The sequence below is a fragment of the Schistocerca nitens genome, chromosome 1 (genome assembly GCF_023898315.1).
Source record: "Schistocerca nitens isolate TAMUIC-IGC-003100 chromosome 1, iqSchNite1.1, whole genome shotgun sequence".
Taxonomy (NCBI): Eukaryota; Metazoa; Arthropoda; class Insecta; order Orthoptera; family Acrididae; genus Schistocerca; species Schistocerca nitens.
Genome location: NC_064614.1, coordinates 275025522 through 275097610, shown reverse-complemented (window position 1 = coordinate 275097610; position 72089 = coordinate 275025522). Strand labels below are relative to the sequence as shown.

The window sequence follows — 72089 nt, the reverse complement described above, 5'->3', positions numbered from 1 at the left end:
GCTGCCTGTGCACATCACCGGACATAGAACTCATACGTCTTGTCATTGTTTGTTTGGACCGACTGATTTCTTGAAACCCGCTAACGTTCGTGGGACACACAAGTTGTGCAGCATCAAGACACCCTTTCACAAACTCCCCTTCGGAAAAGGGTTTCCCAGACTGTGCAATTCTTAATGAAATTTTAAAACTTGCTCGCAGTGAAGATTTAATGTGGTTGTCATTCTCGAAAATTGAAAACAGTACATTGTACAGCATACAGTAAAACAGACACAAATGTAACACAAGAAACTAAGAGTTCAAGAAGTATCAGTTACTTTGACGTACAGTAAAATCGAGTTGATGTGTCTCATCCATTCTCTTAATGACATTTAATTTTGCTTGCCGTTCTTCACTATTGAGTACACTACACTGGTCTTCGTGATATGTATTGTAGTGTCTTTCAATTGAAAACTTACGCTGGCCGCCTATTATTCGGCAGCACAGCAAACACTGTGAGTTTTCGCCAACGGCTACAAAAAAGAATTGCAATTCCCAGTCATTTTTAAACGACTGAGAACATAGATCTCCCGTCCTTTGCTTTTTCACAGTACCTGCCATTTCTCAGTACTTCTCTGTTAAGGTTACGGTCACCAGGGGTATACGAGACTGGATATGTTTCTCTCTTTCTTGTACCACATAGCCCGCAGCTCGTGGTCGTGCGGTAGCGTTCTCGCTTCCCACGCCCGGGTTCGATTCCCGGCGGGGTCAGGGATTTTCTCTGCCTCGTGATGGCTGGGTGTTGTGTGATGTCCTTAGGTTAGTTAGGTTTAAGTGGTTCTAAGTTCTAGGGGACTGATGACCATAGCTGTTAAGTCCCATAGTGCTCGGAGCCATTTGAACCATTTTTTGTACCACATAAACAGGGAAGTTGAGCCGCCGCCGTTCATTTAGGACACATGTCTAATAACAGATGTCGCTGTCGCTCGCTGTCGCACACGTGCGCACATGTGCAGCACTTCCGCACGTCTGCACACTGTGCAGCGTTTGCCCGGCCCTGGTCTAAATGAAATTCGCCTCGTCTGAAAACCAAACGTTGTTGAGAGTTTCTTCCCTATCCTCCGCCCACTGAGCAAACAGTAGTCTCTGCTGCTTGTGTTCTTCAGTGAGCTTCTGTGCACAGATTATCTTGTATGGGTACATTTGGAGGTCACTTTTAAGAATGCGTTGAACGGAGCGTCTGGATATTCCCAGTTGCACTGATGCCTTTCTACACGATTTCCCAGGACTTCTCTGTACAGCAACTCTTACCACTTCAATATTCTCCGGCGAACAAACAGGCTTAGGCAGAGGTCACTTTGCTTCCAATACTGTTCCTTCCTGCACAAATTTATCGCACAACCTGTGGATGGTCTTCTTGCAACGGACCCATCGTGTGTTAGACTATTGTCGAAAACGCCTCTGAGTCGCAAAAAGGCTTTTCGTTTCATGAAAAAGTAACACAATTGCCGATCGTTGCTGTAACGTCAGTCTTCCATTGTCAGCCATTGCTGCTTACTAGTCTCCTAGCGGCAGTATCGTGAATTACACGTCATTTCGTAACTCATTTGTTTTTCCAAGCTCTGCTGGTACTGCTGTAGAGATCCCAGTGGGATATCTAATGTGAGTCGTAAATTGTGAATTCTTGCGCCACCCTGTATATTTAAAGTATGGAAGTGTTGTGGAATTATATGATATGTACTGCGCAATAACGATCGCCGCAGAAATACTGCGTCGTTGGCAGCCTTATGCAAGAGATGCTTATTGTGAGTTTGTAGACTATTTAAGCAAAAACAGTGTTACAATGGAGCAAGTGGAGCAGTGTGTAAATTCCTGTATACTTCCTGTACCAAAGTTCGCAACTCTAAACCTGTAAAGACTGTTCACTGGAAATTCACAGATGAAATTCCTTTGTGGGAAATGCAGTCTATTGGTTTGAACGCCATACAGCCTGAGTTTAAGGTTTACAGACAGCAGCTATTTTCAAAATTCTGTAATACCACAATGCAATATTCCTAAGGTGAATAAACCACAGTGTGTTTAAAGAGGTGTTGTTGTTTCAGTCACCGCCCCCCACCCACCCTTGTCCTATCCGATAACATATTAAAGGAATACATAGTTTCTTGATACAGGTAGTGAGAAGACTGCCTCCGCTGCATCCGGACTGCACCCTGGCACCGCCCCCGGATGTGTCAGCACTGCCCCTCAGTGTGATGTTGCCTCTGGACCATCTGCTGTCACTGAGTCAATCAGTACTGAATGAGTGTCAGATACGACAAGCCCATAATGTATTATTAAAATAAATACAATCAGTAGGGAAAAATCATTTACTATTTTCCATTGTACAACAAACATGTTTAATGGATGGAGGCCCATCAATGTGCCATCGAGCTTTCACGTCACAGTGTTTACAGCAGGGTCCATACATTATAAATACGTTCATCATTTTTAAACACTTAGTAGTAACTTAAATCTATGTGAAATGTCACATAGGCGAGGTATAAACTTTGTAGGAAACAGGTGATAGTCTACAGCATTTAAACTGTTACATCGTGCAATAAGTTTCCTATAAATGTCCAAAAGAACTTTAAAAATGTTTTTTGATTTCAGGCACTCGAACATGGAATAGGCAGCCGTAAATTGCTCATCGTCCTCTTCGAATCCATAATCCTACACTTCAATCATTGTAACGTAATCGGGAATATCCGGAACGTCTAGGTTAAATCATCTACTTGAATGCACCAAACTTGTGTAGTCACTGTTGATCGATGAATAGCTCACCCAGTCATGTAAAAACCCGAAAAGCGCGAAGATGTCGAGGAGGATAGCAACAGCTGGTAAAGTGAAAAAGCCAAATGATGTGGTAATCATGTTATTCAACATTAGCCACAGTTTAAACAACACAGGCTGTAAATGTGTCAGTGTCGGTACGATATACGACCGAAAGTTCAGTCCGATGGTCTATTTGAAAATCCACGATTTTGTGATGCTAAAGTGATATTATCCACGGATGAATGATGTAGACTATGTAATACGCAATGCATATTTCCGCATTGTTCCATGGAAACGTTCATTCGCGATTAGTAATGCTGGATGATAATGCTGTAACAGTAGGAAATATCCCTAGAACAATTAAACATTTAACTGCAGAGAGTGCATACGTCTACAGGGCACTTATCTTTAAGGATCTAATGTACACAAGTCATAGAATAAAGTATGTTTTAGACTGATGACCAACGTGGCAATCGTATGACCTCCAATTCTATGCGACATTGTGAAGTAAGCTGTTGAAGTCTGTTCGCCGAACTCTGTGTTTCTTCCAAGAAACCATCGCTCGATTGTATGCTTCATATTGCGCTGGAATGGTGATGGAAATGTATGATCCAAGTGTGCCAAGTATAATACGTACAGTATTCCATTCGTATTTAGTCCGCCCCGATAGCTGAGTGGCCAGCGCGCCGGAATGCCGCGCAAAGGGGCCCGGGTTCGATTCCCGGCTGGGACGGGGATCTTTCTCCGCTCAGGGACTGGGTGTTGTGTTATCCTCGTCATCGTGTTGTGTTGTCTTCATCCTCATCTCATCCACCGGGGTGGTGACAGGAAGGGCATCCGGCCACCCCTTCAATTAACGTTGCCAAATCAAACCATAACAATGCCGACCCTGCGACAGTGAGGGGCAAAGGCTTAAGGAAAGAGAGATTCCATTCGTATTTAAGTCTGTTCATATATTGTGCAATACATAAGTGTTTATTAAGCTTTATTGTATGTTCCCTATAAAATATCCTGTATTCCACTGTGGGTATCTAGTTGTCGTCATGGAGATGTGGACAGAACATCCCCTTCACAAGGGTCCTGCCATGGTGATGCTGGAAAACTGAGAATGGAGAAGACGAATGGCTCATTACTTCCCGAAGACATACGTGCTAATTGTGGAGTTTTCAGTATACGGAAAAACTTATTTAGTTCTAACATTATTAACACATCCTGAGAGAATCCGCTTCGAGGATGTATATATTTTTCTCAAAAACCCTGTTTTAGCCAAAATATCAGCTATTGCAGGAGATACTGCATAACATTGAGGGGGTAATGCAGCAGATGTTCAGTGAAAACAGCGCTGTTCCACAGCCTTGGAAAGTGAACCCAAAAAGTGTATTCAAATTTTACGACAATGCGGTTGAAGACCAGGATCAGATACGGAGATATTTTCTGCTTTACTTGCCACATGCTTGTTGATACATTTTATTTTAGCCAGACTTACTCAACGATCCTAAAGCAATTGATCTGGGATAATCGAATCTTTTTATAGCTTTCAAGTAGGACAGTTTGAATTTAAAGCATATATGCCAAGCTCGTGTGTGCACCGACATGTCATGCAACAAATTCGTCACCATATGCTGGACTTACTGGAATGATTCGTTATTGGTTTTCGGGTTATCGATAAAACGAAGAGACTGAATGAGGCTCGATAGAGACGAAATTTCGATGAGATTCTGTGTAAAAGGCAGTGTACCAAAACGTAACCCTGTCAGGTATATTGTAGGCAATGGACAAATTCGCAAGCGTGAAGTGTGCTCAGATCAATAGGACGAAGAATAAACCAGACATACGTTTATACGTCAGCAGAAAAATCGAGACAATCAATGCAAGATTAACGGATTTGGATAGCTGCGACAAGGCAGCGGCTGCGAGAGGTGAATCTCAGCTGAATGATACAATCCAGTGAAGTAAGCAAGCAGTTAACAAGAGGTTAACGAAACTGGAAAGCCTTACCAATGCAGGAGCTACGAAAGGTGAATCTCAGCAGAATGACAAAACCGAGCGAAGTGAGCAAGCAATCAGCACAAGGTTAGCGGCATTGGAAAGCACTATTAACGTAGCAGCTCCAAGATTCTAAGAGTTGAATGAGAGAATCCAGCGACAAGAGTCATATATTGTGAAAAAAATTGGAACAGTCAATGAAAATGTCAGTGCGCAATTAACGCAACTGGGTGGGTTCATTAAGGGAATAGCTATGAAAATTAACTTGCACGAATCCATGATGGGCGATACGAATGAAAGAGCCCAGTGACATGGATCTGAGATAAAAGAGTTAAGAAGACGAAATCCATCACCCGCTGAATACATAAGATGTGTACTGTCTCAAAGTGTCATCAGTATGCGACACAATGCCTACCACACAAAGAGTAGTGGCATCGGAGGAGAAGAGAAGATGAAGAAGAAGTGCTAGCGAATTAGATACGATACATGAGTCAGTGATATCAGCTGTGTATGCTAGGAAAGCTGACTACAGTCTTAACGAAGAGCACCATCCACCTTGGAGACAGGCATTTTGAGTGGACTCCTGGTTTAGTAGAAAAAAATGGTTCAAATGGCTCTGAGCACTGTGGGACTTAACTGCAGTGGTCATCAGTCCCCTAGAACTTAGAACTACTTAAACCTAACTAACCTAAGGGCACCACACACATCCATGCCCGAGGCAGGATTCGAACCTGCGACCGTAGCGGTCGCGCGGTTCCAGACTGTAGCGTCTAGAACCGCTCGGCCACTTCGTCCGGCGGTTTAGTAGAGCTAATATTACTAAAAACATCGAACCCTCAAAAATATTTCCCGAAAGAGATGAGATAATGCACTGAAATATTACGTATGACTAACATACGTAGGCGAGACAACACTACAAAAGGACGATTAAAATGTACAAACAGCCGGCCGCGGTGGTCTAGCGGTTCTGGCGCTGCAGTCCGGAACCGCGGGACTGCTACGGTCGCAGGTTCGAATCCTGCCTCGGGCATGGGTGTTGTGTGATGTCCTTAGGTTAGTTAGGTTTAAGTAGTTCTAAGTTCTAGGGGACTTATGACCTAAGATGTTGAGTCCCATAGTGCTCAGAGCCATTTGAACCATTTGAAAATGTACAAACAATAGGAAATACATTATTAGACCACGTTAAGTGGTAAACTTAGCGAACGCCGTAGCTTTGACATTCAACATATAAAGCTGAACACACTACCTATATTACGATGACCCTAACGAAATCATAGGCTAACTGCAACTACTGACAGCATCAGCTGCAGCAGGGAATACAGCGCATACGAATGAAATAATGTCAATCATCGCAGAGCTTCGAGAAAGATTTATTATTGAATAATAATGTAGACAGTGGTTCGTGACCTTCACAGATCTGCTCGCAGAATGTTCCAGTGCAGACGGGTCATAATACCCATTTTGGATGGTTTACGGCAACCCGATCTCGTGGATATGACAGAATACTCACGATCGAATAAAAGGTTCAAATCTATCTTAATGATCGCAGATACGTATCCCAAATTCCCCTGGGTTCTTCTTGTGAAGGCAAAAACTGGGAGTGACGTGACGCAGGTGTTTGAAAAATTGCTCCAGACTGGTATGAACAGCACTGGCAACATACAGGCTCACCACGGAGGTGAATTTTACAGTAAGAATGTCAAGTCGGTAATAGAACGATATGAAATAAGCCACTTTTCATCATGAAACCTAGTACTGTGTACAATCTGAGCATAACCATTAAGAACAATATGCGGATGCAGCTTACTCTTGGTGGCTCATACACATGCCTAGATATTCTCCAACAAATTGTTGGGGAGTATACTCGAACTGAACATTGCACGATTAGGAAGAGACCTATCGATGTACATGACAATGGACTTCTGAATACAGTATAAATCGTATTACGATGGTGAATCCACTCAAGCAGAAGTTCAAAGTAGTTGATTTGCAAATTTCGAATTACAAAACTGCGTCTGTTAAGTCTTACCGTCCTAATTGGTCAATGGAGATTTTCATAGCGTCCAAAGTACAGACAAAACACACAAGGACTTACATCTTAAAGGACAGCGACAGTGCAGAAATTGCAGGAAGTTTTTTACAAAGAGGAATTACAGAAAATTCTGAACTGAACTTGTTTCTCAAGAGCTTGTCATAAGGTGTTGTGGGAACAGATCATTAGTGAAATAGCTTGACGTTCCAGTGGGTGAACGCTTGCAGTTTGCTATGTAACATGGTGTGCAAACCTCAGACAATGCAGTAGCATAACATGAATGCTAGGAACCGCATCAGCAGAAGTGCTGGTGGCAGTCTCGATAAACTACCAGTCAAGCTTCGTCTTCATGGATACTATTTCCGTGCACCCGGAGCCTGTAATGGCTCCTCCTTCAATGCTACTAATTAACAAAGCTTATCCCATCTGACGTCCATAACTGTAATGACCCAACATCATATGTTCCATAGTAAATGTATTGTACTACTTCTTCATAATAATGTTGCTACGAATGTCTCTCATGTTGTAACGATGATTTCTTAGGTTGAAGGTAGTTTGTATTACATTAACTTGAGAAGTTGTACTTATCTTTTCAAAATAGCTTCAGCGTCTAGGTTTTTGCTCCCGCTATATAGTGTTCTATAGAAAGAGGTGACTTTAATTTTGCCGGTCCAATGCCAACATATATATATATATATATATATATATATATATATATATATATATATATATATATATATATATATATATATAATCATTGAGAACAAGTAGTAAATAAAATTAACATTAAGACGGCTTCCGTTATTTAAATTGTTTATCAGTTTTAATTTACGTATTTATTTTTTTTACTCGTTCGGAATATACAAAGGCAATCATTCTTACATTAATTACAATATACTTCTACAACTATGGTAACAAAACTCTTTACAGATGCTCTTATAATACTATACAACATTACAAATTCTCTCGAGCCACTTTAAGCCCGAGTCACTGAATCTATGTATGTCTTTCAAATCACCATCATAACCGTACACTTCATTCGCGAGTAAATGGTCCATTGTTTGGATTTCACCACACTCACATTCAGGGTTGTCTGACAGGCCCCAGTTCTCCATTAGTTGCTTGCATCTGCCGACACCTTTTCTTAGGCGGTTCAAAGTTTGCTTTCTGAAAATAATTATTTAAGTGTAGATTTATAGGCCTAATGGTTAATCAAAGATCACAGATTTTGGAAGCATTAGAAGTATAACCCTCCCATTATTTTATAAAATCGACTTTATTACTTACAGTAAAATTAATAAAATCTTAAATTGAAATATTTTGTTTGCATATGACACTGAAATTATTGTATCTAATGTAGACTTCTTTTGAGATCATATACTTTTAAAATTGTGACTACTAATTTTCATGGTGCAAGATCGATACCTGATAATATATCGAAATACAAGTAGAAAAATACATATTTAAGGAAAAATTGTACTTGACAGTCGGAAATCTCTGTGAACATCCACAGATAAGAAGTCCATCTGCCAATGTAAGAAAATCAGCTCAAGCCTGCCTAAAATTTAGGTGATATTGAACGGTTTTGTAATCGGGCAAAAGTTCCAATAGGACTAGAGTCACTATAACCGAAACTGAAAAAGCGCTTGGCTCATGGTAATAAGAGGATTAATCTGCTTGATGAAGCATGCAAGGAGCCGATAAGGCGTAGCAAATACGTCGCAGAAGAGATGTAGACACAGGACAATATATTGTTGAAAAAACAATGCATACCAAACTTAAATTGGATGCTTTAATAAATTTGAAATAAATTATGAATGCAGCTCATCACACACTGAAGAATAAAAAATTTACTGGGTGTTTAGAAGACTGTATCCAATCAGCGGTAGTAGCGGCAAAAGGAGTCATGAAGAAGAAGCAGAAATGAGTAAGAAGAAGTTTGCCTAGGGTCCTGCCAATACATAACACACCTGGTGGAATTACCCCGTTTCTAATTCCAGCGTTAACGGGCCAATTGGCAGTTGGATCATTGGCAAAAGGTGCTGCCACCATAGCCCACACAGTGAAGAATGCACAAAACGCTCAGGAGCAACTACAGAAATCTAAAAGGCTTAATAGGATGATGGTGAACGCTGCTGTCGGTAAAGACCTATATTTAAAACCGCAAAAGAAACGTGATGGACAGTTTATTTTTTAAAAAGGCTCATAACTATATTACCTAATAGACCACTTTCCAGCGCTGATCTGCTTAAATTCGACAAGAAACTCGAACTCTCAAGATTTTTTGTTTTTTTTTTTTTAAAGAAGATTTGGAAATACAAGGAAAGTGTAATCGTAAATTTAGACATCAGAGGAGAATCTGGAACACACTGGGTTGCGTATGTTAATAGAAACAGTACAACGTATTGTACTTTTACTCATAAGGCGATTTCCAAATGGCGGAAGAATTGCGACGATATTTCGCCAACAGTCATGCGCTTCACAATTTTCGACGCTATTAAGAGTTGTATTCATACCTCTGTGGGCATTTCTGTCTAATGTTTCTTGTGACGAATGCATAAAAAGAAACAGCAAGCACATCAACACGTCAGTTCGGACTGAGATGTCATGTCGCACAGTCTGAATCTAAAAGAGCGTATGTCTGTATTAAGCGTAAGTTATTTCCCCTCTCCCAACACATCCAAGCAAGGGTTAATGGGATATTGCACTGACTGGTCTCGAACCTCTAACAGCACTCCGAACATTACCGAAAAGAACAATAAACTTCACCCAGTGAGCAGCCAGGTTGTGGGGATTCCCCTGACTCATACGATACTGGCAATCCAAATCCAGTTAAAATCGATCTGTAAAAGGATTTGGTTTAGGTGCAAACGTTAATATGTTTGAAAAAAGGGATAAAAATGACGAAATATACAGTAGACTTTAGCTGGAAAGATTCAATGGGATCAATACTCGGCTTCTCGAGGAGTCAAGTTTTGACTAATAATACTGAGAAAATTTTAGAGTTGGATTGTTGTTGTTGTTGTGGTCTTCAGTCCTGAGACTGGTTTGATGCAGCTCTCCATGCTACTCTATCCTGTGCAAGCTTCTTCATCTCCCAGTACCTACTGCAACCTACATCCTTTTGAATCTGCTTAGTGTACTCATCTCTTGGTCTCCCTCTACGATTTTTAACCTCCACGCTGCCCTCCAATGCTAAATTTGTGATCCCTTGATGCCTCAAAACATGTCCTACCAACCGATCCCTTCTTCTAGTCAAGTTTTGCCACAAACTTCTCTTCTCCCCAATCCTATTCAATACCTCCTCATTAGTTACGTGATCTACCCACCTTATCTTCTGCATTCTTCTGTAGCACCACATTTCAAAAGCTTCTATTCTCTTCTTGTCCAAACTGGTTATCGTCCATGTTTCACTTCCATACATGGCTACACTCCATACAAATACTTTCAGAAACGACTTCCTGACACTTAAATCTATACTCGATGTTAACAAATTTCTCTTCTTCAGAAACGATTTCCTTGCCATTGCCAGTCTACATTTTATATCCTCTCTACTTCGATCATCATCAGTTATTTTACTCCCTAAATAGCAAAACTCCTTTACTACTTTAAGTGTCTCATTTCCTAATCTAATCCCCTCAGCATCACCCGATTTCATTTGACTACATTCCATTATCCTCGTTTTGCTTTTGTTAATGTTCATCTTATATCCTCCTTTCAAGACACTGTCCATTCTGTTCAACTGCTCTTCCAAGTCCTTTGCTGTCTCTGACAGAATTACAATGTCATCGGCGAACCTCAAAGTTTTTACTTCTTCTCCATGAATTTTAATACCTACTCCAAATTTTTCTTTTGTTTCCTTTACTGCTTGCTCAATATACAGATTGAATAACATCGGGGAGAGGCTACAACCCTGTCTCACTCCTTTCCCAACCACTGCTTCCCTTTCATGCCCCTCGACTCTTATAACTGCCATCTGGTTTCTGTACAAATTGTAAATAGCCTTTCGCTCCCTGTATTTTACCCCTGCCACCTTCAGAATTTGAAAGAGACTATTCCAGTCCACATTGTCAAAAGCTTTCTCTAAGTCTACAAATGCTAGAAACGTAGGTTTGCCTTTCCTTAGTCTTTCTTCTAAGATATGTCGTAAGGTTAGTATTGCCTCACGTGTTCAAACATTTCTACAGAATCCAAACTGATCTTCCCCGAGGTCCACTTCTACCAGTTTTTCCATTCGTCTGTAAAGAATTCGCGTTAGTATTTTGCAGCTGTGACTTATTAAACTGATAGTTCGGTAATTTTCACATCTGTCAACACCTGCTTTCTTTGGGATTGGAATTATTATATTCTTCTTGAAGTCTGTGGGTATTTCGCCTGTCTCATACATCTTGCTCACCAGATGGTAGAGTTTTGTCATGACTGGCTCTCCCAAGGCCATCAGTAGTTCTAATGGAATGTTGTCTACTCCCGGGGCCTTGTTTCGACTGAGGTCTTCTGTCAAACTATTCACGCAGTATCTTATCTCCCGTTGCATCTTCATCTACATCCTCTTCCATTTCCATAATATTGTCCTCAAGTACATCGCCCTTGTATAAACCCACTATATACTCCTTTCACCTTTCTGCCTTCCCTTCTTTGCTTAGAACTGGGTTGCCATCTGAGCTCTTGATATTCATACAAGTGGTTCTCTTCTCTCCAAAGGTCTCTTTAATTTGCCTGTAGGCAGTATCTATCTTACCCCTAGTGAGACAAGCCTCTACATCCTTACATTTTTCCTCTAGCCATCCCTGCTTAGCCATTTTGCACTTCCTGTCGATCTCATTTTTGAGACGTTTGTATTCCTTTTTGCCTGCTTCATTTACTGCATTTTTATATTTTCTCCTTTCATCAATTAAATTCAATATTTCTTCTGTTACCCAAGGATTTCTATTAGCCCTCGTCTTTTTACCTACTTGATCGCCTGCTGCCTTCACTACTTCATCCCTCAGAGCTACCCATTCTTCTTCTACTGTATTTCTTTCCCGCATTCCTGTCAATTGTTCCCTTATGCTCTCCCTGAAACTCTCTACAACTTCTGGTTCTTTCAGTTTATCCAGGTCCCATCTCCTTAAATTCCCACCTTTTTGCAGTTTCTTCAGTTTCAATCTGCAGGTCATAACCAATAGATTGTGGTCAGAATCCACATCTGCCCCTAGAAATGTCTTACAATTTAAAACCTGGTTTCTAAATCTCTGTCTTACCATTATATAATCTATCTGATACCTTTTAGTATCTCCAGGATTCTTCCAGGTATACAACCTTCTTTTATGATTCTTGAACCAAGTGTTAGCTATGATTAAGTTATGCTCTGTGCAAAATTCTACAAGGCGGCTTCCTCTTTCATTTCTTCCCCCCAATCCATATTCACCTACTATGTTTCCTTCTCTCCCTTTTCCTACTGACGAATTCCAGTCACCCATGACTATTAAATTTTCGTCTCCCTTCACTACCTGAATAATTTCTTTTATCTCGTCATACATTTCATCAATTTCTTCATCATCTGCAGAGCTAGTTGGCATATAAACTTGTACTACTGTAGTAGGCATGGGCTTTGTGTCTATCTTGGCCACAATAATGCGTTCACTATGCTGTTTGTACTAGCTAACCCGCACTCCTATTTTTTTATTCATTATTAAACCTACTCCTGCATTACCCCTATTTGATTTTGTATTTATAACCCTGTAATCACCTGACCAAAAGTCTTGTTCCTCCTGCCAGCGAACTTCACTAATTCCCACTATATCTAACTTTAACCTATCCATTTCCCTTTTTAAATTTTCTAACCTACCTGCCCGATTAAGGGATCTGACATTCCACGCTCCGATCCGTAGAACGCCAGTTTTCTTTCTCCTAATAACGATGTGCTCTTGAGTAGTCCCCACCCAGAGATCCGAATGGGGGACTATTTTACCTCCGGAATATTTTACCCAAGAGGACGCCATCATCATTTAATCATACAGTAAAGCTGCATGTCCTCAGGAAAAATTATGGCTGTAGTTTCCCCTTGCTTTCAGCCGTTCGCAGTACCAGCACAGCAAAGCCGTTTTGGTTAATGTTACAAGGCCAGATCAGTCAATCATCCAGACTGTTGCCCCTGCAACTACTGAAAAGGCTGCTGCCCCTCTTAAGGAACCACATGTTTGTCTGGCCTCTCAACAGATACCCCTCCGTTGTGGTTGCACCTACGGTACGGCCATCTGTATCGCTGAGGCACGCAAGCCTCCCCACCAACGGCAAGGTCCATGGTTCATGGGGGGAGAGTTGGATTAACCAGTAGATATTCCTGTTGTTATCACGATCGTGTCGAATGTAATATTCCTACGAATTCATACATCAGTGAGCGATTAATGTATGCAATCTATGGGTTCTTTCCTACAGTGGACCAGGATACAAACTCATTGAGGCTCCAGTAATTCAACATACCCCTATGACTGTTCAGACATTAGACCATCTCGAGTTGAACATCGTTGACCATGACAGGAAATTGGTTGATTTTTGAGGAAAGGAAATCGTGATACATCCTCATTTAAAACAGCATCATGGGATTAAAGTATTTAAAAAAAAACACAAGTCTAGATGGCAATCTGCAATAGAAGGACAAGATGATAATCCGGCAAAATTATGAGCTCCTATTGTCGATTGGATTGAAATCTTGCAATGATGCTGCTCGAAATAACAACACCAGTTCAATACAATGAATAAATCACTCATCAGGAATATGCCTCTCACAAACCATTTTGTTCGGCGACGTTCAGTAATAAGGACGACATACGAATACTAATTAAGCATCAAGTTCAGTTTACAATTCCAGCAGTGGTTTCCTATACTTGGAAGGCACTTTTGTGGAGAATGATGAAAGCGCTCTAGCGGGAACATCGAGACTTATTCATTATCTGTTTGCCTTCCTGTTTCCAGAGATATGCTACGAACTTGACACGTTGAGCTCGACCAAACAAGAAACAATGGAACTACATCGACACTCACACATCCACACCAAATTCAGACCAGAATGTTCTACAAAACGCAGATTGGTTCATTGATGGATCAATAAGAAATCACTTTAGTATGTGTATCCCTCTCAAAATGCTTATGGAGGTTCTTGGAGGACAATAAGAGGATCATTTTGAATACTAAGCAGGAACTGATTCTGGTTAGAAGTGCAACAGATAATAATGCATACATTTCAAAAGCACAAGCAGTGGGAAATATGACAGTTTCGAATAAAATAGTGTAGAAAGAACAGCATATTTCTGTATCAGATGACACCTGCCTAAAGCTTTTACATGTACTGAGCTTCTAGTTCAACTACCATTAAGTTTCCATTTGTGGGAACTCTATGAGTATCCAGCTCTACTGACTACTGCAAAACATAGCTGATTGATTAAGATGGCTATTCAAATAGAAATGCCTTGATACATTATTCTGGGTGCTCCAGAGGATGACTTCTGATTCATGTGAAAGTAAGCATCTGTTTCTCTCCCTCTCCATATGTGTGTGTGCAGTTATCTAGCGTTATCCTTTTTTTTCTGTCTGTTGTAGAATTCTTCAATAAGTTCAAGGATCTTGTGCCACAGTCAAGTCCAATACCAATCAACGCAATGATGACACAAGTATACCATTATCATTAATGCTAATGATGATGATGATAATGATGATGACGATGATGATGATGTGCAGGAGATTTCCTTTGAGCCAACCCCAATCTCTACAGCAAGCTCATGAGGGATGTTTGCAGTTTTTGAGGAGCACATACGTAAATAGTAGTTCTTTCTATTCTCCTAATGCACAAAAAACATACACAAACACACACAAATGTGTGCTTGCATTACTAACGTTTTGTGTTTGTGTCTGCTTGTAGGTGCATTTGATAATGCGTCATAAGTGAATGTGTTTACCACTTCCTCCAGCATTTGTTCGTAGAGAATGACACCAGTCATCAAGGAAAGAATACATGAGTGGTTCTCCATCTTCTTCTAACAATACTGACTACCAGCACAATTGCATGCATGGATTACTAATGTGATGTTTGTTTCTAGATGCACTCAATGCACAGATCGAGCTCCATCAACTATTGCTGGAGGTAGTGGCCAATAAAACCTCGTTGACTCATTCAGTGGCTGTTAATTTTGAACATCAGTAGAAACGCTTTAGATGTGTACATATATCTTTATTTTAAAAATTGTGCTTCATGCTTAATATTTGTCGTTCTGCCTGTGCAGGTGATAAGGAGAAGATGCTGGGTGGTGGACTTGGATCTGTAGCAAAAGTAGCAGCAGCAGCAAGCCTGCAGACGATGTTGTAGCCATGGCTAGATTTGCAGCAGCCCTGCGCCCATCTGTGTTCCAGCAGTCCACTCAGCTATCCATGATGATGATTATGATGATAATAATGATGGTGATGATGATGACGATGATACCCAGCTTGTTGACTTATTCAGATGCTGCTAATTTCAAACATAAGTAGAAATACTATACACTCAAAAATATATATTTCTTTTTAAAGTTATGCATGATACATAATATTGTTCCTCCTTCTGTCTGTGCAGGTGATATAGAGGAGATGGTGGGTGCCACATGTGTGCTTGCAGCAGCAGCAACTGGTCCATCCATGATGATACAGTCTGATCATCCACAATGATGCAGCTGCTCTTCAGCTGCCCATGATGATGATTATGATTATGATAGAGATGATACAGCAAACTCTATAAATTTACCCACAGCCAGCTGTGCAGCAGCAGCAGCAGCAGCAGCCCAGAATGTGGATGTAATCACACCTGGTCATGCAGCAACAGTCTGGTAGATGGATGTACGCACAGTCAGCAATGCAGCAGTAGCACCCTATTTCATGGCTGTACCCACTGCCATCCTTGACATACTAGCTGCCAGCCATGCAGCAGCAGCTGCTCATGACATACCTACCACTGTTCATGACATACTAGCAGCCAACAATGCAGCAGCAGCAGCTGGTTACGAAGCAGCAGCTGGTGGCGGACCAGCAGCATTTGGCTCCACCGATATCTGTGGTACACCGCAGGCCATTGACGTCCTAGGCCAGCCTGTGACATGACCTATTTGCCATAGTCTTGGCAGTGCTCTCCATGCCACAGCACATCTCCCGAGTGTCACATTCCCCTGAGATCATTGAGACACAGCATCAGATCTAGCAGAAGCAAAGCAAGTAAGTCTTGTGGCCACATTGGACTATTCAGAGATCGCTGGTGGATTTCAGGACAGGATCTCATCTGCCTGCATTGATAAATGAGATGTGAGCTACTGAGACCCTGCCACTTTCCTTAATGCTTCAAGTACAGTTCTGGAAAGGTAGTTGACTGGATACATCAATGACCTGCATTATTCTGCCATTAAGTGCAAGGCACTTCTGTACTCTGAAGTGGTGCAAACCCCAAAAGGAGGCAGTTGTGTTGAAGAGAGGAGCATTTTCCAAAATTTGTGGGAGGGAGGGGGGGGGGGGGCAGACTATGTGTGTGATATCACAGGGCGAGGCGACTGCACAGTGGTTCTGAACTTTTATGGAAAGCATCATACTGGGCCATATATGAAGAGAGGCAGGAAACGGGGTCCAGTAAGGCGCTCAGGGGTGTGCAAACTTATAGAAACTGGTCACGACACACGCCATCCATAAAAATGACTACACAATGAGAACACATCCTCACAAATGAGATTAGATTTGCTGATGATTTTGCATCATGTAGTCATTTTTATTGACAGCGTGAACTGTGACATGTTTCTATAGGTTTGTATAAAAACTTTTCCCCTAGAGTATGTTCTTGGACAAGATGGGATCACAATGTTCCTTATACCTATTTTTGTGATTTTTGTAATTTTTTGCATTGTAGATAATCTGAAGATGCCTATCACAGGCGAAATGCATCATTAAAATTTGAAAATAAAAGCCCCCACAACCAAGACTGTATTTTTATCTCAAATCTTGCACTGGTTTATGTATCAGCTGCAACAATTAAATGAGATAAATATTATTTATATTTATGTGTGTGTGTGTGTGTGTGTGTGTGTGTGTGTGTGTGTGTGTGTTTCTCACCTATTTTCCATCATATGATCAGCATCAAGTCCACCTGCATAAGGTGTGTGCGTAACATCATGTAACTGGCATTGAGTAACGTCATGACCTTGAATATAACTTAGCACTATTTCCTAAGATTTGTGAAGGAGAGGGAAGGGAGATTTCCCGTGTGTGATTTGGATCACTTCCCAGTGGTTCCCCAAGGCAGGGAGAGTGAAGGTGACCTTGAATATAAGTCGCCCAAGTGGATAATCTGACACCATATGTGTAACCTAATACCCTCTTCTTTTAAGTAAGATATGTGTGTATGGCTATCAGTTCAAAATTATCAAAAGCAGGGCAGTGTTTCATATAAAGGAGAACATTTTTAAGAAGCTTGACTATTTATTTTAAAATCAATAAATTGTTTGTATTTTATACAGTGGAGTAATACATGTGCTCTAATCTCAATATGAGCAGATAATAATACATCCAAAATCTGCTATAGTATTAAACAATGGTATTTAATTGTTACAGATACAGTGGAATGGCTGTGATGTATTTGGCCGCTTTTTTCCTGTGGTGTTACCTATCAAAGTGTATTTTTCAACAGAATGTACTGCTGAGAGAATAACTGAATTGTTATCTTGACGAATGTAGCAATAAAATTCCTCACAAGACATATCCTTGAAACTGAGCTTAACCAGAAAATTCCTTTGACTGTGTCCATCAACAAACTATTCTGTTCGTTTGTCCACTGAGTAGGTAATGAGAGAAAATACACATTCAGTAGATGCATTGCTACTAAAAATCACAAGGAAAACGGGTAAATTTTCAAAATTTCTGAAAATGTTTCGACATTTGGACACTTTTTAAACGAAGAAAACTATTATAAACAAAAGTGTAGGGTTTTCGTCCAACTTCGTAGATCTAGCACAGTTCTTGATGTTGCAATTTTGAACCGCCAACTTTCATACCTATGGTTTGTAATTACTGAAGATATGGAAGAATGCCCTCAAAGCAAAGGTCTTTTAAGTCTTTGAGTTTAAGCCATTTAAAGCACTTGAATTTTTTTCAGTGGCTGCATCCGTTTTTCTAGATACTGAGCACAACTTCCATTGAAAAAGATACAATTTCCACTTACACCTGGCACTCTGTTCTATGCCAGGTTCTGAAACGGTGTTTAAAGCTTTTCTGACTTTGAGAGGGATGAATTTATTCTCAAATCTGTTTTTCACTGAAATGTGGAGCTTATAATTCAGTCCAATTACGCTGCGCTGAAATTCATTAGATGATGAAATGGAACTTCGTCACCAAAAAGCTAGACAATTTCTAATGAAACAAAAATGCTGGGCAGGACATTTAAAAAGGCATCGAAAAGACGGATATTTTTGGAGGAAACCGGACTGTTGGTAAAGCTGTATGTGCAGAATCTACAATGGTGTCCTAATCTTAACAACAGTAAGTGATGTGACAATGACAATATGTAGATGAACCATCGACTTATATTCAACATACAACAAATAGAGTTTTGAGCAATATTGTTGAATTTTTCCTACTAGCATATGGATTGTTCGTTATTGCCAAAATGAAAAGAGAGTATTCTTGGGTCACAAATAGACGTTAAATACAATCACGTGAAAAATTAATTAAAATCTTAAAAATGACATCATCCTTGAAAAATTAAATGACACACGCTACCTACATGACCAAAAATGCAAAATAAATTGACATATCTACAGCCTGAATATATGGTATTTTGGTCCTTGTAAGCAATGCATGGATCACAGGTAAAAAAGATTACTTGTCAAAAAACTCTGGGCATGACTGATAAACTGTAATAAAATGAAATAAAGCTGCCAATAGACGGAGTGATGAAACTACTATGTATGTAGGCAGTCTACATCTACATCTACATACATAACCCACAAGCCACCATGCTGTGCACAGCAGAGGTTACCTTGTACCACTACTAGTCATTCCCTTTCCTGTACCACTCTTAAAAAGTGGAAGGGAAAATCTACTGTCTGTCTTAAGCTGTCCTTGCGGTGCTTACAAAAAATGTACCTTTGCAGCAGTAGACTCATTCTGCCATCAGCTGCAAATGCTGGTTTCTACATTTTCGAGTAGTGTTTTACGAAAAAGAGGTCGTCTTCCCTCCAGTAATTCGCATTAGAATTCATGAAGCATATCTGTAACACTTGCGTGTTGATCTAACCTTCTGTTAACTAGTCTAGCAACACACCTCCGAATTGCTTCGACAAATTGCTTTAATCCGACCTGGTGGGGGTCCCAAACACTCGAGCAGTACTCAAGAATGGGCCACTCTAGTACTCTTCAAGCTGTCTCCCATATAGATAAACTACACATTCCTAAAATTGTCCTAATAAACAAAAGCCGAACATTCGCCTTCCCTACTAGTGATCTTATGTGCTCGTTTCATTTCATATCGCTTTGGATTGTTAAGCCTAGATATTTTATTGGCGTAACTATGTCAAGCAGCACACCATTAACATTATATTCGAACAATGCAGGATTGTTTTTCCTATTCATGTGCATAAACTTACATTTTTCTAAATACGGAGAAAGCTGCCGTAAGTCATACCAAAGATGAATACCATGTAAGGTAAGTCACCTTGCATCCTCTTACAGTCACTAAAAAACACTTTTCTGTAGTGCTACAGCATCATCAGCAAACAGTAGTAGATTACTGCTCAACCTATCCCTTAAATTGTTAATGGATTCGGTGTGTCCCTGGAGGAGTGGTCAATATTTAGGGATATGACAGGAACGACAATTCAAAGCGAAATTGTCTAGTAAATGAGGGCTTTAATATTCATACCTTAAAACCTAAGAGCACTTGCTCAGTAGAAGAGATGTGTTCTTGTCAGTAACGAACGTGAACAAGCGCCCCTAGCTCTTAAGCTATGCAGTTTAGAGGCCATGTTTACTGAACGTTTATTATTGCTTTGGTCCGTGCTACCACCTTACAAAATATGGAAAACAAAGAGCTTGCAGTGGAAGAGATTTGTTTCACAGTATAGTAGACGAAGAAATGCTAATAGCTGACAATGTATGTATTTTACAGCCCGTGTTTACTAGACTATTTTTGCTTTGAATGAGCATTCATGTCATATCCACGAATATTGACCATTCCTCCTGGAACAACGCTTTCCAGAAATATAGGAGTATGGAACCTTGTTGTTTCCCTTGTTATGGACCACCAGTGACAACCGTTAATACGTAATTATAGTCCTCGTACGATTTATTCAGATAGGAGAATGGCTCTGAGCACTATGGGACTTAACATCTGTGGTCATCAGTCCCCTAGAACGTAGAACTACTTAAACCTAACTAACCTAAGGACATCACACACATCCATGCCCGAGGCAGGATTCGAACATGCGACCGTAGCAGTCCCGCGGTAGGAGAATGAGTTAAACAATATTGCTGAGCAGCCAGGAGAAACTACATGTAAAAAGTTTACCTTGCACTTGTCTGTGCGTAAAATTGTCATAGAAGGACATTCTGCAACAAAACCACGCAGTATCCAGAGGTTCTTGGGAAGATGAAATTACCTGGCCTAGATTGCGTAAACAATGACAGCAGGTTGAAAACTGTCTTGCAGCCATGGAGTGTTGAGGTTCCACTGCTGCTGAGCAAGAACCATGGAATTTCATTATGTACGGTAAGTCGTTGCAGTGTACTCTTGTGTGACAGATATGATTCATTCATTTTATGCCAGGCCAAGACTCTTATTATGCTTAATGATAATTAAATCTGGAATATTGGCAGCCAAGATAGACAGGGAAAAATCACGGTGCACTCCTTTTAATATGTGTTTTTCAGAATATACCACTTTTTTGTTCTGATTTGTATTTCGGAGTTATTGAAGGGTGTATGCTTTTGAAATGAAGTTTAGTAGAGTGGAAAAAAAATTATTTCATTGTGGAGAAATAAGTATGAGCAGTGCTGAACATTTATTCTTTGTAAATTGTAATTATTCTTAGAGAACTGAAACTTTTATAGCGTATCCTTTGATGAAATTTAGTTGATACGTATTCAGATAGATAAAAAGAGCCTCTAATCTAATGAACCATTGTGATTTCAATGAGTTTTGAATATTAGGTCTCTGTTGATGAATTTCTCTCCTGTCCTAGAACTTTAATGGATTCAGAAGCACTCAGTCTCAGCAGTGTCAATGTAGACAGACATTACAAGGATATTGAATATCCACTTCCCGACAGATAGAAGGCCACACTCATCATCCCCAGTTCACAGTACATCGTATGAGAAAAAGGTAAGCTGAGTTTCTCACAAGGGATGCTTTCTAAATTCGTGCTGATCTGTGGACAGACGCTTTTTTGTATCAAGGAAATTTACTACATTCTAACTCAGAATACGTTCTGCAGCAAAGCAATGTTAAGGATATTGGTCTGTGATGTTGAATATCCTTTCCTTACCCTTCTAATATACAGGAGCAATTGGACATTGTGCTGGGCAAGAGATAAGCGACAAATACAAGCTCAAGAAGGGTCAATACCGCAGATTACTCGGTAAAACCGCACTGGGATTCCACACAGACCTGAAGACTTATTCGTTTTCAACTCCAGCTGCCTCTCAACACCAGTGTCTCTGTCACGGTCAAACGATCCTCCAGCGTGTATCATTTTCTAAACGTGAAATTTTAAACTTCAGCCTCCCTTTTGCTGACTTCTACTGCCACAAGAGAGGCTGGATAGAAGGCTTCGACGCACTTACTAATTGTATGTAGAACCATAATTTTCTCGGGTTCTGGGCAAGCTTTTTCGTTAGCAAGGTATGCATGATGGTGGATGTGTCTGTGTGCTTTGTGCATCGCGCTTTTTCCTCTAACTTTTTATCTGCCAACATTTCTATGTCCTTTTTTGAACCGATAATGCAACAATCTGTTGCCTCAAAATTTTCCGAATATTGTTCTGAAACAACAGTGGATCTTCTCCGTCCTTAATCCAGTTACGCGTTACATACTTCTCCCATTAAGAAGGATATCCATGTTGAGAGTTCCGTCTTGCATATGTTTCTTTCCTTGGGAAGAAAAAAGCCATTCTCCCAGTTCCCACGTCAACAGATGTACAATTTTTCATAAATCTCAAATGGCTATTGGTGTAACAAAACAGCTGTACGACAAAACACACTCGACAAAAGCTTACTGCTTCAAAATTCAAATATCGGTTAACAACTGTCAGATACTAATTTAGAGTAACTTGATGTGTCATATTTCTTTTTATTTGCTGAAGAGGTGTTCAACTGTAGTGTGTCGCCGCTAGTCGAAACTTGGTAGAAGTAAGAAATTGTCATCACAGGAACTATTGTCACCCTACGCGATCTAACAGTGGGGGGTACTCTTTGAGTCATTGTTGTACAGCAGCCTTCATTTAATTAATTTCATACTAACTACTGCAAATAAGCACAACATTTGAGCATAAACATCTCTACAATTCGCTGTCACGAAATTAAGCTGATCGTCACGGCGCAAGAGTGTTGTCTGCAGTTAAGGAAGTAATCTCTAGATTTTTTCGTAGTCAGCAATGAGCTGTAAGTGAGAGTGGTGCGTGAACGTGGTTTACTTAGAATTTTGTGCATTGTGAGGTGTACGAACATATTCAGCAGAGTGAAAAGTGACCAATAGTCGTAAGTTTTTTATGTTTCATAAACAAATGAAGACTGAAAATGAAAGTGAGGGAATCGAAAAATACACAAGAAATATCACAAGCTAAAGGATGACTCAGATATCTCTATTAAATATTTCAGAAATGACGTAGACGGCATAAAGAGAACATTTCGATTCAATGACTGTCATTATATCCGCGACTGGTTTACTTTATTATCCGTGACTGGTTTACTCTATAGCAGTTGGAAGTGCGCTTTTTAAGTCGTGTTTTAAGTTTCTGGCCATGCAAAAAGCATGGCAGTCATAATGGCGCAACCGTAAGCTGTGTATTCACCAATTTCAAAATGTGTCACGAATCTTTAAAATGTATATGAGTTTAGAATGGCATAAAGATCCAACTGAAAAGATAAAGTTATTTTGTTAATATTATAATAAGCCAAATTAAGAAAATAGAAGAACTTGTTAAAGAGAATCTTGCAAAATTAGTAGCGGAATGTGTCGTATCTTGGTACACTTTTCAGTCTTTTGCCTATAGTGAGCTGTGTTAAGGAAGTTTACTATATTTTTCTATTCTATTTCTAAACGATAGTATTCACTTCTTGTGTATTGCAGTCTTTTCCTGAAAGTATAAAAACTGTTCTGGAAAAATAGTTTCTTTTCCAAATGTGAAAAAATGTTCCAAGGTACACAACATGGTTATATATCAAGGAACACAAAAAAATGGTTCAAATGGCTCTGAGCACTATGGGACTTAACATCTGAGGTCATCAGTTCCCTAGAACTTAGAACTACTTAAACCTAACTAACCTAAGGACATCATATACATCCATGCCCGAGGCAGGATTCGAACCTGAGACCGTAGTGGTCGCGCGGTTCCAGACTGAAGCACCTAGAACCGCTCGGCCACACAGGCCGGCAAGGAACACATATTCTGTTGAAATTAGAAGTGTTGTTAACACTCTTATCAGCTATGTCTCACGTTATTATTCTACTGCAAAATACTTCTGAGTATGTGAAATCTAATTATGTAAAGTATTATCAAAAATCAATTACAATTTACACCTTTTTGAACTAAATCTGTTGAAAACTAAAACAGATTTCCATTTTCAAGTTATCTGAAATTGTGAAGACAGTAAAAAAAACTCAGTTCATTTGCAAATATCACATGTTCCATAGTAGGTCGTCTTATGTTTCAAGGTACCAAATGATGCACTAACTACAAAATATTGTTTAGCTGTCCGCAAGTTAAATAATTTGTTCTAAAAACACATAGAATTTCACTGACTATAAAATTCTGCAACTGCAGAATTAATTAATAATATTTATAAGTGCATCACGAAACACACCATGTCATACAGCAACAAAAGCAGTAGAAAATCCTGGAAACTACTTATGACGGTCTCTAAAGCTATTTCTTCATGTAATTCTAAAATCGGCCCCTAGTTTGAAACACCGACAAAGAATCATTTGTTCCTAAAAATAGAATCCTAAAGATACAACATTCACCCCTATAAACTAATCGCACTCAGTTGAAGTTATTTGTTTCTTGCGTATAGTGTTGTACATTACATGACTTGCCTTTAGGAACAAAAACAAATTCAAGTGCTGTTTTTTGCCGATGTATTGCCAGTTAGAGTAGTGCCAGGCGACGAAACATTGCATAGACATTTTGAAAGCTCCCCTCAAAATGCCAGCTACAGTTATTTTCGAACCCAAAATGAATTAGAGTCTGAAATAAACTGTGCATTTTTATGCTATGTATTATCTACGGGTTGTCCTTGCAGGATCATCATTAAGTTTTCACAAAGATTTGAAAATCGATGTTGAAACTTCTCAAAGTGGATCAAAATCATAAAATATTGGAAATGTTATCCATATGAGATTTTTTATAGCAGGAAAACAATTCATTTGGAGAAGAGGGCTTACGGTGTTACCAACCGAAAATAATGTAAATGGTGGGAAAACGTAAAATCTCGGAATAAAAAACAGATTTTATTACATGTATACTGTTTGCGTGTTTATAACTTTGACTAGGTATTGCAATTGTTCTGTAGAAACTAACAGAAGAATATGGTAAACACATGACAATGTTCTCAAAATTTCGAAATCACATGTGTGGGGAAATGGTTTGCACCCACTGACATACAGTAAAAACCTGTAGGCGCTCCTGGCAACACGTCTACTACGCTCGTCCGCCTCCATCCTCTTGTGGAGTATTACTGCGCGGTGCGACATCCGCATCAGACAGGTTTAACCGATGGTATCGAGAAAGTTCACAGAAGGGCGGTTCATTTTGTTTTATCGCGAAATAGCGGAGATAGCGTCACGGCAATCATTAAAACATAGGCAATTTTCGGTGATGGCAGGATCTTTTTGCAATGTAAAATTAGTTTGTTGGCACCCATAGATGCGGGGAGAAGTAATCACTGTAATAAAATAAGGTAAATCAGAGCCCGCACGGGAAGACTAAGTGTTCTTTTTTTCCCTCGCGCTTTTAGCGAGTGAAACCGTAAAGAAATAGTTTAGAAGTGGTTCGATGAACCCTCTGTCAGGCACTTAATTGTAAACTGCAGGGTACCCATGTAGATGTAAATCGCTATTGCTCATTCATCGTTACTGGACAAATATCTTACTTCAATGCTGTTTGTATACCGATGTTATAATCTTTAATTTAAGCTCTTTTAATTGCAGTTGGCTTGAGAAGGAGAAACTGATATGATCAGCTGTTGTGGAAGAAAGCCATGGAAACAAACATATAACTCGCAGTGAGTTCCCATACGCACAAATCCATCATTGGTGTAGTGAAAGAAACCACTTCTGTGCTGGAAGAAGAAATGCCGGTACCAAATACATCATGTTTAAAAAATAATACATTTTATTTCGATTGTTTCAATTAGCTTTTAAAGTTGATTTTATACACCTTATGATCCGAACTACATTTTCGCCTTAATAATTATAAGATGCGGCTTCTCAAATTAGCATTTGTTTGACGGCGGAATGTTGGTAGCGATACCACCGTAGCCACGTGTCCACGAGAGTGGGAAAACTGGTTCCCATTCGAAAATCATTTTGTCGCTTTGTGGAACCATTAAATTATTTTTGAAATTTAAATGGCAGAAGTTCCAGAAAACAAAACCGGAGAAGGTGGATTTTTTGTCAGAAAGTTAGATATTGGATTGATATCACCTCTGACTCTGTACCAGAAAGAAGTCGGCAATGTTAGCTGTGTAGTATGGGACGCGGCGATAGTACTCGCGAAGTATTTAGAAGTAGAAAATTCGCGGAATAAGTCGTGGCTTAAAGGTAGTTCAGTTGTAGAACTTGGTGCAGGTCTAGGATGCGTAGGGCTAACTGCTTCATGTCTCGGGTAAGATATTGGAACAATAAGCATGTTTCAAGGGAAAAAAGGTTCTACCGATGCTTGCCCCTACAAACTCAATGGGGTATGATTGTGTCATAGTTAAACAGCTGTGGATATAGAATCTTCAGGGTTTACTAATTTACGGTACGTGTCTTGGTTACTAACTTACATGTATAGCTGTTTGTATTTCGCCTGTTATGTGTATATGGAAGTTATAAGCTTTGTGTGCACAACTTGACACATTCGAAAAAAAGCGTCACTCTCGCCCCCCTTAGACTGTATGTAATGATACATATTGCTGTCAACTGTTTATAAACTACTTTTTTTTGCCTGTGGCTTGGTCATGCTTTCTACCTGCGGATCATCGGAAAAGTGCCATATTTGGTACCTGTAAAGTATATTAACTTTGAATTCTGTGTTTTTTGTTATCCATAATTGTCAACTGTGTTACAATTTAGCATGAATTCATTCCGCAGAATTCTCCATCGTTACTTACAGACCACTGAATCAATATTTTAATTACTTGTTTACTTACTGTCGTGGCGTTACAAACCTCACTGTGTTTTCTTCTTCACCATTCTCCTCAATCACAAAATGGGCCAGATATCTTCCGCAGGATTTTATTCTCTGTATAAATATCTATTCTCCATACTTATGCCTCGTGTAGTAATAGAGGCCTGATTACTTTCGCATATTTATTGATAAAATTTTGTATGACTGTAGTTTGTTGACTGAATATGATGCTCTCTGATGCCGCTTTTATCCTCAACTCTATTACCGGTTTCCCGTCATTTTTGTTGTTTACTCCAACCCAATATGTGGTCATCAATCTGTATGGTTTTTCTGCTTTTTTGTGTTAATTCCTTCTACCCTCTTTCCTCGTCATTTACCTCTAATCCAACTTACTTTGCTTTTTGAAATAACTGTTTTAACTAGCCAGATAAAGTAATTGAATCGTGCTCCAGACATCATTACTGCCAGTATGATACTAGACACAGTAACTGCCAGTATGAGTCCACTTCATTGTTTTCAATTTACTGTAAGACAGTGAAACAATGTATCTTAAATTTTATTGAAGTATGGTAAAAGAAACATTTTCTTCCTTCTGTAAACAACAGACTGTTAGCATGTTGCTGAACTTCTTGTCATTTAATAATTTCTTGTCATTTAATAATTTAGTACTAGTCAAAACAAAATGTGGTGGTGGTGGTGGTGGTGGTGGTGGTGGTGGTGGTGGTGGTGATGGTGGTACTACTACTACTACTACTACTACCACCACCACCACCACCACCACCGTTACGCTATTCTAGTACTGTTAAATAATTATTATTTGTTATTATTCAGGCTGTATAACATATGTTCCAGTGCTCATGTAACTATGACTGACCTTCCTGAGATAATGCCATTAATGAGGCATAATATAGATGTCAACAGACACCTCTGGACACAAAGTGGTGGCAGCGCTACTGCTGAAATTTTGCGTTGGGGTGAAGAAGTCAGTGAGGTCAAGGAAATCAGTTTGTTACTCCTTGCAGATTGTGTTTACTATGAAGAGGTATGTGCACAAATCAATAATTCTTAATGAATTGGTGATATTTTTTAAGACTTGTTCTCTTTCAGCTTAAAAATAGTAATGTCCAAGTAAAATCTTCTATGCTTACATTGAAAAACACTTTTGATATGCACATTTCTGACAGATTTTGTGTAACAACGTCTGACATTGATCTTGAGCTAATTTTCTAATACGCTGAAAACAAATAATTCTAAAATGTGTTTTAGTATAATTGAGATTTCATTACGTATTTGCACCAAAGCAAGTTGAAATTGTTGGTGGTGGTTGTTCTCCGTGTTGTCTTCAATGCAAAGATGCATTTTTATGCAGCTCTCCACTGCTGAAATATGTTAGAAAACGAATATTTGCATACTTTCAAATACACACAGTTCATTACGTACTGGTTCAACAGAAAGCATGTACAACAACATCATACAGAGAAACCACACACAGGTGCATATTACCAACCACTGAACATAAAATACTGACTTTAGTTATTAAAGAACACCAAAGACGTAAAATATATTGACACTCTCCCTTATTTATTAACTTGCAGAGTCCAATCATATTACATAAATACTGATATCTAATGGAAAAACAGTGGCTTTGTTAGTATATCAGCAAGTTGTTCTTCAGTGTCTACTTTTGCAACTGTGATATCACCAGCACTAACTAGTTCACGAACAAAGAAGTTCCTTATACGAATATGCTTCGTACTTCGGTGAAACTCAGGATTTGGGGCAAGCTGGATAGCAGCTTGGTTGTCAACCTGCAGAACTGGTGTTTCCTCCAATTTGTCCAATTCTCTCAGAAGCTTCTTGATCCAGACAATTTCCTGAGCAGCTTCACTGGCAGCCACAACCTCAGCTTCAGTTGTGGACATGGCAACAGAAGATTGCCTCTGACTAATCCAGGAGACAGGTGCCCCAGAATACAGTGCCCAGAGCCCAGACCACCACCATGGTCTGCATCACTACAACACTAAAACCTGGTTCTTAGAATTGTTTTTATATAAAGTCCATAATTTGTTGTGCCTCTCGGGTATCGTAAGATTCTTTTAACTTCCACTACATCACGATCTGTTGGTTTTTTTCAAGATTTCTTGATACAACACTGACAGCATATGCAATGTCGGGACATGCCCCACATATCAGAAACATCAGTGCTCCAACAGCTTGCCTGTACAGAAATTAAGAGTTTCAAGGTCTTTCTTTTATATCATTGTCCTTTATAATGGGTATAGTTACAGCCTTGCAGTTCATGTTGAAACACTCTAGTATTTTCTCTGTGTAATGAGTTTGACTTACACGTACAGTTCCACATTATTGTTGGTCAATTTCCAGACCTAAGAAAAATTATTCAGGCACTGAAGTAATTTTAGACTCTTCTCTTAAATCACTGACAATGTCTTCTAGTTCCTGTGTACTGCGAGCTGCAATCAGTCCATCAACATAAAGCACAAGGAATATTTTCTTACAGCCTTTCTGTCTCATGAAAAGACAAGGATCAGCTTCACACCTCTGGAAGCCCAATTTAGTGAGATGATTACTGAACTTCTCATTCCAGCAACACGGAGCCTGTTTCAGTCCGTATAAACTTTTCTTCAAGCGATATACTCTCCCAGATCCATTATCACATCCTTCAGGTTGTTGCACATAAATGGTTTCTTTTAAATCACCATAAAGAAAAGCAGTTGAAACATCTATTTGTACAAGTTTCATGCTCTCACTTGCAGCAACACTTAGTAGTGCTCGAATGGTAGACATCTGGCTACAGGACTAAACGTCTGGTCATAGTCAACTCCTCTGCTGCGAATAACCCTTAATCACCAATCTTGCCTTGAATTTATTGACTGACTGAGCCATCAGCATTTGTTTTAACTTTATACACCCATCTATTAGGAATGGCCCTCTTTCGATCTGGTAGGTCAACCAGATGTCAAGTTTTATTTTCTTGAAGAGCTTTTATTTCTGAATCCATGACTTCCTTCCAGAAATCGTTTTGAACAGACTTCATGGCATCGCTGTATGTTTCTGGTTCCTGGAAAGATAGAGAGGTGCATTACATAATCATTAAATTTGTGTGGAGGCCTGAGGGTTAACCGATCACGCAGATGTGGTGAAGCTTCTCCACTTGTCTTCCTGATCTTCCTCCTGAGGGTCTTCATATACATCCAAGGAACTGCCATCCTCTTCACTCTCGCTATCAATACCATACTGGTCTTCAGTCTGAGGTGCTGGATCCTGATGATTGAAAACAGTCACTGGAAGAGTTGAACTTTTCTCATTCTTCAGTGGCCTCTCGTCATCTCATTCTTCAGTGGCCTCTCCTCAAAGATATCTGACCTAATGAGTTTACACATCTCTCCACAATAAATTCTGTAACCCTCACTGTGATCATATCCAATAAGGACACCTTTCAGTGCTTTTTGGTCCATCTTCCTTCTCTGTTGTTTTGGAATATGAGCATAACAGGTGGAGCCTATCACCCGAATTTGATTCAGTCTTGGCTTCTTTCCATACCACAGTTCATATGGAGATGTTCCTGTAATGCTGGAAGGCCCTGTTCGGTTCAGAATGTAGGTTGCAGTGTTCACCATCTCTCCCCAAAGTTTCTGTGGAATGTTTCTGTGTGCATGCATTATGGCTCTGGCAGTTTCCATAACTGGAGTGTATGGCATTGTGAGGCGTTGAAGGATACCCTCTTTGTGAAGAATCTCTTTTGCTTGTTTGTTGTCAAATTCTGTCCCATTATCACTCGGAAGTTCCTTGGTGGTATGTCCAGCAGCTTTTGCTTCACCTTTGAACTGCTTTAACTTTTCTGCCACTCTAGACTTTTCTTGTATGAAATATGTTGCCCTAAACTTTGTACAATCATCTTTGAAAAGAACAAAATACCAGAAGGTACTTGAAACGGACCACATACATCAGTGTGAATAAGCTCACCTGGTTCTGCTGTCTTCTTTCTGGTGCCAAATGGTAAACGATGAGCCTTGCCATAAATACAGCCTTCACAAAGTTCACTGTCCATTCCCACCTCAATATTTAACTCACTACGAAGTACAGACTTCACATGTCGCTTGTTCTGTTGTCCAAATCTTTCATGATAAAGCTGCAACATATTATCTCTGCTAGCGGCATTAACTTCACTGAGGGAGCTAGGTTTCACATTTCTTACAGCAAGTTTAAAAAGGCCTCCAAAGCGATCACGGACACCTACCAATCTAGTGACATTATCAATCTTAAGATGACAAATTTCTGCAGTTGATGTGAATTTACTTTCTGGGTGTTGACCCTGTGCTGCAAGAACAGAGAATAGATTCATGTGTTTCTGAGGTACATATCATACATCTGTCAAGGTAATTCTCTTCCAGTTTCCTCCAAATGTTGCTTCAATGTCTATTGAACCTTTTCCAGTTGCTTCAATTATGTCACCATTAGCTGTAGTAATTGAGTGTTTTGTTAGAAAAGGCTGAAATGTCTTGAAACAATTCCTCTCATTTGTAATATGACTTGTTGCACCATTGTCTAAATACCAGTCCTCATTTCTACATTCAGAGTTCATCAAAGATGATATCACAGCAAGAAGTAGCAAATTTGTACCTGTAGTAGCTGGTTTTGGAGGTTTGCCATCAGCTGCCCACTTTCTGCACACTTTAATTGTATGGTTGGGTTTCTTGCAGTAATTACATATTAATTTCTTTTTCTTCTTTCTCTCCATTGCATTTACTTGCTGAAATGACAGCCTCGATGAGCCTGTAGTGAGGGCTTCTTGTTTATTAAAATCATACTTCTTTATAGTCAAAGCTTTTTCATATGCACACAATTGATTTGTTAAATTATCAATTGTTCTGTCATCTCTACACATTAGCATCCAACTAGATTTATACAAAAAATAGTCTTCTGGTAGTGTACCTAATATGTTACAAATCAAAAAGAAATCGGGCATTTCTGAATTATTTACAATATCTTTAACCATTTCCTGTTTCAGTTCAGTCCACAAATTTTTCAGTTTGGAAATATGTGTCGCAATATTGTCTTCAGGAGCCTTTTTGTAACTAAAGATCTGCAAACAAAGGTTGTAAACTTTGTGTTCAGACACACCATCAAATATTTTGTGTAATTCTGTCCACACTTCACACACTGTAGTTAGACACATTATTTTCTGCAAAGTTTATTCAGACATATTTGTAGTCAAAACAGGTAGAGTGTTGATGTCTGCTTTGTTAAAAGCTTCTAATGCACTTTTGTAGATCGCCCTTTGTTCAACGGTAGCACCTTCTGAAAGAATAATAGGTTTCACAAACCTGCCTTCCACAACAGCAAGTGCGCCAGGAATTCCTCGCAGACAAATACTTATTTTGTAGTTCCAGGTGTTCCAATTTGTTTTGCCTTCCAGAAGTCAGATGTTGATAATTCTCGTTGAATCCATAGTTGGTTGTGTGGAATTAACAACTTCAAAAAGTCTTCTTGGAGATAACTTTAAAAAAAAAACTTTTGTACAGAGTTAAGTTATTATTTTTGTGCAAGTGTCCTTTTAACATGCACCTGGGGCCATAACCTACTGAGATTTTGTTAGAAAATGAATATTTGCATACTTTGAAATACACATGGTTTATTAGGCACCGGTTCAACACAAAGCATGTACAAGAACAACATACAGAGAAACCACACACAGGTGCATATTACCAACCACTGAACATCCAAGCCTATCACTATAGTCAATCCTTAATCAGTATATAAAATTTTGTCCCTCCCCCACCCCCAAAACACACACACACACACACACACACACACACACACACACACACACACACACACACACACACACACAAAAAACCTACTTCGCTCAGTTACCAGATTAAGTATTGTTCAATGATGTCTCAGGCTGTGTCCAACCAATGTTATCCGGACTTTTACTCAAGTTATGTCAGAAACCACATTTCTTTCTGATTTGGTGTGGTACTTCAGTTGTAGCATTGAATATGTAACAGCATATTTCAAAAGCTTATATTATCTTTTGTGTGTTGTTTATTATCCATGTGCCACTTCCATATAAAGTTGCGCGTGAGAGACAGTTACTTGAGAAAACATTTAAATTTATCTTTCACAGAAAAGCGCCTCGTGTTATCAGTCTGCACTTTATATAGTTTCTTATTCAACCATTGACTGTTAGTTTAATGCCCAGATAGAAAGCTTAGTGGACTACTTTGTGTTTCACGTCTTGTCTAATTCCCTCAGCACTGCCTTATTAAAAATAAGTGCACACCATTAACTTGCTTATAGCCTGTCTATCCCATATAGCCAACCTTAGAAATCCTTTGTTGTCTCTGACAGAATCACTCTGTCATCGATAAACCTTCAAACTTTCATTTTGCTCCTTGAACTTAAATTGCCTCTTGAAATTTGTCCTTAATTTCCTATGTTGCTTACTCATTGTACAGCTTGTATAACGTGGACGATAGGTTACAACATTGTCTCATTCCCTTCTCTATTGTTGACTTCCTTCCAAATCCTTTTACGCCTATAAGTATTGTCTTTATTTATTTATTTATTCATTCATTCATTCATAGACCATTTGGTACAATAGTATTGGCCACATCAAAAATGAACAAAAATTGTATTTGTATGTAACATTTACAAAATGGGATAGGATAGGGTGGGCAATCGGCCATGACCTAGTCAAAGGAACCATCCGAGCAGTCACCTTTGCGACAAGGGGAACCATGGAAAAATCAAGTCATGATGGCTGGACGGGGAAACAAACCCCAGTCCTCTTGTATACAAGTCCAGTACATTAAGAGTAGAGTAGCCACATCAGTCAGTACATGATTGGAAGGGAATAACAAAATGCATTGTCTACATTATAAGTGCAATATGCACAGTAAGTAAGTGAATGAAATTTTGATAATAAAAACTCTGAAAAAGTGAAAACACGTGAATAAATTACGTGCTACTACCTAAAAGTGCAAAATGCTCAATAATAATGTATGGAAAGTTCTGGCTGAAAATAGCAAATTATTTAGGAATAAAGGAGACAACTTACTGAAAGGCAGAAGTGCTGTATCATCAATAGGCACACAGACAAAATGTTTGTGTGCCTTTCAGTGAATCGTCGTCTTTTATTCCTAAGTAATTTGTAAAATGCAGAATAAGTCACCCAGTGAGGTAGGTAAATCACGACTCTGATTAAAAGCACCTCTCAGAAAATAATAAACACAAGCACATTATAGAGCACTGCAAAAAGATATGAAGCATGAGCACATGAAACCCTGCTGACACTAAAACAGTCACAATTAGGTTAGCACCATTTCCTTTCTCATTGGAGGTGTGTGTCACTCTATTTGAAACAGAGCAAACAGAAGACCAGCAGCCGAACCATTCTTTGAAAGACAAACACATTACTGATAGTGCATCGGTTGACAGAATCGGAACAACCCAACAATGAATGACGGCCTAGTTATCCAATAAGTTAACATATTCATTTACACTGTAAAAGCAGTTCTCAACAAGAAATGGTTTTAACTATTATTTAAAAACACTTACCTTCTCCAACCTTGTTACGTATGTTGACAGCACAGTATACAGACTGAAACCAAAGTGGCTCACATGTTTCTGAGAGCAGGTTGTACTAACTTGTTCTGTATATTATAACTCTGGTAATCATAGTTGACTAGCAGGTCACAAAGTGTAGCCCATGTCATCAGCACACATTTGTATGTGTACAATGGTAAACAAACACAACCTTTAAATAGGGGCTTGAAGTGAGTGCTAGCTGAGTTATGTGACAAGATTCGAATAGCCCTTTTCTGTAATGTAAAAATTTCTTTTGGTCGGCTACTAACTTTACCCCAGAAAACTATCCCGTAAGATACAAGGAAACTGAAAGTAACCAAAATAATCCATTCTGGCAACACCGGGGGAGCAAACTTTAGAAATAATTCTCATAGCAAAACATGCAGAACTCAATTTCTAGGCGAGATTAGTTTCAGGGCCTTTCAAGTTTGTGTTAGTCAGTGTGCATTCCTTAAGTTTTGTACACCTTCTAACTCATTTCTGTCCAGTACCAGATGGAGACCTAGGTTTTAACTTTTGTTCCCAATGTGTATATAGTTTGTTTTCTTCAGATTTATTGTCAACCTTTTGGTATTGAACCATGAATGCAAGGACTTACAGTTGCGGTGGACAGAGGTCCCTGAACATCACTATCTATTACCTAGTGTCATCTGCAAACAACAAGATCTTGGCACCAATGTCTGAGATGTGTATATCTTTTATAAAGTAAGGAACAGTAGGTGACATAACGCACTTCACTGGGGTGCACCTGTTTTGACTTTTCTTGCATCAGATACTTATCTGATTTTATGATTAGCATGAGTTGATGTGGGCTCCACAACCTGTAATCTACTCTGCAAATATAATTGAATCTACATCTGTTCTATTCCTTTTATCCCCATTACATCAAACTTATCTCAAAGGATTTCATGACTAACCATGCCAAAAATGATAGTAAAAACCTAAATTAACTCTGACAACACTATTGTTGTTATCCAAATTACTATTTTGTCAGTGTAATCATTTATCACTGTTCCTGTACTTCTGCCAGTTCGAAAGCCATGCTTGTTATCATCCAATAGACTGTGGTCATCTAAGTACTTGATGACTAGTTGTTTCTTTACTCCCTCCATAACTTTAGAGAATGTCAAGTGGAGTGGAAAATGGGTCAGTAATTTTCAACTTTATGCCCATTTGCACACGAGTAAAGGTATCGCTTTTGATATTTTTAATGGGAATACTCAATCTTATTCTCTAGGTCTGGTACAGAACCATTTGCTCTCTGTATTTTATTTCTGATTGTCCTGCAGATCAGCTTTATCAGCTGTTCCATTGTTCTGGAAATGATTCATTTTAATATTTAGCAATCAAGACTTAATGAACTGATTGTTGTAGAAAGAGACTTCAACCACACAGACACCCAAATGCACATAGCCACAAGCACAGTGATACTGACTATTGAGTACCGATTTTAGAGAACAGTTGCCTGGGCTAATGGATGAGTAGAGGAGGGTACGGGAAGACGCACGAAGCAAGGAGAGATTAGTGTGAGGCAGGAGTGGGAAAGACAAATACTCAGCGGCTTCACAACAAAATGAAGGGAGTTACGAGGGGGTTGAGCATGCAAGAAATATAGAAAGGGGAAGGTGGAAATTTGGTTGGGGGGGGGGGGGCAGTGCACAGCCTAGATGAGAAAGGAGTGGTATGAACAGCAATAGAAGAGAAAGAGAAAAAGTTAAAGGGAGGCAGTGGGTAGCGAAGGTTTAGGCCAGGGAAATTACAAGCATGTAGAATTCGGAGGAGAGACACATCCTGCCTGTGTACCTCAGAGAAACTTATCTTATGCAGGACGGGAGTATCCAGATGGCATGCATAGCAAACCAGCTGTTGAAAAGTTGTATGTGCTGTGCCGTGTAGCATGTTCGGCAATTGGATGATCTAGTTTGCGATTGGTCGCAGTTTGGTGATACCCATTTAGGCCAGTAGACAGTTGGTGGGTGATACCCATTTAGGCAAGTAGACAGTTGGTGACCTGTTGTGCCCATGTTGCATGGTGCACAGTAATTATTGCAGCCAGGGGCATCTCGTTCTAAAGGGCCAGAGGGGCACACCCCCACAAACAGTATGTGACATGATTTTGGCATAATACGACTGACAGAAACCCAATGTAATCAGACCCAGTTCTCTCTGTTGCCGACTCATCACAAAGTGTACCATTTTGCAGTGACAAACCAGTTTTTCTTTACCCTTCCCATTCACCCAAAGCCAAGAGTCAGTGGAAGGTGGACCATAGCCCTGTACTCCCTCCATTTTCCTGGCCCACAGTCACTGTGACGTGACCAAGCAGTTTCACCTTCTCCATCATGCTCCTTGCCGAAGCATAGCTGTGGGCCAGCAAGCACGGGCCCCAGTGGATGGGCCGCTGCACATGTACTCCTCTTTCCCTACACCACAGCCGTGCTATGGGGCTATTGGCAGATGGCCCTTACTCCCCCCACACCCCCAGCTCCTAAAAGTACAGTCCCAGTAACATGACCAAGCTGTTTACCTTCCTCCAGCTCAGCTTTGAGCCTCCTTGATTGGGCCCGGTGGATGGACCATCTCACCCATACCCTTCTTTCCCCGAACCCCGCTGTCTCAGCTGCATTCCCACTCCCCCCCCCCCCCCCCCCCTACCCACGTGCCCACAAGTCTTTGCAATGTTTGGGGCCAGCCACCTTGCACCCACAGCTCCAGACGGTAGTTGCTGTCACATGCCTTGTTGCATTCCTCCCCCTCCCCGTCCCCTTCTGCCCTATCCCCCTCTGCCCTACTGCCATTCCTCAAAAGGAAATGTGGGAAACAGCAAACAAGGCCATCTTTCAGTGTGCTGGAGCTGTTTGGTTGAAACTCAAGTGTTTGCACAGTGCACAGTGACGACTTTAAAACAAATATAGAAGATAGTTTGCTTAAAACGCCCTTTCATTTGTTAAGTATAGAAGAGAAGCTGGAAATAAGGCAGTTACATGCACATCAACGAAAAGATTTCATGATATCTCAATTCAATGGAAAGAAGAGAACTTTCTGCAACTCATGGTTCTGTAACTTGGTTAACAGTTAGTGAAGAAAAGCAAAAATTATTTTGTTTCTATTGTGTGTTTTTGGTTGTGAAGGATTGTGGACAATAGGCATTAAGAAACCAGAAAAAAGTGGACTACATTCAGAAAATGCTTGTAAATACAAAATGTTTGGCACAATTAGCATTGCTGTTCAGAAAGATTCAGCATATAAAATGTCAGATCAGAACCATAATGAATTAGTTACAAAGAATAGATGTGTATTTAACAGAAGAGTAGAGTGCTTAATGTTTTGTGGAGCTCGTGAGCTGGCACGAAACACTCACAATGAAGAAAGTGTCAGCAAGCTGTAGCAATTTCTTAGATTTGTTACCTTTTCTAGGAAATCTTGACAGCACGTTAGATGAACCCTTAAGCAGTTATAGAACTATCGTATGGACATGTACATCACACATCGTATGCAATGAACTTTTAGACTTTATGTACCAAGTTTATGTTGAAGAACTGATTAAAGACATTAATGCTACCACATTTGTTTCTGTGCAGGCAGATGAAACAACAGATGATATATGCAGAAGTCAATTTGTCATACTGTGGTATATTAAGGGAAGCAAACCAGTTGAGATTCTTTCCTTTGAAAATGTTAATGATAGGACAGCATATGGGCTTAGTGAGGTCCAAAAAAGAAGTCTGGAACCTTTCAGTGTTCAAGAAAAACTCATTCCTCAGGCATACAGTGGTGCCCCAGTAATGAATGGTAGTCATGGTGGCGTACAGACTCCAGTGTGGAGTACTTTCCCATATGCCAAGTATGTCCACTGTTCTGCATACCAAATGAATTTGGTTAGTAAGAATGCTCGTGATAAAAACATAGTCTCTCAGATTTGTAGTATAATGTGGTGAAAAAATGATTTTTGCATGGTGAAGTTTGGGATGTGTATCATTGCTTAACACAAGAAAACAGAATACCGCATCATATTAAGGATATCCTCCACCAAATAAACAATATGTATCTCTTGTAATCCGGGGTGCTGCTTCTTAATGCTGCCATAGGTTCATCTTGGTTTTACTGCATTGCCACTCAGGAATTGTGCAATGGTAGGAATAAGCTCCAGGAATTTGTTTTCACAAAGAGTTTTATTTTGCACACTAGATGTTGGGTGGCGAACTACATGTAAAACTGACTTAACACTGTCTCATGACTGACTTAAAACTGAACTCCAACCGAGATATGGTGGCGTACAAATCGCTTCTATTTATATGATTTTAAACAATTACTGACATTGACATGTGGAAAAATGGGGTCTACTGCCTGATGTTTGTGTCGCTCTGGCACAATATTTCGACCACATAACTCGTTGCCTTCTTCAGGTGCTACCTGAGACTGCGGTACTGGAGGATCTTGTCCAGTATTTATGCTCAGAGGGCGCTGGGTGCTCTCTCTGCCGTCTGCGCCCGCCTGGCGCTGCCTGTAATGTGTTCTCTCTTCCCTGGTGCTCCCTCGGACGTCCGCGCCCGACTTGGTCACCATCTGTGGCAGCTGTCTGAGGCCCGTCCTGTGTCAGGCGTTCCATTTGCGGTCCGCGCCCGCCTGGTGCTGCTCCTGAGGTGTTGGCACTTCCCTGGTGCTCCCACGGACGTCCGTGCTCGCCTCGTCCACCATCTGCAGTCGTGGCAGCTGTCAGAGGCCCATCCTGCGTCAGGACTTGTGTTCGCGGTCCGCGCCCGCAATTTTTCCACATCTCAAGATCTCGCTGGGAAAGCCTGAAGAGTTACTTACTGACATTGTTAAATAATAAAATTTTTAGGTTCAACAATTAAAACTTTTATGTACATCTTCCCAAATTACGTAGAAATTTACATGAAATAAAAGTGAATAATTTCATACAAAGACAGGAAAGAATCTGTTTCTATTAAGACTATAAATTACATGTTTTATCATTACAACAATGTTGTTGTTGTTTTGGTTGTTGTGGTCTTCAGTCCTGAGACTGGTTTGATGCAGCTCTCCATGCTACTCTATCCTGTGCAAGCTTCTTCATCTCCCAGTACCTACTGCAACCTACATCCTTCTGAATCCACTTAATGCATTCATCTCTTGGTCTCCCTCTATGATTTTTACCCTCCACGCTGCCCTCCAATACTACATTGGTGATCCCTTGATGCCTCAGAACATGTCCTACCAACCGATCCCTTCTTCTAGTCAAGTTGTGCCACAAACTCCTCTTCTCCCCAATCCTGTTCAATACCTCCTCATTAGTTATATGATCTACCCATGTAATCTTCAACATTCTTCTGTAGCACCACATTTCGAAAGCTTCTATTATCTTCTTGTCCAAACTAGGTATAGTCCATGTTTAACTTCTATATGTTGCTACACTCCATACAAATACTTTCAGAAACGACTTCCTGACACTTAAATCTATACTCGATGTTAAGAAATTTCTCTTCAGAAACTCTTTTCTTGCCATTGCCAGTCTACATTTGATATCCTCTCTACTTCGACCATCATCAGTTATTTTGCTCCCCAAATAGCAAAACTCCTTTACTACTTTAAGTGTCTCATTTCCTAATCCAATTCCCTCAGCATCACCCAACTTAATTCGACTACATTCCATTATCCTCGTTTTGCTTTTGTTGGTGTTCATCTTATATTCTCCTTTCAAGACACTGTCCATTCCGTTCAACTGCTCTTCCAAGTCCTTTGCTGTCTCTGTCAGAATTACAATGTCATCGGCGAACCTCAAAGTTTTTATTTCTTCTCCATGGACTTTAATACTTACACTAAATTTTTCTTTTGTTTCCTTTACTGCTTGGTCAATATACAGATTGAATAACATCGGGGAGAGGCTACAACCCTGTCTCACTCCCTTCCCAACCACTGCTTCCCTTTCATGCCCCTCAACTCTCTCTGGTTTCTGTACAAATTGTAAATAGCCTTTCGCTCCCAGTATTTTAGCGCTGCCACCTTCAGAATTTGAAAGAGACTATTCCAGTCCACATTGTCAAAAGCTTTCTCTAAGTCTACAAATGCTAGAAACGTAGGTTTGCCTTTCCTTAATCTAGCTTCTAAGATAAGTCGTAGGGTCAGTATTGCCTCAAGTGTTCAAATATTTCTACGGAATCCAAACTGATCTTCCCCAAGGTCGGCTTCTACCAGTTTTTCCATTCGTCTGTAAAGAATTCGCGTTAGTATTTTGCAGCTGTGACTTATTAAACTGATAATTCGGTAACTTTCACATCTGTCAGCACCTGATTTCTTTGGGATTGGAATTATTATATTCTTCTTCAAGAGGGTATTTCGCCTGTCTCATACATCTTGCTCACCAGATGGTAGAGTTTTGTCAGGCTGGCTCTCCCAAGGCCATCAGTAGTTCTAATGGAATGTTGTCTACTCCCGGGGCCTTGTTCCGACTTAGGTCTTTCAGTGCTCTGTCAAACTCTTCACGCAGTATCGTATCTCCCATTTCATCTTCATCTACATCCTCTTCCATTTCCATTATATTGTCCTCAAGTACATCGCCCTTGTATAGACCGTCTACATACTCCTTCCACCTTTCTGCTTTCCCTTCTTTGCTTAGAACTGGGTTTCCATCTAAGCTCTTGATATTCACACAAGTGGTTCTCTTTTCTCCAAAGGTCTCTTTAATTATCCTGTAGACAGTATCTATCTTACCATTAGTGATACATGCCTCTACATCCTTACATTTGTCCCCTAGCCATCCCTGCTTAGCCATTTTGCACTTCTTGTCAATTTCATTTTTGAGATGTTTGTATTCCTTTTTGCCTGCTTCATTTACTGCATTTTTATATTTTCTCCTTTCATCAATTAAATTCAGTATTTCTTCTGTTAGCCAAGGATTTCTACTAGCCCTCGTCTTTTTACCTACTAGATCCTCTGCTGCCTTCACTACTTCATCCCTCAAAGCTATCCATTCTTCTTCTACTGTATTTCTTTCCCCCATTCCTGTCAATTGTTCTCTTATGCTCTGTACAACCTCTGTTTTAGTCAGTTTATTCAGGTCCCATCTCCTTAAATTCCCACCTTTTTGCAGTTCCTTCAGTTTTAATCTACAGTTCATAACCAATAGATTGTGGTCAGTCCACATCTGCCCCTGGAAATGTCTTACAATTTAAAACCTGGTTCCTAAATTTCTGTCTTACCATTATATAATCTATCTGAAACCTGTCGGTATCTCCAGGCTTCTTCCATGTATACAACCTTCTTTTATGATTCTTGAACCAAGTGTTAGCTATGATTAAGTTGTGCTCTGTGCAAAATTCTACCAGGCGGCTTCCTCTTTCATTTCTTACCCCCAATCCATATTCACCTACTACGTTTCCTTCTCTCCCTTTTCCTACTACCGAATTCGTCACCCATGACTATTAAATTTTTGTCTCCCTTCACTATCTGAATAATTTCTTTTATTTCATCACACATTTCTTCAATTTCTTAATCATCTGCACAGCTAGTTGGCATATAAATTTGTACTACTGTAGTAGGCGTGGGTTTCGTGTCTCTCTTGGCCACAATAATGTGTTCACTATGCTGTTTGTAGTAGCTAACCCGCACTCCTATTTTTTTATTCATTATTAAACCTACTCCTGCATTACCTCTATTTGATTTTGTATTTATGACCCTGTATTCACCTGTCCAAAAGTCTTGTTCCTCCTGCCACCGAACTTCACTAATTCCCACTATATCTAACTTTAACCTATCCATTTCCCTTTTTAAATTTTCTAACCTACCTGCCCGATTAAGGGATCTGACATTCCACGCTCCGATCCGTAGAACACCAGTTTTGTTTCTCCTGATAACGACGTCCTCCTGAGTAGTCCCCGCCCGGAGATCCGAATGGGGGACTATTTTACCTCCGGAATATTTTACCCAAGAGGACGCAATCATCATTTAACCATACAGTAAAGCTGCATGCCCTCGGGAAAAATTACAACAATATATTTCATTAATTTCCATATATCATTCTACTTCCTTAAAGGATAATCATTTTCAGGTGAACAGAGGGATTACTTTTATTGAATGAAAGGTCGGGATTCAATTAATTAAATTTTGTACAAATAAAACTTTACATTTCTATAGAGTTGTAACTACAACCCCATTAACTAACACAAATTAAAATGTTAGTATGCCTAATTATGGCTGAAAAATTATCATGTCATATTTCCAATACAGATACAGTTGGTTTTTTAGTTTGAAAACATAAAAATAGCTGTCTTTTAATGACTAAAAATATCAGGACTTTAACGTTAATTATTTCATAATTACAACAGTAATTTTATTCCTACCATGTGGCTGAAGTTTGTGTAATGTACAAATTGTGATGGTACATCAGCTTTTAACCCAACATGTTTCCCTCATTCTGCATATTGGTGAAGCCCAATGTAAACAATGCCAAAACAATAGCTTAAATTAATGCAAATTATTAATTTGCTGCAAAAGAAAATCTTCAGTGTATTCAAATCCAGATAACTAGAGAAGACCAAATCAAAGTAGCATACTGATATTATACATGTGCCTTCTTCAGAAGAGTGGGGATGAGACTGGTAAAAGGATATAGAATCCTAAAAGGTTGTGGTATTACAGGTTGTTCTTCACAAATATTTCTGGATTTACGTCGTCTTTCTCCTAATCACCTAAGCAAAGTGATTTGTCATTGACACTCTGCAACAAGAGAATTCCTTCAGTCTCTTCAACAAGATGGATTTCCAGTCTCGCATAGTAACTAATGTTCAGGAACACAAATTACAGTTATTGGAATATTTTGATAAGATTAAACAAGAAGATTTTGGGGATGATATTACAGTAAGAGAAGTATTTGCTTTAAGAAATTTTCCTCCTAATTCAGACTTTTTGTTCCTTCATAATTTTTTTTTCTACAAGATTATGAAAACTGTTGAAATTTTTTATAACACAGTTTGGATGCAGAATGCAGATACCATGACTAGAGGCAACGCATTACATCATTTTGAGTCAGCTGTTCTGAAATAAGAGAGAACACTGACAGGTACTGAATTCCTGAAGATAAATGTTTTGCTCCTTCAAGAAAACATTCAAAGTATAGCACTGAACCTAATCTGACAGCAGATGCCAAAGAAGTGTATGACACTGTGATCAACGAACTCAAAGGAAGATTCAAAAACTCTCATGTCTTTAGTAGCTTCGAAATTATTGATCCAAAAAAGTTTGCGTCTTTCAATGATCATTTCCCATCCACTTTAGTCGATACTTTGTCATTAAGTTACACTCTCTTTATTTTCCATGATTAAGTGAAAAATAACTGTCAGTCATTTGCCACAATGATATGTTTAAAGGCATTGCTTCAGTTTGTGAGCTGGTCACCTTTCTGGTGGAACGTTGCTTTGAAGAACTATTCACTGAAGTGCACAAAACATTGCAAATTGTACTAACTACACCTCTTTAAACAGTAGAAGCAGAGTACAGTTTCAGCACTTTAAAAAGAATTAAAACCTTCCTCAGGAATCGTATGGGTCAGGAAAGTATGAACACTCCGTCTGTTCCATTCATATGGAGGAAATCGGTGAAATTTCAAACTTTAACAACAGAGTAATTGATTGGTTTCCCAGTCAGAAGAACTGGCCCGCACAGCTACTGTGTAAGTAACCTGCTAGGATAGTAACCTCCATTAGTTAACATGCTAGTTTGGTAAGATACACATGAAACCACTTCTAGTGGAGGTTTTCCCAAGAGCTTTTACCCTTGGCCATACGGCAAAAGCCAGGAGGGGCTCTATATTTGCTCTCTGATGCATTCCCAGTTGAGAAGTTACATGCTTCCTCCCACAGTTATATCATTTTGCTTTTAACACCACACTCGGACTACAGAAACACAACTAGAATAAGAGTGAACATCAGCAAAATGTGAGCTGGTGAACTTCAGATTGAACCCAAACAGCTCCAAATTCTAGAAGTTATTCAATAAAATGTTTCACCACAGCATTGTCCCCAGCTTGTGATCTTGCGGTAGCGTTCTCGCTTCCCGCGCATGGGGTCCCGGGTTCGATTCCCGGCGGGGTCAGGGATTTTTCTCTCTCCCGTTGTGTGTTCATCTTCATTTCATCATCATTGACTCGCAAGTCGCCGAAGTGGCATCAACTAAAAAGGACTTGCAATACGGCGGCCGAACTTCCCCGCAGGGGGCCTCCCGGCCAACAATGCCATACGATCATTTCATTTCATTGTCCCACACACCTAAAAAAAATACATGGAAAAACCAGTGAAGGTTGTGGTCTTTAGAATGTGTTTAAGCAGTATGACATACATGAAGGTTATATAATGAACACTTCAGATCAATTTGGTTATAAAGTTTACTAACTTTTTATCTGGTCCCCACTAACAATAGGGGAGAGAGTGTGGCAGATATGATACGCAAGTTGGGATGGAAGTCATTAAAGCAAAGACATTTTTCGTTGCGTTGAGATCTATTTATGAAATTGCAGTCACCAACTTTCTCTTCCGAATGCAATGTGGTTGAGCTTTTCAAGGCCAGGGTGATCAGAGGAGTGTTGGTCAGAGCGCTGGTTTGACAGGTATGCTGGTGTAAGATGAGGAGATAGCACGGGAGATCTGTTTATGGATGTCAATAAAGCTGTGGTAAGGTTATAGGTATATTTTGACAATGCCTGCTTTCTACTGCAGGTGCGGCGTTCTTGGTGGGGGAGGGGGGGGGGGGCTCTGAGGCAGAGATTTTTTGACATGGAATGGGTGACAGCTTTTGAAGTGGAGATAATGTTGGTGGTTTCTGCTCTTGATATGAATAGATGTAATAATGGAACGATCTGAGAGGTGGAGATCGACATCAACGGCCCATTCAGCTGAAGGACCGAGTGAAGCAATGTCGAGGTTATAGGAGAAAGAGTGTAGATTGTGCAATGAGTCCAGTTTATGAAAATGTCATCAGTGAATAAGGAGACGACATGGGGTTTTAGGTGTTGACCAGATAGGGAAGATTTCTCCTGATGGTCCATAAATAAGTTGGTGTAGGATGGTGCCATGAGAGTATCCATTGCAGTACCAATGATTTGTACAAAGATTTGGCCTCCAAGAAGTGTATTGGCAGCAGGACAGAAACAGTGGAAAGGTTGTGAATGACGTGAACAGTGTCTTGAATGTAGGATGGGAGCTTACAGACAATAGTGTGGGAGCACTGTAACTAGCCACAATGGGACAACCAGTAAGGAGACCATTGAAGTTGGAGATTCGTCACTTCTAACATGACTTCACCTTCCTTTCCCAATCCTCTCTCTGGTGAGTCAAACACCACTCCTGTGAACAAACAGTTCTCTCTAACCTGGCAACCAATCCAGACATTATCATCCTTTCTATGGGCAAAGTTTGCACCACTGCGATTCTGATTGTTTGGTTGAGGGTCTCCACCAACTTCCTGGCTTCCATACATACAAACCTTACAATCATCAGAGAAGTCCAACATTGCCTCCAGGAGCACCTCAAGATCTTACGTTAATCACAAAATCTGACCCCCCCTGCGGGTCCGGGGATTAGAATAGGCCCGAGGTATTCCTGCCTGTCGTAAGAGGCGACTAAAAGGAGTCCATCCCCCTCACGGGGGTAGTTAGCGCCTGCGTCCGGAGACGGACGGTTTCACGACCTATAATCGTGGTCTTTTTGGTTTTTCCTTCTCGTTTCTTCCTTCCTTTTGTTGGTTCCTTTCTTTGCTCTTCTCCACTTCACTGTCTTCCTTACTTTTTCCCTTGACTTCTCCTTGCCTTCTCCTTGCCTTCTTCTCCTTGACTTCTCCTTGCCTCCTTATCCTTGCTTTCTCATTGCCTTCTTCTCCTTGCCTTCTCTGGTCTCCGCCTCGGCGTTTGAGACAGTCTGTCCTCTTTCTCCCTCTCTCTTCTTTTTCCTCTCCTTCCTTCCTCCCTGTGCGTGTCTGAAGGCCGACCCACGCGTTCGCACGCGTAGCCGGTGACGGGGTAACGCGTAAGTCCCCGCCCTGGGTAGACATGTAAGGCACGCGCGTACCCCCTGGTAAAGGCCAGGCCCGGGGAGGGGTGATTGCCTGAGCTGATACCTTCTGACCATGCCGATTGGTCCCTCCGTCTGTTTCTCGGGAGGTGTGACCTGAGGTGTAAACATTCACCTAAGGCGGGAGTGCCCTCTGAGAGGGTCCCCACAAGGAAGGAGCGCGCCATCGGAGACGCTGGCAATCATGGGGGATTCCTCCGCAATGGATTCTACTCCATCGCTTTCGACTTCGACCCACAAACGGAAACGTGACCAGCCAACAGTGACAAAAATACTACCGCCTGCCCCACAGTTCCTCGTAGTTTCTCGATCTGAGGACGGAAAGGATTTTTCCTCTGTCAACCCTTTCGTTATCCAGAAGGGCGTAGATGCCATAGCCGGATCTGTCAAATCTTGTACCAGGTTGCGTAACGGTACCTTATTACTAGAAACTGAGAGCGCCTTTCAGGCACAAAAACTGCTTCGGGCCACACTCCTGTACACATTCCCTGTCCGGGTGGAGGCTCACCGAACTTTAAATTCGTCTCGTGGTGTGGTCTACACTAGATCCCTCGACGGTTTGACTGACGAGGAGATTCAATCTTTCCTCGCTGAGCAGGGCGTGACGGCTGTCCATCGGGTCATGAAAAAGGTCAACAATGACCTTGTACCGACCCGGACACTTTTCTTAACCTTCGATAGTGTTAAGCTGCCATCGCGCATCAAGGCGGGCTACGAGGTTATTTCTGTTCGCCCCTATGTCCCGACACCTACGCGCTGCTACCAGTGTCAGCGTTTCAATCACACTCGACAGTCTTGTTCCAATGCGGCTAAATGTGTCACTTGTGGCAGGGATGCCCATGAGGGTGACTGTCCACCTCCGTCTCCTCGTTGTGTGAACTGTCAGGGTGACCATGCCGCATCCTCCCGCGACTGTCCTGTCTATAAGGAAGAACGCTGTATCCAGGAAATTCGAGTCAAAGAGAAAGTGTCCACCTCGGCTGCTCGCAAGCTATTGGCTAGTAGGAAGCCCACGCTGCTCCCAGCGGGGAAATACAGCACTGTCCTCGCCTCTCCTCGGACTACCCGGGAGGTAGCAACCCAGACATGCGATCTGACCTTCAGCACCACGGTCGTCCGTTCGGCCAGTGCTAAGATCGCGCGGTCGACGTCTCCTCTTCGTCCCATCACCCCACAGACACCAGCCCCTTCATCAGCTTCTGCTAAGACGAAGACCCAGAAGTCAGATGCACGGGCCTTCAAGAAGGAACCGTCCCGTGCAGACTTCCTACGTACCTCGACCTCCCAGCCTTCGTCCGGTACTTCCACCAAACGACCATCCAAGAAGGCTAATAGGAAGCACAGTTCTCCTTCTCCGCCACGGCGCATTTCTTCTCCTGCGCCACCCAGCGGTTGCCGCCCCAGGCCGTCATCCCTTTCGCCTGGCCGCACCGCTGGTAGCCGAACATCTGGCCGTTCACCGGCGGAGGAAGCTCCCCCTCCCGGCCATCTTCCCAAGATGGCCGATGAACCTATAGAACCAATGGACGATGACTGTCCGCCTACTGATAGCGGCGGCAGTGCTCGCTCGAAGCCAGGCCCTCAGCGGCCTTCGAGGTGACCCCTTCTCTCATCTTCCTTTTCTTCCGATGGCACTTATTAACTGGAATATTCGCAGCGTTCGCTCCAACCGAGAGGACTTGAAGTTGCTGCTCCGCTCGCATCGTCCGCTCGTCGTAGCCCTCCAGGAAACGAAGCTACGCCCATGCGATCAAATTGCCTTGGCACACTACACCTCTGTGCGTTTTGACCTACCCCCTGTGGTAGGTATCCCAGCTCATGGAGGGGTTATGTTGCTGGTCCGGGATGATATTTACTACGATCCCATCACATTGCACACCGGCCTGCAGGCAGTTGCCATCCGCATTACTCTCCCCACTTTTACGTTTTCCTTTTGTACCGTTTACGCTCCATCGTCATCTGCCGTTACCAGGGCAGACATGACGCAACTTATTGCTCAGCTACCTGCACCATTTTTGTTAACTGGAGACTTCAATGCCCACCATCCTCTTTGGGGCTCTCCAGCATCCTGCCCGAGGGGCTCCTTGTTAGCAGACCTTTTCAACCAGCTCAATCTTGTCTGCCTCAATACTGGCGCCCCTACTTTTCTTTCGGACACATCTCATACCTATTCCCATTTAGACCTCTCTATATGTACTCCCCAACTTGCACGCCGGTTTGAGTGGTATGCCCTTGCTGATACATATTCGAGCGACCACTTCCCGTGTATTATCCATCTCCTGCAGCATACTCCCTCTCCGTGCTCCTCTCGTTGGACCATCTCCAAGGCAGACTGGGGGCTCTTCTCTTCCAGGGCGACCTTTCAGGATCAAACCTTCACAAGCTGCGATCGTCAGGTCGCACACCTCACGGAAGTCATTCTCGCTGCTGCTGAATATTCCATCCCTCACCCTACCTCTTCTCCACGTTGCGTACCGGTCCCCTGGTGGACCGCAGCATGTAGGGACGCTATACGTGCTCGTCGACGTGCTTTACGCACCTTTCAACGCCACCCTACAGTGGCGAATTGTATTAATTATAAACGATTACGTGCTCAGTGTCGTCGTATTATTAAAGAAAGCAAGAAAGCCAGCTGGGCTGCTTTCACCAGCACCTTCAACAGTTCTACTCCTTCTTCTGTTGTCTGGGGTAGCCTGCGCCGGCTATCTGGCACTAAGGTCCACTCCCCAATTTCTGGCTTGAAGGTCGCGAATGAAGTCCTTGTGGCCCCTGAGGCTGTCTCCAATGCCTTCGGCCGCTTTTTCGCCGAGGTTTCGAGCTCCGCTCATTACCACCCTGCCTTCCTCCCCCGCAAACAGGCCGAGGAGGCTAGGCCACGTGACTTCCGCTCCTCGAATTGTGAAAGTTATAATGCCCCATTCACCATGCGGGAACTCGAAACCGCACTTGGCCGATCACGGTCCTCCGCTCCAGGGCCTGATTCTATTCATATTCAGATGCTGAAGAACCTTTCTCCTGCGGGTAAAGGTTTTCTTCTTCGTACATACAATCGCATCTGGATTGAGGGACATGTTCCCGCATGCTGGCGCGAGTCTATTGTTGTCCCGATTCCTAAGCCGGGGAAGGACAAGCACTTGCCTTCCAGTTATCGACCTATCTCGCTTACCAGCTGTGTCTGTAAAGTGATGGAGCGAATGGTTAACTCTCGATTGGTTTGGCTGCTCGAGTCTCGACGCCTACTTACCAATGTACAATGTGGATTTCGAAGGCGCCGCTCTGCTGTCGACCATCTGGTTACCTTGTCGACCTTCATCATGAATAACTTCTTGCGGAAGCGCCCGACCGCGGCTGTGTTCTTTGATTTGGAGAAGGCTTACGACACCTGTTGGAGGGCGGGCATTCTCCGCACCATGCATACGTGGGGCTTTCGCGGTCGCCTCCCTCTTTTTATTCGTTCCTTTTTAATGGATCGACAGTTTCGGGTACGTGTGGGTTCTGTCCTGTCCGACACCTTTCGCCAGGAGAATGGGGTGCCACAGGGCTCAGTTTTGAGCGTCGCTCTCTTCGCCATCGCGATCAATCCAATAATGGATTGCCTCCCAGCTGATGTATCAGGCTCCCTTTTCGTGGATGATTTTACCATCTATTGCAGCGCGCAGTGTCCACGTGTCTTGGAGCGCTGTCTTCAGCGTTCTCTTGACCGTCTTTACTCCTGGAGTGTCGCCAATGGCTTCCGTTTTTCTGCCGAGAAGACGGTCTGTATTAACTTCTGGCGCTACAAAGAGTTTCTCCCACCGTCCTTACGACTCGGTCCCGTTGCTCTCCCACTCGTGGAGACAATCAAATTTTTAGGCCTTACCTTTGACAGGAAACTTAGCTGGTCTCCACATGTGTCATATTTGGCCGCCCGTTGTACCCGTTCTTTAAATGTCCTCCATGTTCTCAGTGGTATGTCGTGGGGAGCGGATCGAACCGTCCTACTTCGTCTATATCGGTCGATCGTCCGCTCCAAGCTGGATTATGGGAGCTTCGTATACTCCTCTGCACGGCCATCCATCTTACGCCGCCTCAACTCCATACAACATCGGGGTTTACGACTTGCGATCGGAGCATTTTATACCAGTCCCGTAGAGAGTCTTCATGCTGACGCTGGCGAATTGCCACTCACCTACCGGCGCGATATACTGCTTTGTCGGTATGCCTGTCGGCTACTGTCAATGCCCGACCATCCTTCTTATCGTTCCTTTTTTGACGACTCTCTTGACCTTCAATACGGGTTGTATGTCTCTGCCTTGCTACCCCCTGGAGTTCGCTTTCGTCGCCTCCTTCAACACCTTCATTTTTCACTCCCTGCAACCTTTCGAGTGGGCGAGAGCCACACGCCACCTTGGCTCCAGGCTCAGGTCCGCGTTCACCTCGACCTCAGCTCGCTCCCAAAAGAGGTCACCCCCGGTTCGGTCTACCACTCCCGTTTTTTGGAACTTCGTTCGAAGTTCAACAACATGACTTTCATTTATACAGATGGCTCTAAGACCAATGACGGGGTCGGGTGTTCCTTTATTGTCAGGGCACAAAGTTTCCAATACCGGCTCCATGGCCATTGTTCGGTCTTCACAGCTGAGCTCTTTGCCCTCTACCAGGCTGTTCTGTACATCTGCCGCCACCGACATTCTGCTTATGTCATCTGCTCAGATTCCCTGAGCGCCATCCAGAGCCTTAGTGATCCGTACCCGGTTCACCCTTTCGTACACCGGATCCAACGCTCTCTTCAGCAGCTGGTGGACGTCGGTACGCCGGTTAGCTTTATGTGGGTTCCTGGCCATGTCGGTATCCCTGGGAACGAAGCTGCAGATGCCGCGGCCAAGGCTGCGGTCCTCCAGCCTCGGACAGCTTCTTGTTGTGTCCCTTCGTCCGATTTTAGCAGGGTCATTTGTCGGCGCGTTGTGTCGCTGTGGCATGCCGATTGGGCTGCACTTACCGACAACAAGCTTCGGGCCTTAAAACCTCTTCCCGTGGCTTGGACGTCCTCCTCACGCCCTTCTCGGCGGGAGGAGGTCGTTTTAGCAAGGTTAAGAATTGGACACTGCCGGTTCAGCCATCGCCATCTGCTGACGGCTGCGCCGGCGCCGTTCTGCCCATGTGGGCACTTGCTGACAGTTCGTCACATTTTAATGTCCTGTCCCGATCTTAAAACACTGCGCCTCGATCTTAACCTGCCTACTACTTTAGATGCCATTTTAGCGGATGACCCACGAGCAGCTGCTCGTGTTCTTTGTTTTATCAATTTGACAAACCTCGCTAAGGACATTTGATGATGTTTTTTAATCCTATGCCTGTCAGTCTCTTTTATTGTGTTTTCCCTTTTAGTTGTTGTTGTCAACTTGTGCCTCGCGGTGCATTCTTAGAGTAGTCAGGGCGCTAATGACCATTGAAGTTGTGCGCCCGAAAACCACAAAAAAAAAAAAAAAAAAAAAAAAAAAAAAAAAAAAAAAAAAAAAATCTGACACCTGAAACCATGTCCCTCCACACACCAGCAAACCCTGCACACCTACCATTTACCTACTCCCCAAACTCCTCACACTCAACCCCCACAGGTCTTCCTACTGGCTGTCCTTCCTTTGAAACTCTCAAACACATCTTTCACCATTGAATCAACTACTCTCATTGTGCCCTGAGACGAGGGATATCTTAACACATTTTACCCAAAGTAGTGTTCTGCTGCCCATCCAACCTACAGAATATCCTTGTCCACCCATATTTCAATATGAATATGTTTACTTTTTACTAGAAAAAGATGCAGTACTCAAAAGCTAGTAAAAACTGATTTCAGTTATCTCTCTATATGACAGACACCAGTCTGCTATATTGAGTGGTTGCCTTTCCCTTGTTTTACACACTGTTCCACCCTTGAATTTCCATTATTTGTAAACTGATTGTTGGGTGGTACTCTCAACTCTATCTGCTTTCTTTGTTATTGTAATGATTAGATTTTCTTGAAATCTGAGAATATTTCACTTGTCTTATTTTTGCATACCAGCAGAAGCCAGTTTGTTGTGGTTGGTTCTACCAAAGATCTTAATAATTCTGAGAGATCATCTATAGCAGGTATTGTGTTTTGACCTAGGCCTTTCGGTGTTTTGTCAAATTCCTCGTTCACTATCACGTTTCTCATCTCATCTTCATTCCCCACTCCTTCCACCTGTCCCTTCTTTACTGAGTACTAGCTGACCATCCAAACTCTTAATGTTCAAACAGCTGCTTTTTTTTCCTCAAAAGATTTCTTAATGTTCTTATATGCAACATCTACCTTTCCTATAGTCATGTACCCATCTACTGTTTTGCTTTTCTCCTCTAGCCATTCTTACTTTGCCATTTTGCACCTTTTGTCTGTTTTAGTTTTTAGAGGTCTGTTTTTCCTTTTTCTTGCTTTGTTTTATATTTTGTTTCACCAGTTACATTTAATATGTTGTGTGTTATCCAGTGACAGACTGATGTGTAGTGTAGCCGGAGGTCTGCATTAGATACAAAGGTGACAGTTCCGTTGAGAGTTAGAGCCAATGGATGTGAATGTGAAGTAAAGGTTGTGGTAATGCATTGATCTGTAGTGTAGCCTCATGTCTACTTTTGCACCATATTTAACTCACTTTTTGGTAGAAATAAAATTGCAGTGTAAATTATGTATGAGTGTTTTGGTGCATATTATATATAAATATAGTACATAATCTACAAAAAATGAAACAGAGGTCCACTATACAATTTTTACCAGAATTCCTATTGAGCATTATGTTTTTACCTAGTTGTTGCTCTGCTCCCTTCATTATTTCATCTTTCAAAGCTATCCATTCATCTTTTGTTGTCTTATCGTCCCGTGGAATATCACATTATCATAGGCACCTCCAGTGCCGGGTGGGAGGATCTGCATGCCTCAGTGACGCAGAGGACTTTGGTGGTAGCGTAGCTACTGGCTGGGTTACACAATCTGGACATGCCTCAGTGAAAGGGGCTGACAATGAGTATAACACAAAAACACACACACACACACACACACACACACACACACACACACACACACACACAAAACTCAGCCTCAAGATTTGCTATGATGTGATAGGGTGAATGGCTATTCAGGTAAAACATTCTGTAGTGGGCAACATCTGAGGCACTTGTCACTCCCAGTTGTATAAAGCTTGCTCAGACATGCAGGACTCTGCGTGGGTTGATATTTGTTTCTCTACTGGCCTGGGGGATGCTTGTGGAGTGACTAAAGTTCACATCTATGCCATACAGGACGGACGTATGGTGGTGTCTTATTTCCAGTTTAATTGGTCTGTTTTATGATCTGTGAAAAGGATTATAGGATTCAAAACTTGTTTGTGAAGTAAAGTGCCGAGATCTTTGCTTACAAAAATCAGATCAAGGTTGTAACACTTTCTCCATTGTCCGCTATTAAAGGATGGTAGTTGCTTGGGGTCATGGGTGAAAAACATATGGTTATCCTCTGCCCATTGCTCAAGTAAGTTGCCATGTTCTTTAGCTTCACTATAGCCTCACTGTGCACTGTGCCAATTAAGGTCCCCTAAAATGACCCTGTGCTTATTATTTTCTGTGTTTGACACACAGAAGGAATATTTGTGCTAAAAGGATTGTGTGGGGGTTTGTGTACAGAGATTATTTCGGTCTTATCTATTTCCCCAACTATTGGTTCAGTGTTAACTGATGAAAGGTACGACTTCCTGATAGTTTCAGACCTTCTCTTATAAAAAAGGCACTTCCTCACTTCTCATGTAATCTCTCATTTACCAGCCACATATGTACTACATTAATTTATAGGGACCCCTATGGGTCTCTTGTAGATAAAGGATGTTGCAACTCTTAGTTCTGCAGATTTCTATGATTAAATCTTGTTTGGTGACTGGAATTGCTCCTTCAGTGTTGAGCGAAATAAATATTGTGGGCTGTAAAAAGAGCTAATTTGCTTTTATGGTATGTAGATCCAATGTAGCTCGCATGACGTCATGATTGGCGGAATGATACCAGACTCAGATCAGACTCGATGGGAATCATGATTGGGAACACTTCTACTATGACCCCCTACACTTTTCATAATTGGTGGAGACTTATTGCTTTTTGGGGCTGGTCCTTGATGCCCAGCTGATGTGGCTTCCCATCTTTGCCAACTTAAGCAAAGGTGATGGCTACACCTTAATACATTTCAGTGCCTCAGTAACACTAGCTGGGGTGCAGACCTCACTATCGTTCTGCAGCTTTCCAAAACCCTGATCCTGTCATGTCTTGATCGTGGGAACCTGGTCTGTGGTTTGGCACTGCCCTCAGCATCACAGTCACTGGACCAGATACATCACTGTGCGATCCGACTTTGAACAGGAGAATTTTGAACTAGCCCTGCGAGCATCCTGCTTGTGGAGGGTAGGGTCCCTCCACTTAGGATAAATTGCCAACAACGGCTACTCAATTATGCTATACATGTTCTCAACTCCCCTTAGCATCCAAACCACTATCTCCTTTTTCCTTGTAGGGAGGTTCACCTCCCTCAACAGAGATCCAGAACAGGAGTCTCAATTTCAGTTTGATAACAGTGTCTGTGCTCTGAACTCCTACACTGACCTCAGATCTGTCTCGATTTATCCTTTGGACCGAAAGATTTGAGGACAGCCAGGTACAGGTGGCAAAACACCATGGGGTCAGTTGACTCCAGGGTGTTTGCCACCTGTACCTGGCTGTCCTTGAGGCATTTCCAGGTTTGTCAGAGGATACACTGATGCCTCAAAGTACAATGGACGAAACGGTATTGCATACGCACTTGCAAGGTGCAGTGAACTACGCTCCTGGCTGCATGGGTGCAGTGTCTTCACTGGTGAGTGGTAGCCCTCTAACAATCTCTTAGCCATGCTCATTCTTGCACTGACAATATGCTTCTAATCTGAAGTGACTCCCTGAGCAGCCTTCAGGCTATAGACCAGTGCTACCCTCATCACCCATTAGTCATGACTATCCGGGATCTTCTGACCTCCTCAACCTGGATGGCTGGTCATCATTTCTCTGACCCCTGGAAGTTTTGGGATTCCAGGAAGTGAACATGCTGACAACTTGGCAAAGTTGGCTATCAGGATGGCGATTTTGGAAAGGAGGAGCCCAGAACTGAATCTTCAGTTGGCTTTACATCACCAGTTGTTGGATTTCCGAAACTCAGAATGGTTTGCTCTGGACTCTCCAAACAAACAGAGGACAATAAAGGAGATGACGACCATATGTGACAGTCTTCCCTTCGCACTTCTCACAGGGAATCCACTATCCTTTGTTGGCCACGCATTGGCCACACTTGGCTGACCCACAGCCACATTCTCTGACTTGAGGACTCACCTTACTGCCGATGTAGTGCCCACCTGACAGTGGCCCAAATTTGGGTGCTTTGTGGGAATATCTTATACTTCCCGACCCACTACCTCTGGTGCTAGCGGATGACGCCAGAGTGAAAGATCTGGTTTTATACAATATTGCAGTGCTGGTGTTATCCCGATAACAAAGCACTGTGGCGACCACAGCCATTACTAAATACATCAGATGAATTCGCAATTGTGAACAATGACTACTGTCAGCTGTAGAATGGAGTGACAACAATGAAAATTTCTGGCTGACCAGGACAGTCACCTTTCCATTTGGCTATCCACGCATGACTCTGTCAGATCCATGGTTTACGACATATGGAAGCTTGGGTCTGACGGTGAGTCATCCACAGATAGCCAAATGGTAAGGCAACCGCTTGCGATAAGTGGGAAATCCGGGTTCGTGTTCTGGTCCGGCATGAATTTTCATTGTCGTCATTCCATTCTACAGCTGATGGTACTCATTGTTTGTAACTACGAATTCATGTGATGTGGTTTTATGTTTCACCCCTTAAGGTGGTTTCTACTCATCTCTGTGAGGTGGGGCACTTTGGCCTTATTGACTGCCTGAGGTGTTGGAGCAGTAACCCTTGCCTGCTCTAGCCCAGTGGTCTGATGATGGCAGCCCTTGCTCGCAGTCTGGCCTGGCCCCTTCCCTACCCACCTCTTTACTCTCCTTGTTCTTTTATGTTTGCCATTTTTAATGTTTTATCTTTTCTAAACTTTTATCATCTTGCCTGTGTTGCTTGTTTCTTTGGGGTAATGTACAGTAAGGTTGTGTTGGTGGGAACAGAGGGTCCTCACACACCTCCAACTAATTCTGGACAGAGTGGCCCACACACCTTATGCCCTCTAACTTCCCTCGTACTTCTCCGTGATTTTGTCTCTGTATTATTCTATCTTGCTTACAATCGGGTTTCTCAGGATTTGCTTTTTGTATCCTTCTGAGGGTTATTCTTGGTTCGATACATATAAGATGAAGGGACAGATGACCTCACAGTTTGGTCCCTGTAACGACAACCAACCAACGTGTCATAACTACTCACTTGATTAATGGATCTGACATTCCATTTGTTCTTTGTGACGACAATATTCTCTTGAGTAATTCCCAGCCAGAGAACATTTGGAATATTTTGGCAGGATAATACCATTGTGATTGAACCATTCAAGAGAACTCCATTTTTTGGGGAAATATAACAGTTGTGGTTTCCACATTCTTTCTGCTGTGCTGCAGTACCAACACAGGAGGAGACCATGTTGAGTAACATTTAAAGATCAGAGCAGTCAACCATTCAAACAATTGCATTTCCATCTACTGAAAAGGCTTCTGCTCCTCTTCAGGAACCATTTGTTATGTCACATTTCTGTAGGCAACAAAAACTTACAAATTCATTACTCACTATTGCACCTACTAGCCAACTGTTGTCTGGAAAGAATCTACTGACTCAGTCATAAGAGTTAAAAACATCTTTAACTTATGACCACATGCACCTTCCCCTGCTATCACCAAACAGCTACAGCAATGCCACTAAGTGGATCTGCTCGTATTCTGAATTTGTTCATTTGAAGACACAGGTCTTGATATGTTTGGTTGTCTGCATGAATAGTCAGTGTAATAGTCATAAATGAGCTTTGTCCTCAACTATGTAAACAAATGCTTTCTAAAGAGATATAATGCTCTCAAAGTGTGTGATACAAATCTGATTATTGCCTTTAACCCTTGTAATATGGGGGGGGGGGGGGCATACTTTATGCACATCTTTTGAAAATAGTGTAATCTAGTCAGTTAATTTACATTTTAAAATTCTGAAAAAATATTTATTGTTTAATGAGCCCTTTTAGCTAATTCCTTGTATGTTTCAATTTTTTCATTTAAAGTTAATCCAAATGTGTAAGTCTCAGTAGTAGATGTCACTTACCCTATGAATGACATATTCAGTATTTCCAGATTCAGTGCCTTACATACATATTAGTATCTCTTTTGTAAAGTATGTTGAGAGTAGAAATTAACAACATTGAACGAATTTTGCATTTAATTTTTTTGTGATGGTCATAAAGGCAGTTGTACACATTATTGAAAGTGCATTGAAATTGCCGAGAATATGCTAAAAGTTATTTTCAGATTCTGGACACTACTTGCACATCAGCACCTCTTTAAAATATACATTGATAATAGGATTCAACAACAATTAACAGTTAAAGTAATACTCTCCCCGTCCCTCCCCCCAGTAATGTGTATTATGGAATCATGCCTTGGTATTGCTAGGGTGAATTCTATCATAAATTATAATAATTTTTGAATATGTCGTGTTACTGTAAATGATACTGGGTTACTTTAGAAATTCCCTTTAACTACTGAATAATATTAAAAGGCAAATAATGCAATATATTCAGAAAGTATTATGATTTAGAGTATGAACTTGCTGAGGTTCTCATTATTGCGGAAATTTCAATATTGTAAAGGTATTTTGATTTCAACCCTTCTTTTTAGCCAATGATGTAAATATTACAAGAAATAGAAAATTTATTTGCCTTCAGAGATTTAAAGCTACTCTTGACCTAAAAGAAATCCCATGCAAACCCAATAGGCTTCTTACTGGCTGGTTCCACAAAAAGGTAAGAATTGATTACAGGAACAGTTTTACTGCATCATCGACCTTTTAGACTTGTGACTAAGAATACAAATAAAGCATAACTGTTGAGATAAGAACCTTACTGTCAAATGTATTTTTAAGATAATGTAAATAATAGCTAACATTTCATATGAAAACCGAGAAATTGTGCTTTTGGAAATGCAACAAGCTTACTACATTGGTAGTAATTGTGTCTCCAGATACATTATGTAATATAGAAATCTCAAGCATTTTGATGCATATTTTGAACATTATATACTGCTCACAAATTATCAAAAACACTATGGAAGCTATATTGTAACTGTTATCAGTTGTGTTATTAACATTCCCGTAAAACTCATTCACAGATACATGTCTTTCTAACAGAAATCGTGTATTTTTGGTTGAATAAATGGAAACGGATTAACAGTACACTTTTGTTTTTCAGTCGGTAGAACCACTATTTGAAACGATCAATGCACTAGCAGGACATGAAACTGAAATTATTATTTGCCAGGAGTTAAGAAGTTCTGAGCTTCAGATTCAGCTGTGGAAGAAATTTATGCAGTTACTAGAAGAAAAGTTTCAGATGGTGCATATCAAAGAGTCAGAACAGCATCCAGAGTTTCACAGTTTCGATATATGTATTCTCAGAGGAAAGAGAAAATCTGTCTCACAATAGGTACTGAGAACATATTTCAAATAGAAATACCTCTGTCTTTCAATGTAAATGTCTCACAATGTAATTTGGATTGTAGGAATATAATAAGTCTTGCTACGGTCAACGTCATTGTATCAGGTGACTTGTTTAATGTATTTGTGGTGTTCTCTTTCAATAAAAAACCCCCACTCTGTAGTTTTGAAGAAACAAAAATTCCTCATACCACAACTGGTGGCATTAATTAATATTTGGTGACATTGTCTTTAAGTTCATTGTGCTATGCACTTATATTCATTGTTGTCATTAACTCAGTCAAAATGTTGTGTAATACTGTAGGGTGGGGGATATAAGCATATGCTATTAGGAAACTATGTAGTCTGTCAGATTGTATTTTAGATCAGTATTAATCAAGGATTATTGCTAAATTGCAATACAAGTGGACATTTGTTATAACTGCTTATTTCAGATGATGATACAGTGTAGCTTAATGGCAGTAAATACTACCATAACCATGCTTGTCTTGAGGATTTTTGGAAAGAGTACACTAGCATGAATGAAGGACACACTGGAATAAAGAAATCAACTATCCATCCCTGATATTAAGACCACTATGTCACAGCCTACAAAACCATATAACCTTACAGTCGTCCATTTTAAAGATTCTTACCTATGTTTGAAGTAGTAGAATTATCCACATTTGTACTCGATTATGTGACTGATTTTGGAATTGCAAACCATTTTCAGATGTTGACTGTTGCATCAGGAAACATCCATATTCCTTACAATCTCATTTATGTTTAAAATTAAGATGATCTATAGCATAGGATTGTGTGTGTGTGTGTGTGTGTGTGTGTGTGTGTGTGTGTGTGTGTGTGTGTGTGTGTGTGTCTTTCCAACGGGAGATGAAGGTCTTGTTGACCAAAAGCTCACTTTCTGACAGTCCTTTTGTTGTGCGTATCTGTCTCAGCATCTTCGCTCTATGGTGAGTAGCAACTGTCCTTTTCATATTATTGTTAAATGCGCTTTAAGCTTTTTATTTATTTTGGGTGAAACAGTATTGCAGCCTGGCCTTATCCAATGTTTACAGTGCTTGGTGAATTTAGTTAGTGTACAAGCTCATATAATTATGACTTACAGCATTTACATAACATAGAAGGTGTTACATCCGGCACTTCCAGAAAAATATCGCAGACCATTTTATTTAATTTTTGAGAATGCTGCACTTCCGTGGTAAGTCTGTGAGTATTGGAGGCAACAATTTGTTTAAAATTATAAATATTTGGATAAAGTTCATACGTTCATAAGATTTTTCGCAGTGCATGTAGTCAACATCAGAAGCTTTGCAATGACAAAAGTCCCTTATTGTTGAAAGATTAGTTATCCTGTAAACAATTTATTCCGTCCAAGTGTGCTAGATTCGGAACAAAGACATTCATGCTGTGCGACTGTCAGACAAGGTACATCTTATATTTCACTGCATATACAGGCACAAAATTAGGTCCCACAATTTAGGAAAAAGTGACAACGTAGTGGCACTGCTTACGAGATCATACTTGGAATGGGAACATACTATGTATGTTGACAACTGGTATTCAATCGCAGATTGTGTCTCAGGTGTCACAACCGTGGAACATCCCCACTGTTCATAAGAATAGGCACAACATGCCAAAACTGTATAATAAATTAAAATGAGGAGAAACTGACTTTAGTCAATTCATGAGACAATTGCTATCAAATGGTGCAATAAGAGATGTGTGGGTGGTGTTTGCATGTAACACACCACAAATGGTTGAAACAGTGAATACTGACAAAATTACTGGCAAAAAAATAGACTCCAGTGTTCTCAAGTATAGGTACAATTGACTGTTCTGACTTGCTACTGTGCTCAGTAGGATCAGTGCATAAGACTGTGAAATGGGACAAGAAATATTTTTCTCACATTCTAGGTGTGTGCATTTAAATGCTCATGCTGCTCACAGATCAGCTGCAGGGTAAAAAAATGACACTTGCAGAGTTCCAGTTCTCTCTCATTAGTTAAGTTGTAGAAAAATGTGCAACAGAATGAGAACAAGCTGGTAGGGGAAGGCACCCTAATGACGAGAATCCTCTACAATTTACAAAAAAGGGTATACAGATGTTATCGTGAGCAAATGTTCAAAGAATGCACATGAATGGTTATTGTGAAACAGTGCACTGAGGAACCAGATACCAAAGCAAAATTTACAATGTACCATTCTGTGTATGTGCCCTGTTTCAAAACTTATCACACAAAGGAGGATTACTAATCTTTGGGAACTAAAACTAGTAGTTGAAACTGACACTTCTGAATAAATTACTCAAAAAAAATACAGGAAAAAAGTATAAAATTTGGTTTTTAATGTAGCAAAACTGGTGTAGCTGCGGAGAAAACTTAACTGAACATGAGCAGTTTTGGCTTGTCAGGATCAGTGAGAGTCATCCTGTGGGCGTAATAGGGTCCTCAGATGGTTTGGGAGGAAGGTGAGATGTGGGAAAGTGACAGACAGACAAGCAGTGGACTTATACAGAATCCTTTATTCAATCCTTCAACTGAATTCCTCCATGAATGTGAATGAGTTGGTTATTAGTCTATCCGGCTATTACAGTCATTAAAGTGCATTTTCTTCTTCACGTAATATTCTATGTTGAGCTGCAGGCGATGACCTGAAAAACTGGAACTGGCAGGAAGGTTCTAAATGGTGCAGAATGTGAAGTATTCATTGAAGTGAATGAAGCATGTTGTAATGGGCAGCATGTTCAGCAACTGGATGGTCAATTTGTGTGTTGGCCAGTTTGTCAGTCATTCATGCAGGCATCAAGCTTATTGGCTCTCATGCCAACATAGAAAGCAGCACACTGGTTGCAGCTTAGTTTGTAGATCACAACTGCTTTCACAGGTAGCCCTGCCTTTGGAGGGACAGGTGATGCCTGTGACCGGACTGTAGTAGTAGTAGTAGTAGTAGTAGTAGTAGTAGTAGTAGGGGTGGTGGTGGTGGTGGTGGTGGTGGTGGTGGGAGGAGGGTGTATGGGATGACTGGTCTTGTATCTACATCTATTGCAAGAATGTGAGCCATGAGGCAAGGGGCTGGAAGCAGAGGTGGAGTAGAGATGGACAAGGATATTGCATAGGTTTGGTGGGAGGCAAAGTGAGCAGGATATTCCCATTCCAGGGCATAACGAGGAATGTTTGAAACCCTGATGGAGAATTCACAATTACAGAGTTTTTGTGTGTTATGTTGGATGCCATTTTCAATGCCTTAAAGATGTATTTCCACTCTTGCACCTTATCAGATAAATACAACAAAATATGAAATTTTTCCTATGCCAAATATTGGAGCTATGCTTCGTCCAAATGCACTAAAGGGCACTATATTATAACCGATTTCCTTTATTAAAAGCTACACACAATTGAAAATAATGCTGCCACCAGAAACCTTGTTACATCGTTTCTCCAATCCACTGGGCAAGTACTATATTTTAAGAGCATTGAAGTTTCCAGTACTGCAAACTGAATGTACTGCCAGTCTTGCATTAATTTTCATCATTTGTGGAATAAAGTGAGCTGCTGTGAAACCACAAATCACATTGAACTAACTACATAATACTTGCTTACTTGCACACAAATTTTATTCGTTAAACATATAGTAGAAACATCATATACTTTCATCATGTAAATTAACTGTTATTATCTTACAATCACAATGGCAAAACCTTCATACACCGAAGTCGCACATTATATCACTGTAGCATAATAAACCAAAATCAAAACATATTTTTGCAGAGATCTGTGATGTCATATGTCATTGAAACTACATATTTTCATAATACATCAGAATAAATATGAAAACTATAAAATATAGCACGTTAGCTTCAAAGAAGACTGCCCCTTCTGACGCAAATTGGTGATGGGAGAAGGAAAATGGCATCACAAAGTTGAAGTGTTTGTCTTTTGTGTAATGGCTAAACGTGACATCAGTCGAGTGGCACCACAGGAGTTTTTGTGTTCCCACATGCAAGTCCGGTGACGCCACTCGAGTAGTGGCCAAGTGGCATCATCTTTGTTGCATGTGGAAACACAGCTTTCTACACAGAGAGGCATCACTCCGGTCATCAGCCGTCTCCTGATTTCACGTGTTGGTACAGTGCCAAAACTTGGGGAACATTTTTATCAATCTGAAATAATGATTTTGTTTTAATTGATCTTTTTATTCATTTGAGGACCATATACATAACATAATGTTGTCTGTTTATATAAACAAAATTATTCACCAAAATGATAAATGTAGTTGTACTGTAACACTCTTCTGAAACCCTAAAAAGATTGTAAGTGTCAAGTATCATCATGGTGATTCTTGCAAACAAACTAAAGCTGCAACTTGTCATATCTTCAGTTGTTACATTAACTGGAATTTTGGAAACAACTGCTGCCTTTCTTAGGAAGTGAGAACTTTGTAAACATCATACTCATTTACATACGAGGGTCAGTCAAAAAGTAATGCCTCCTATTTTTTTTTCTACGTTTAATTGTCAGGAAATTTAAATGCAATTACATAGGTTGAAAACCACAACATTGAGGATCATTTTGTCATTTTTCAATGTAATCTCCGCCCATCTCTACAGTTTTGGTCCATCTTTGAACAAGGGCATGTATCCCAGCACGGTAAAAATCACAGCTCTGCTTCCTAAGCCATTGACGCACGGATGTTTTGACGGCCTCCTCATCTTCAAAATGAATCCCACGATGAGCTTCTTTTAGTGGCCTGAACAGATGGAAGTCTGATGGTGCCAGGTCAGGGCTGTATGGGGGATGAGGCAAAACTTCCCATCCAATTTTGACAATCTCGTCAGAGGTGTGACGACTGGTGTGTGGTCTTGCATTGTCATGCAAAAGAAGAACATCTGCCATTGATTTTGTTGGGCGAACTCGCTGAAGACGTGCTTTTTTTGAGGGTTGTGACGTATTGAACAGAATTTATTGTGCATCCCTGCTCCAAAAAATCAACCAGAATCACACCCTCTGTATCCCAGAAAACTGTTGCCATAACTTTCCCTGCCGATCGCACAGTTTTGAATTTTTTCTTCCTCGGCGAGCTTGTGTGACGCCACTCCATTGACTGCCTCTTTGATTCGGGTTCAAAAAAATGCACCCGTGTTTCGTCCCCGGTCACAATTTTTTTCAGAAACTCATCTCCCTCCAAACGGAAGCGCTGCAAGTGTTGGGAGGCTATTGTTTTCCTTGCCTCTTTATTCTGATCGGTTAACATTCTTGGAACCCACCGTGCACAAACTTTTGAGTACCCCAATTGTTTAATAATCGTGATCACACTGCCTTTACTAAGAGAAATAATGCGACACACTTCATCTGCAGTCACCCGACGGTCACCACGAATGATGTCATCAACTTGCTGAATGTTGTGTGGAGTCACTGCACTCACCGGCCTGCCGCTCCGCTTTTCGTCAGTCAACGGTGTTTGCCCTTCAGCTTCCTTACAACGACGAAACCATCGTCTAACAGTGCTGACATCCACTGTCACAACACCATACACCTTCTTCAGTCTTTCATGAATGCGTATGGGCGTTTCACCTTCTGCATTCAAGAATTCAATCACACAACGCTGTCTCAAACGAACATCGATGTCGGCCATCTTACAAACTTCTGCTGTGCTGCCACCTGTTGACACAGAAAGTTACTACTGCAGTGGATTGCAGAAGAAGGTTTGAGGAATGGCGCCAAATTCAAATTTTTCACTTAACTTAATTTCTTTAAGTAGAAAAAAAATGGGAGGCATTACTTTTTGACCGACCCTCGTATATATTTCAAAAGCTATCGGCACTTAACAGGAAGCTCCCCCAATGGTGGAAGTCTGCCCATTGTGTGTGTGTGTGTGTGTGTGTGTGTGTGTGTGTGTGTGTGTGTGTGTGTGTTCCAAATAGAGCAAAAAAAAAAAGAAAAATACAAACATGTTTTGCACTAGAAAGTAACAAACAGTGAGAAAAACCAGCAGCAGGAAAATTCTTGTATCAGTGCCAGAATACTTTTCGTCTGTATATGTAATGTAATTGACGATGTTCTTGTTTGGAAAAAGTGTCCTAAAATAACAAGCTTGTATATTTTCTTTTATACTTTATAGATGGATGAAACTAAGTGACCTTTTAATTCATTTTCAAGCGTTCTAGTCTTTACTATGCATTTTACTCTGTAATTTTGAATACTTATTGGCATTTGCATGTTTCATGCTTAATTTGTAAATTTTGACAGTGACAGATCACTCCTGGGAGTGGGAACTCTTATCATTTTATTAAGTTAATAAGTGCCAGAACCTTTAAAAGAAGTTTGACACCATTTTCATTAACTTACATCTCCTGAAGCTTTCAGTGCTGGTCTGTCATTACTTTACGAGGGGTGTTTTGAAAAGTCCGGGAGGTGGCACCACTGGCGCGTAGAGGTGGCACCACTGGCGCGTATCGAGGTCATGTTTAGTTAGTGGCATCTTTGGAAAGAATGCACACCAAGTTCCAGCCATATTGGTTTATTTCTTTGTGTTTGGCGTTTGTGTGAATCAAGGAAGTCAAGTGATTGTCAAAAAAATGGATGAAAAAGAATTTCATGTAGTGATTAAACATTACTTTGACAGGCAAAACGCCTCTGGAGACTAAAGAGAAGCTTGATAAGCATTACAGTGAGTCTGCACCTTCGATTAGAACAGTTTTTAAATGGTTTCAAAATTTTCAGAGTGAACTTTCAGGACGCCCTGTGGAGGTTACGACTCCGGAAATCATTGATAAAATCCATGATATGGGGATGAATGACAGAAGAGTTAAGGTGCATGAGATTGCTAGTTCTGTGGGCATCTCAAATGAACGGGTATGTAATATTTTGCGTAAACATTTGGACATGAGAAAGCTATCCGCAAGACAGGGTTCTGCGATTGCTCACGCTTGACCAAAAACTGAATCGTGTGAAGTGTTGCAAGGATGGTTCGCAGCTGTTCAGGAAGAATCCTCAGGACTTTAAGCATGGAACATGGATACATTACTATATTCCTGAGACCAAACAACAATCTAAACAATGGATTAACAAGGGAGAATCTACACCAAAAAAAGGCGAAGACCATTCCTTCGTCCGGAAAGGTTATGGCGACTGTCTTTTGGGATTTGCAAGGGATAATCCTCATAGACTATCTGGAAAAGGGTAAAACTATTACAGGTGAATATTATTCATCATTATTGGACCATTTGAAAATCGAGCTGCAAGAAAAACACCGCCAATGGACCACAAAAAAGTCCTTTTCCATCACGACAATGCACCAGCACACACCTCAGCAGTTGTAGTCTCAAAATTAATGGAAATAGGATTCCAACTTGTTTCACATATCCCCCCACCCCTATTCTCCAGACGTGGCTCCCTCGGACTACTATTTATTCCCCCATTTGAAGAAATGGCTGGCGGGACAAAGATTTTATTCAAATGAGGAGGTGATTGCAGCAACTGATAGCTATTTTGCAGACTTGGACAATTCCTATTATTCGGAATGGATCAACAAATTAGAACAGTGTTGAACAAAGTGTATAAGTCTAAAAGGAGACTGTGTCAAAAAATAACAAAAGGTTTACCCCAAACACATAAGTAGTTTTTATTTTTGCACAGACTTTTCAAACGCCCCTTGGACATTTAACTATAACAAACTGTACCTACATCAACGTGTTTTCTAGAGATCGTCAGTGTGCTGGTATTTTGAAACAGCATATATTTATAGGACGTAAGTTATAATATGAAACCTATCAAGTATAGGTTTCCCCTAAAATGGCAAAATTGAACTCTCAATACAACCGTGAAAGTCGATAGGTATCCCAACAGTCGAAACATGATACGGGTATCTCATAGTAAGATCACAGTGAAGTATCACTGTGATGAGCCTAACGTCTCCCACCTACATGTGCAAAGATAGATGAAGTAATGATTCAACAAGTGGTTTGCAGGTAACAGCTAATTTAACCAATGTGAGAAACATGATTAACAAGGTTTTAGAGATTCACAGTTGACATTAATACCAGTTGTATGTGCTTGTTAACAAACTGCCAAACAAGCATGCGTTTTCAATGCTATGAAAACCAATTTACATTTTTATTTAACAGTATTTCTTATACACACTTGGTTCCTATGTGATGTACCAAATAAGCACTCACGATATATCAGTAGATCGTGATCAACATGCTGTCAGCCCTGATATACAACATACGCCTGTAGTTTCAGAAATCATTGCCATAAATGATGGCACATATTTCCAGAATGCACAGAATTCTTTATTACCAATCACAAAAGATATAGATTCATAACAAGGAAAGGAACTGAAAACTATCAGCAATAGAAGTCATAATAAAGTGGCAGAGATTTCAGCACTAACATAACAGAAATTTTACTTGTGTAACTTGTTATTCTGATGAAAAACAAGTACACTAACTTCCTCACAGGAAGCACTGGGGATGTCTGTACTTGAACTTGTGATCTGCCGATTGGCTTTTGTGTGGGCTGGGTGTTGCGGTAATAGTGACACTTTCAGCTGTGTAGAGGAGTCTGTTGGTGTTTGTGAAGCATGTCTCATCTGCCTTGGACTTATGGCTTGACATTTTGGTGAAGTGTCAGGGACTGTTGGAAATAAAGTCCACCAGTCTGACATGTTGAGTTGATATTTTCAACATGTCACTGCACAACATGTCTGTGACATGAATGAGTCTTCTAAACATTGGAAAACGGCCAGTGTATGGTGGCCTTAGGTAAGAGTCAATGGAGTCTGTTCACACATGTGAGCAGCTCTTCGAACCTTTGTGTTCAAACACCTGATGGTCTCCGTAGTGAGCAGGAGGTAAGCAATTTATTTTGGTGCAGTGGTGCTTTAGCTGCTGTGTCAACTGTGGAAGTTCCTCAGTATGTGGCAGTAATGCTGGAAATTAATAGTGTGCTGAAATGCATAGACCACCATAAACCATTTCTGCCACAGTCGCCCTAATGTAGGGCTTGTATGCCATTAGAAGGCCCAACAGCACTAGGGTAGCACGTCTGTCCATTTTTGTTGGTGACACATTAGTGACGCTTTCAATGTTCTACTATACCATTACTGGCTGGATGGTTGCTAGTTGTGTAGTATCATCGGAATCTGCAGAGTCTAGCTCCAGGAACAGCATGGACTCAAACTGGCATACTTCATCAGTTGTAACATGGAGAGGGCACCCGAAGCATGCAGTCCACATTCTCGCAAACATATTTGTGATAGTTTCAGCTCCTATATGTGTTATCAGTGTTGCCTCCACTCACCTTGTACATCGGTCTATGGCTGTGAATAATTATTTGTGGAAGAGAGCCTAAGAGGTCGCCACGAATGTGGGCAAATCTAGCTGGTGCACTTTGAAAGTTATCAGCCTATATGTGACACCCCACTTTACTTTGTTGGCATTGAATGCAGGACCTTGTCGTCTCTTGTGCATCTTTCTTCATAGAAGTCCACACAAAATGATCTGTAAAGTAGTCTCCAGGATAAGATAGGTCTGGTATGCTGTTGAAGGCTCTCTTTCAGAACTTCTCTAAAACATTGTCATGGTTTGTCCCTGGAAACATCGCACCACAACTTCGGCTTTGAGTTGGGTACTGGAATTTAAGTTTGTCTTGTAGATGAGTCATTTAACAGTTACAACTATGAGTCATTGGCTTGCTCCACAGAAAGTTCTCTATAGTCTACAATTTCCGACACTTCACAAATACAATAATCTCAAATACGGTAACTCAAACACTCCACAGATATGATGATCACTGACACCCCACAAATATGAGAAAAGTAATCAGCCACTAAATTTTCTGTCCTTTTTACGTGGTTAACATCTCTCATAAACTACATTGTGAATTCAATATATAGGAACTGTCTTGGTGAGCATTTGTTTATGGCATTTTTGAACACAAAGGTAATGGGCTTATGTTGTATAAAATAGTCACTGGTGGAGCTTCTATTTGCTGATGGCAGTATATGACTCTTCTTATCTTGTCAATAATACCATATTACACATTCTTCCCTTCTGTTTGAGCCAGTTGCAAATTCTTAGAGAAAAACTTCAGCTGTTGCCATTGTGCTCATCCACTTGTTGGTGGAGTGCTGTGCATCAATTGCCGACAGATTTGCATCCACTACAATATCCAGTTGTATGTAGGGAACTGGGTGAATACATAATGCTGTCTGGCTTACTCACTTGGAGGTTGCTGAATGCTTTGTCCCTACCTGGTGTCCATTTAACAGGTCTGCGTCCTGTAGGGACGCATCCCATGAATGCATCCATGAGCATTTTCTGTGCTTCCACCATTGCTGGAAGATGTCAGTTAAAAACTAACTTTTTTCTGCCAACAGACGAATGATATAGACCAGGATGATAACTTGAATCTTTCCCAAGAGGCATTTGTTTTTCATGGTCAAACACCCGTTTGCGTACTTGGCATAGGTATTGTTCATGCACTTGAGTGTTAGGAGAGAACACTAAAATATTGTCTAAGTGAAACAGAATGGAAGTCTCTGAGGACCTCATCAATCAAATCTTGCCACATTTGTGCTGCGTTCTTGAGGCCAAAAGGCATGAATAAACATTTGAATAAACCAAATGGTGTAATCACCATTGTTTTTGAACTTTGTTAGTAGCTGCTGGTATGATGATATGTGTTTTTACAATCGGGGGCATTAAAAACTTTAGTGCTGGGTAGTGTGCACGTGAGGTCTTCTTGTTGGGTGCCAGTTATCCACTCGGGGTTGTTCTTGCTTTTAAAGCCCGGTAGTCTCCATGATCCATCTTTCTTCCGGACTAGGTGTAGGGGAAGGTGGTGAGTTGTCTGATTGACAAATAACTTATGACTGTAACATTTCATCAAAGTTTTCTTCATCTGTGTCAGCCTTTCAGGCATGATTGTGTGTGCACATAGCAAGACCAGCTGTCCTGGTGTCATGCGGATGTAGTGTACTGTACTGTATGGTGAACCTGGTCTTGTGGCACATTTGCTGATTATCCTATGCAGTCATCTGAAGGCTTCTGTGTTTCAGCTGTGTTGCGTTCCTTCGAGAGGGGTATATTGTCAGTTCTTGGCAGTACTGAAAGTCAGATGACCTTTGGTCCCTGACACTGCACTGTTGTCCATTGATAAATTGTTATTGTTAACTGCCTCCAACCACGGATGAACATCTTGTTTGTTCTGAGGTGCATGATTGGCTGGGAACATACTGATGTTGGGGCCAATGTCTATAGAGTACTTTGTCAGTATCTTTGTTTGATACATACAGTCTTTTCGAAGTGGTAAAATCTGCACCCAGGAGTGGCACTATTACTGTAGACACCTTTGCTGTTTCTGATACCAGCAAAATTTGCATAAGTCTTTCTGCTGACATCACGTTTCGCTTGGTGATTTCGCCAGTTTGAAAGTATCTTTCTTTCCATAACTAGCATCTTGTTGTCGCTGCCGCATGTGCAACAGCATTGTGTCTCCACTGTGGCTCTTGAGGCCCTGATATCATCTGAAATGCTCGATAGATGTTGCGGTGTGATGGCCGTAGTTGAGAGTTGCAGTTTCACTTGGGTTCAACAGACTGCAGTCGATTTCATTTGAGAGATCCAAAACTGCCATTGCATCTGTTGCAGATGATTCAAGTGTCACATACAGTCTATTGGCGGCCTCGTATACCGTCAATGCCATCTGCACTTGAGCCGGAAGTTGTTACTGCCTAACAAATTGTCAGGCACTGCTGAGCCATCTGCTAAATTGCGCAGGTGCCACTAGATCACTGACAGTGTCCTGCACCTCGCTTCTCCTGACGTTGCACCTACCTGACTTTGAGGTCAACAGATTTTGTGCAGTGGGAGATTAGCTCTTCTTCCAGTTTGTTGTAAGCTTTATTTCTTAGTGGTGTTCTATAATGTATGGTATAAATGTTGTGTTTTGCACATCTGCGTTCTTTAACCCCAAGGTGAATTGCTCGTGGTTGTTGGTCATTTGTGGCAGAACATTTTCCACCACTACAAATTGTGTGTATAGTTGAGGGGGCATGGGGGTGAACCACTGAAACTGACAGGTACGTATCTTGTGGCTACAAACTGTGACCATGCCTGCACTGTAGCATTCGCTGTTACACCTGGTTGTGGTACACTGTTTTACGTGAGCCTGCAGCTACTTTAAATACTGCTTTACATTGTCTTGCACTCCACCAAAAACATCTGCTGAAAGTGTATTATTGAATGCATGTCATCTTCTTTGCAGGTTTCATGCTCGTATCATCGGAACACCAAATTCCAAAGCCTTTACTTCATTCCGAAGCATACTAATTTCCTCTTCAGTGGTATATAAATGCTTGCCACCTTCACTCATTATCTCGTACAAAACTCAGCTTCTCACAATTTATGCTGCTCGCTGAAAGCTACTAAAACTTTTAGATGAGGTCACCAATTATGGAGCTTCATAAATCATTCACATAAATGATGGCATGTAGTTCCAAAATGTACAGAATACATTATTACGGACCACAAAACATGACAAGAATAAAATAAAATGAAAAATTTCAACAATAGAACTCGTAATAAAACAGAGATCATGAGACACACACACACACATTTTAGGGAGTTTACTTGTGCAGCTTTCTATTATTGCGGCTGTAGTGGCACTACCCAGCATTTCAGGCAAAAGTATTATGTCTTTAGTGTAAGTGGCTGAAAGTAGCATGGTGGCCGCTGCAGAGTAATGTGGTAACAGTGCTGGGTGTCAGCCACACCTTGTCGGCACGCAGGGCACAATAACAAATGTGCAAGTGAGTTGCGAAACGAGGATAGTTGGGTGCAGTGGTAAACTACCCTGCACAGCAAAGAACAATGTACTAAGTGGGTTGTTGCCACTACACTTGAGCGAGTCTCTTTGTTATGGGTGACATGACTAGACCAGGTTTTAGAGAAACAAATGGGCAGTAACAGAGGCTGAATTTGAGGACGCGAAATCATTCAGTTCAGGGACTTGGTCACTGCTGAGTAGCTACACCATGACGCCAGACTGTGAGATGACAGGGCAGTGCCAGCAGCAGCCTTCTTTTCGAGATGAGGGTGCATCTGCCACTGCACTGGGTCCTTCGTGGGACTTGGTGCCACAGCCCCACTGGTCTGCTGTCTGTGCAGCTTGGCACCAACACTGAGGCCCAGGGAGGGGCTCGGTATCACAATGCCAGCCACTGTCTGTCCTACGTGTGATAGGTGTGGGTCACTGCTGGGTGCCATCCTAGCAGCTGATGCCAGCTGCAACGTACAGACTTCACAAGGAGAGGC

At 41.1% G+C, this 72089-nt stretch overlaps 1 protein-coding gene across 2 annotated transcripts; it reads left to right on the top strand.

Annotated features, from left to right (window-relative positions):
- The first annotated feature begins 25551 nt into the window (after window positions 1-25551).
- On the top strand, window positions 25552-59305 carry LOC126248133 (protein N-lysine methyltransferase METTL21D-like). 2 transcript variants are annotated; one of them, XM_049948828.1, is made up of 3 exons: window positions 25552-25885; window positions 27245-27434; window positions 58530-59305. In XM_049948828.1, exons 1-3 carry the CDS (start codon window positions 25629-25631, stop codon window positions 58761-58763), a joined length of 681 nt encoding a protein of 226 aa, XP_049804785.1. In that variant the 5' UTR covers window positions 25552-25628; the 3' UTR covers window positions 58764-59305. The 2 variants fall into 2 exon arrangements, with proteins under 2 accessions (XP_049804785.1, XP_049804793.1); XM_049948836.1 differs by lacking the exon at window positions 58530-59305 and adding an exon at window positions 38413-38589.
- Window positions 59306-72089: the final 12784 nt, after the last annotated feature.

Bases quoted from the DNA above. Each gene is read 5' to 3' on its own strand.
- LOC126248133 (XM_049948828.1), top strand. From the start codon at position 25,629: ATGGCAGAAGTTCCAGAAAACAAAACCGGAGAAGGTGGATTTTTTGTC. The intron at 25,886-27,244 runs GTAAGATATTGG...CATATGTTCCAG, and splicing joins CTAACTGCTTCATGTCTCGG to TGCTCATGTAACTATGACTG. The intron at 27,435-58,529 runs GTATGTGCACAA...TTTGTTTTTCAG, and splicing joins ATTGTGTTTACTATGAAGAG to TCGGTAGAACCACTATTTGA.